At 38.3% G+C, this 72,089-nt stretch overlaps 5 protein-coding genes across 5 annotated transcripts; all 5 read right to left on the bottom strand.

Moving 5' to 3' along the window:
* Positions 1-14,130: 14,130 nt before the first annotated feature.
* LOC103426996 (subtilisin-like protease SBT1.6) lies at positions 14,131-16,902 on the bottom strand. The gene has a single exon (XM_008365073.4). The coding sequence runs from the start codon at positions 16,699-16,701 to the stop codon at positions 14,386-14,388; it is 2,316 nt and encodes a 771-aa protein (XP_008363295.1). The 5' UTR covers positions 16,702-16,902; the 3' UTR covers positions 14,131-14,385.
* Positions 16,903-30,059: 13,157 nt separating this feature from the next.
* On the bottom strand, positions 30,060-31,618 carry LOC114827634 (actin-depolymerizing factor 5-like). Its single transcript, XM_029109744.2, has 3 exons — positions 31,464-31,618; positions 31,081-31,340; positions 30,060-30,400 (listed from the first exon to the last, which is right to left on the bottom strand). The coding sequence occupies exons 1-3, from the start codon at positions 31,482-31,484 to the stop codon at positions 30,250-30,252; spliced, it is 432 nt and encodes a 143-aa protein (XP_028965577.1). The 5' UTR covers positions 31,485-31,618; the 3' UTR covers positions 30,060-30,249.
* A 7,914-nt stretch (positions 31,619-39,532) lies between these two features.
* On the bottom strand, positions 39,533-43,641 carry LOC103412488 (26S proteasome non-ATPase regulatory subunit 4 homolog). The gene is made up of 10 exons (XM_008351041.4): positions 43,488-43,641; positions 43,274-43,387; positions 43,078-43,183; positions 42,493-42,607; positions 42,203-42,412; positions 41,401-41,710; positions 41,110-41,233; positions 40,194-40,297; positions 40,040-40,108; positions 39,533-39,838 (listed from the first exon to the last, which is right to left on the bottom strand). The coding sequence occupies exons 1-10, from the start codon at positions 43,497-43,499 to the stop codon at positions 39,803-39,805; spliced, it is 1,200 nt and encodes a 399-aa protein (XP_008349263.1). The 5' UTR covers positions 43,500-43,641; the 3' UTR covers positions 39,533-39,802.
* Positions 43,642-44,413: 772 nt separating this feature from the next.
* Positions 44,414-47,874, bottom strand: LOC103412478 (uncharacterized). The gene is made up of 3 exons (XM_008351032.4): positions 46,589-47,874; positions 45,309-45,654; positions 44,414-44,822 (listed from the first exon to the last, which is right to left on the bottom strand). The coding sequence occupies exons 1-3, from the start codon at positions 47,641-47,643 to the stop codon at positions 44,559-44,561; spliced, it is 1,665 nt and encodes a 554-aa protein (XP_008349254.1). The 5' UTR covers positions 47,644-47,874; the 3' UTR covers positions 44,414-44,558.
* Positions 47,875-59,146: 11,272 nt separating this feature from the next.
* On the bottom strand, positions 59,147-62,748 carry LOC103412498 (peptidyl-prolyl cis-trans isomerase CYP21-1). Its single transcript, XM_008351052.4, has 7 exons — positions 62,229-62,748; positions 61,278-61,356; positions 61,131-61,178; positions 60,628-60,651; positions 60,362-60,544; positions 60,150-60,225; positions 59,147-59,534 (listed from the first exon to the last, which is right to left on the bottom strand). The coding sequence occupies exons 1-7, from the start codon at positions 62,328-62,330 to the stop codon at positions 59,372-59,374; spliced, it is 675 nt and encodes a 224-aa protein (XP_008349274.1). The 5' UTR covers positions 62,331-62,748; the 3' UTR covers positions 59,147-59,371.
* Between the last annotated feature and the right edge of the window lie 9,341 nt (positions 62,749-72,089).

Genomic DNA, 72,089 nt, shown 5'->3' with positions numbered 1-72,089 from the left:
CTCCCTCACAATCATCTCAAAGAAATACAATATCAGTGTGGACGTAGCCCAAACCTTGGGGTGAACCACGATACATCTTGTGTTCTTTACATTTCTTGCAGATTCACGGTCGGATTTACGTTGTTCCAAGACCTTTCCGGTTTTATACATCAACAATATTAATGCAATATGAGTGACACAAGATGATGCGGTGATTATGACTCCATTACCCATAAGTTTTTCTCATATTGAGTTGGACAAAAGGCTGGAAATATGGGTAGAGGGAAGCCAAGTGAGCGAAGTCAGGTGGGTTCTCGGAGTATTTGTTTCTCGGATGGGTCGCAGGTTGTTATGCCTTTCTCTTCATCTTCTTATATTTGTTCATTGACATTTGAAAGCAAATGTGGGGTTGGTTGGTTTGACATTGCTGATTTTTTTTTTTTTTTTTTTTTAAGTTTGGGCTAAAATTGTATTCGGTAAATGAAAAAAAAAACGTGTTTTTTTGGTCAAAATCATGGGTCCAAACTAGTAGAAACAAAAGCAGCTCTATCCTTACTTTTTTTTCACAACACAACAACCCCAAACTAGCCTTAAAAGTATAAAGACACGCTTAAGCTCTTGAGTACAACTCTAAGTATTAATATCGCTTTTAATAAATAAACAAGGGTAGCGTAATTACTCTAAAAAAATTATTTTACACTTGTCTCAAATATATTTTTCTTCTTGTATTTTTCAAATGATTTTTTTTCGACTATCAATAATAGCTCTCATAAACAAATCATTGTTGTAGTCCTATTTAACTGAGCTATTCTATGGGAATAGAGAGAGGGGGCAGGCAGCAATGAGAGAGAGAGAAGATAGTGATTTAATTGTGAGGTGTGTGTTGTATATCACCCCATTGTGCCTTTATTTACAGTAGTAGGATAAGTCAAAATCCTTAACCTTTTAGGATAACAACTCTTAATAGGTAATCAACTCCTAATAAGAATATAAGAGATATTCCTAGATTCACTATGAGTTACACAATCACATTCATATTTTAAATATGACTGCAACACACCCCCTTGGGTGTGTAAATACTCAACAAACCATCACATCAGATCTTCAGCAGATAAGGTAGAATAGTTGATGAAGTTGACGGCACAACAGGTGAATGTGAGTCTCAAATTTAAGAAAGAGTACATTAAGATCAAGTGAGTATACACTTCTTGATACTCCCCTTGAGTTAGATATAACTTCTGAATAAGAGAAATATAAGCAATTCAACTCAGATAATTTACGCATATCGATTCCTTGGACGAGTTTCTGAAAAGTAGACTTGAGCAATGACTTGGTGAAGAGATCGGCCAGGTTGTCCTGGGAACAAATTTGCTTGACTTCAATGTTCTGATGCTGTTATTGCTGATGAGAATAAAAGAATTTTGGTGCTATGTGCTTGGTGTTGTTTCCCTTGATGTATCCCTTCTTTAATTGCTCGATACATGTTGTATTGTCTTCAAAGATCGTCGTAAGAAGGTCAACGACGGAAGTAAGACCACTACTGTTTCGAATATGTTCCATGACTGCTCTAAACCAAAAGCACTCACGTGATGCTTCATGCAGGGCGAGAATCTCAACATGGTTCGAAGAAGTCACAACTAGCGTTTGCTTGGTAGACCTTCAAAATATAGCGGTTTTCCAACGGTAAAGACATAACCCGTTTGAGAACATGCTCTATGTGGGTTAGACAGATATCTAGCATCTTCGTAACCAACAAGTCAAGAATCAATCCTGTCACATCCCGGCTCGGGCCCCACCACATCCCAGGTTCGACTCCGTCGTACCACGATATTGTCTGCTTTGGGCCCCGACCACGCCCTCGTGGTTTTGTTTTTGGGAACTCACACGAGAACTTCCCAGTGGGTCATCCATCCTGGGATTGCTCTTGTGCGAACTCGTTTAACTTCGAAGTTCCTACGGAACCCGAAGCCAATGAGCTCCTAAAAGGCATCGTGCTAGGTAGAGATGAAAATATACATATAACGTTTACATGATCCACTCCCCTGGGCGATGTGGGATGTTACAATCCACCCCCTTAAGGGCCCAACATCCTCGTCGGCACACTTCCGGCCAGGAATTAGCTATGATACTAAATTGTCACGTCCCGGCTCGGGCCCCTACCACATCCCGAGCTTGACTCTGCCATAGCACGATATGTCGCTTTGGGCTCCGACCACACCCTCACGGTTTTGTTTTTGGGAACTCACACAATAACTTCCCAGTGGGTCACCCATCCTGGAATTGCTCTTTTGTAACATCCCACATCGCCCAGGGGAGTGGATCTTGTAAGCCTTATATGTATATTTCAATCTCTACCTAGCACGAGGCATTTTGGGAGCTCACTGGCTTTGGGTTTCGTAGGAACTCTGAAGTTAAACGAGTTTGCATGAGAGCAATCCCACGATAGGTGACCCACTAGGAAGTTCTTATGTGAGTTCCCAAAAACAAACCGTGAGGGTGTGGTCGGGGCCCAAAACGGACAATATCGTGCTACGACGGAGTCGAGCCCGGGATGTGGTGGGGGTCCGGGCCGGGATGTGACAAATCTGAGAACCCAAAGGGGCGGCAACACTTGAAGATTCGCGGGTATAAAACAAGCCCAAATCCATTGTACCCTTGAAGTGGCAGAAAATGTCTTTAACACCATTCCAGTGCCTGCGTGTGGGCATATTGTTGTATCTAGCCAAAAGATTAACAACGAAGGAGATGTCGGGTCTAGTGCACTGAGCCAAGTACAATAAAGCCCCAATTGCACTTAGGTATGGAACTTCGGGTTCCAAAATCTGTTTATCATCTTCCTTTGGACGGAAGGGATCTCGTTTAGCATCTAGAGTCTGAACGACCATAAGTGTACTCAAATGCTTCGCTTTGCACTCATTAAAACATCGCAACACCTTTTAGGTGTAGTTCGATTGATGTACTAGGATTTCATCCGAACAATGCTCAATCTCCAGGCCGAGACAATATCGATTTTCCCAAGATCTTTCATCTCAAATTCCAATTTCAAGTGCGCGACAATTTCCTCAAGCTATGCAAGAGTTTCGATGAGGTTCATGTTGTTGACATAAATTGCAACGATTGCAAATTCAGAATATGACTTCTTTATGAACATGCATCGGCATAATTTATTGTTCACTTAACCCTGACTTGTCGAATATTCACTCAGACAGTTACACCACATCCGCTCTGGTTGTTTAAACCATTAGAGTGACCTCCTCAATCTAATTGAGAGAGTGTTCTATGGTCTAGAACTATTTGAACTAGTCAATGGAAGTCCTTCTGGAACTTGCATGTATATTTCCGTATCTAGATTCCCATAGAGATATGCGGTTACCACGTCCATAAGCTGCATATTCAGTTTTTCAAAAACTACCAAACTAATAAGGTAACAGAACGTTATAACATCCATTACGGGGGAATACGTCTCCTAGTAATCAACCCAGGGTGCTGAGAAAAGCCTTGCACTATAAGGCATGCTTTATACCGTACTATTTCATTATTCTCATTACCCTACCTCACGAAAACACACTTGTAGCCAACGGGTTTCACATGTGGAGGAGTTGGAGCTACATGCCCAAACACCTTACGTTTCGTAAATGAATCTAGTTTGACCTAGATTGCTTGTTTCTAGTTTGACCAATCTGTTTTACGTCGGCATTCATCAATGGAACGTGGTTCAATGTCATTGCTAAGCATGATGTCAGTAGTTACTGAGTACGCAAATGCATCATTGACGATCATCTCATTATGATTCCAAACCTCATCCAATATTGTGTAGTGGATCAAAATCTTGCGATTCTCGGAGGCCAATTCATCTCGTCTAAGACATCACCGTAATCTAGAATAACCTCATGCGTTGGAACGGATGAGTGAACGATGGTCGGATTTAAACTAGGGTCACTAGTTGGTGGGATTTTCTTTTTCGGGGTTGTGAATCCTTTGAACCAAGGTGTGGCCTCCCCATTTTCAGGGACGGTCCAGCTTTCCCATGTGGGATAGTGACATACGCGCAGGGTACATCTATCCTTGCAGGTGCGTTTGCAGTGGGTATATGCGATCTTGTCATCTTAGCTAGATCGGTAAAAGCATCTAGCATGCTTTGAGCAATGCTCTGAAGATTTATAATTCGTCGCACCTCAATTTCAAACCGAGCAGTACAGGGATCTAAATGAGACATAGTGGTAGCATACCAGTACAATTCGCTACGTTCTCTAGGAACGTTAGCATGCTTATCTCCCCCTAATGACGGGAAAACTATCTCATCAAAGTGATAATTCGTAAAACGTGCAGTAAAGAGATCTCCTGTCAAGGGTTATAAATAGTGAACAATTGATGGCGAATCATAATCGACATAGATTCTTATTTTTCTCTGATGACCTATTTTGGTATGTAATGGCAGCGCTATTGGTAAACAAACTGCGTACCCAAACACTCGTAAATGCGAGACATCAAGCTCGTATTCAGTAACCAACTGTAACGGTGAATGAGGTTGGGTAGTGGTGGGCCTTAGATGGACCAATATAGTTGTGTGCAATATTGCATAGCCCCATGCAGATACCGGCAGTTTGTCTCGCTTCTCCTAGGCTGTTTTAGGTGTGAACATGAGGTACATGATTTTCCACTTCAATCCCTATTGACATGCAATAATCGTTAAAAGTCTGTGACATAAACTCTCCAACGTTATCCAATCGAATTGACTTGATCAGATAATCAGGGTGGTGAGCCTTAGCTTAATAATTTGTGCTAGGAGTTTAGCAAATGTAACGTTACGTGTGGACAACAGGCAAACATGTGACCATCATGTCAATGCATGAACCAACACCATAAAATATCAAAATGGTCCGTATGGTGGTTGGACAGGTCCATAAATATCCCCTTGAATCCTCTAAAGAAACTTAGGCAGGGGTTGTGAATAATCTTTGTAATCGAGGGTTGAGTATTCAACTTCCCTAAAGTACACGCTTTGCATGCTGAGAATCCAATGTAAGGAGGTAACTGATGCCCATGAGATGATTTGAGGATACGGCGCATCATGTCACGTTCGAGATATCCCAAACGATCATGCTAAAGTAACAAAGTGCTCTGGAACTCAGACATAAGGTCAGCCACATGGTGGGCTTTTATGCCACGAATGGTTGTGATGTACAACCCACTCGGGAGACGTTCCAACTTCTCGTGAATACGCTTCTAACTATATTCGTATGAAGTGATATAAAGAAATTCAGAACCATTATCTTCAAATGTTTTAATATGATATTGATTATCTCAAATATCTATAAAACTCAGCAATGTTCTTTCGGAACGTGGAGAATAGAATGCGTCTTTAATGGTTAAAAGAGTACCATTAGACAACATGATACGGGCCTTTCTGTATCTTTCAATCAAGTTGGATGTGCCTGAGAGAGTTGTCAAAGATGCTTTCTTAGGTTCAAAATTAGTAAAATAGTGTCGTTCACGCAATATGGTGTGCGTGGTAGCACTATCAGCCAGACACCGAATTTCCCCACTAGACATATATCTAGAAATAAATTGATTGAATTGGTCACATGCATAAATACAATTCCATTTAGGGAAAATAATATCCATAACATAATAATCCATAATTCAAAACAAACCAAAACCAAACAAATTATTCCAAATACTTAGAAAAATTGTTCAAAATTAAACCATAAACCTAGAAAAATAGGGGAGAGGATTCGGCCATTCCTCGTGGGTAAAACACCCTAAAACATGTCTAAAATTTATTCGTCCATAGGAGCTGATGCCTCATGAAAATCTGATATCTCTATTGATGTGGTAGCATCTTCCGAATGATCCACATATGCAAAGTTAGACTCACGATGAGAATGATACTTGGCAATATCCTCGGGGGTAGCTCGGCATACGCGTGGCCAATGATCCCTTGATCCACATCGTTAGCATATGTCCATTTCAGTGGAAGCCAACTGAACATGAGTTTTTTGTTTGTTCTTGAAGTTTGGGGGCTTAGGGGCAAGAGGTGGACGCTGCTGGGTCACATTTCCTCCTTTGTGTACGCCTTGACTCTATGGACCTTGGGTCCGTGGTGGAACTTGCCACTCATTGCCACGACCACGATAGTTCTTGCGTCGTTTATGGCTGCTAGAATTGGTCGCATACGATTCAGGCACAACATTCGAGCCAGTCGATCGAGCTTGATGATTATTCATCAAAAGTTGGTTTTGCTTTTTAGCGAGAAGTACGACAAAGATCAAATTCGAAAATTTGGTGAAATTATGTGCCTATATTGTTGTTGCATGACAATATTGGTGGCATGGAAGGTCGAATAGGTATTTTCCAGGAGATTTGATTCGATAAGTTCCACTTTACAGAATTTCAGCAGTGATCGGATTCTACAAACTTCAGAGTTGTATTTATTCACAAACTTAAGGTCCTAGAAGCATAGATGCTGCCAGTCCTGTCTTACTCACTGTTCTAAAAATCCTCGCCTAGAGCCGCCTAGGCCCCACCTAGGCGCTAGGCCCCAGCCCACTGCCCCGATTAATGCCTAGGCCCCAGTCCACCGCCTAGACCACCTAGGCACCTGCCTAGCCCGCCTAGGCACCCGCCTAGACCCGCCCAAGTATATGTCTTTCTGGTGATCGAAACGGCCGGCCAAAGCAAGCCAGAAGGTGTGTGGGTCCTCCTCAACCAGGTACTTGGTCTGCAGTGCATCATGGATGTGTCTTCGAATGAAAATTATTGCATTAGCTTTTTGAGCTTCGTTGACATGTTTATCATCGGTAGGTGCCTCGATGGTGGCTCTAATGCCCTTTGCTGTAAGATGGAGCTTCACGTCTTAAACCCACTTCAGGTAGTTTCTTCTAGATGCTACCAGAGCGATGAAATCGAGCTTGTTCAACTTCGACATGTCCCTAAAACGGAGGTACAATAAAAACATGATTAGTCATATGGTAATCCATAGACATATATTGTAGAACATTCGGGTTCTATAGACATGTATTGATTTAATTTATGCATGAAAGCTACAGGTTTCATGTGGTAAGTTTTGAATGAAAACTTCGGGTTTAAAAGACACTAAATATGAAAATACAGGTTCAATTTAGTTTTATGAACGATCAGTTCATAAAGGAGAGGTTCATACAAGAAACGCAGAATAATATGCTGACTTAAGTATAGTGGATTTGAGTTTCTTCGGTAACTCAAGTGTGAGAGCTTCGGGACTACGAAAGTATGTCAATGGTTCAAAGTATAAAAATAAATTATTGAATCGTTAATGTCCAAAAGTGATCTTCAGGTCAATAATTTTGGATTTATTATCAGATTAATGGATTGTAGGTCACTTTTAATTAATTCAATAGATCAAGACCAAATGGGTCGATCATGGAAGCAAAATAATATGAGAGAAGGGCCATGCAAGTTCGACTACAGGAGTATTGGGCATCAGGGAGGGCTGCAGGCCTCGGGCCGAAAGGGTTTGAGGAGCCCAGCATCAATAATTGCTAGTATTAGGTCGAATTGGTGGACACGGGGTAGGCCCAACAAAAAGGGTTGAGTCTGTGAAGCCCAACCGAAGCTGGGTTTCATTGTTATTGGGTCAGGACGAGCTAAGCTAAGCCCAGCATAAAGGGTTATGGGTAAGCAGGGTGGGGCGTAGGACTCATAGACAGTTCTAAGGAAGGTTGTGGGCTTCCTTATGGGGTAGATTGGGTTTCAGACCCGAGGTGGTGTGTTCGTGTGGTTGCAGCAAGGCCCAAAGGGTTGCTGCCATGGTCCAGATGTCGAAATGATGTCGTCCTAGTGGCGTGCTCGACGTGGCTGGGTTGCAAGCCAGTGAAGAGGACTAGGTGGTGGTGTGACGACAATGCTACACCATGCCCAATAAAATTTTCTCTTTTTTTTCGACTTCTTTAGAGTTTGAAAAACTCTAATATGCTTCTAATTTATTTATATGCTTTGACCCACAATTCCACATAGCAATTTAATTGCGTAATGCATGACATATATATATATATATATATATATATATATATATATATATATATATATATATATCGGAAGGAAAATCTAAACATAGAGGGGTTCATGCATCATGGGGAATGTTTTCATGCTTCAAGGTCGTTTCAAATATTTTCCTTTATTTTAAACGTACCTGATTGGCAGAAAACAAATAAGAGCCTTTGAATTTTTTGGAAGATGGTCTCCTCCTATGATCCGTCAGTTCCTCATCTTCTGACAAGAGCGTGCTGATAAAATGTTGTAGGCCTATTTAACTGAACTTTTCTAAGGGAATAAAGAGAGGGGGCCGACGGCAGTGAGAGAGAAAAGAGTGATTTAATTGTGAGGTGTGTGTAGTATCACCCCATTGTACCTTTATTTATAGTAGTAGGATAGATAAAATTCTTACCCTTTTAGGATTAGAACTCTTAATAGGTAATCAACTCCTAATAGGAATATAAGGGATATTCCTAGATTCATTAGGATTTACACAATCACATTCCTAGTTTCTAAACATCTTTCAAAATTTTGAAGTTAGCTTCTTAACAGACTATGGTAATATGCGCTGACCCACCCACTTCACATGACAACCCAATCAAGAGATAGTTCTTAGCTAGTCCACTGTTTTGGGCCGGAATAGAAACATAAATTAGAGACCATATTTTCACTTAAGGGTTTTATCAGAAATTAGTTCTTGACACACACCTTTAAGATAGTTTTTAAAACTAAAAATTGATTATTCTAATCCTTGAAAATATGTATCACAAATTGATATGGTTCTTTCACTTTTGTAGAAACTTTTGTTATATGCTGACGTGACACATAAATGGTTCTTGTAGGACTTAAGGCATTTTATCACAATTGGTCCCTAAAGGTGACTCACACCATCAAGATAATTCTTGAAATTTAAAATCAATCAATGTAGTCCCTGAAATAGGTGTCGCAAATCAATGTAGTTATTTCATCACAATTATGTCAAAAATTCTATTATGTGTTGATGTGGGTTTAATAATTTAGTAATTAATTAAAAAAGTTGTCAAAATATCTTTTTACACAATGATACTATCTCAAGGTAGAGCTCGCCATTCTCCGCGTCACCAAGATCACTGGGTAGCGTTCAACAAGCTCTCCAAGATTACGGTTGTGAGGTTGTCAATCACAAAAATGGGGACGGTGATTGCACATAAGTTCTCACCAAAGGTGGCCTCGATCTTGGTCCAATCCGTGAAAGGTGTCTTGAGATTTTTTTTTTCTTCAGAGAAGAGACGGTGATGGCTACCATAGGTGGAGGTAGAGGAGTGTGAGTTGGGATTGAAGGTCATTGGGGTTGACAACTTTTTTAACTAATTATTTAATTCTTAAACATATTTCTAATCTATTTTTAATTTAATTAGACTTGTGGAAACCATTTATGTGTCACACCAACACATAGCAGAATTTTTTATAAAATTGTGACTGAAAAATTATATTGATTTGAGACGCTTATTTATAGGACTAAGACTACATTGTTATAAAAAAAATTAAAAAAAAAAACTTGTCGGGCCCATCTTGTGTGAGTCAATTTCAAGAATCATTTGTTATGAAAAAAAAAACAACTTGGGAGACCGATTTATGCGCTACATCAGCACATAATAATTTTTTTTTCTGAAGTGTGTTGGAATGATCACGTTGATTTGTGATACCTATTTTCAAAAACTATATTGATCGATTTTCAATTTCAAAGACCTTCTTCATGGTCTGGGTCAATTTTAAAGATCATTTGTGATAAAATAAAAAATTAAAAAAATTAAAAAAATTAAAAAAATTAAAAAAACCCTTTCACAATTGACCTAATAAGTTTATAAACGTCTTCTTCTTTTATCCATTTATTGTTTATTTATTATTATTTGATGAATTTAACCATCAAAATATTTTCCATTTACTGAAAACTATTTTATCTGTTTTTGTTTTGATTCTTTTATTTTCTGTGCTCAGAAGGATTCAACTAAAAATTGCTTTGAACTCACTTCAAAGATGACTTTGGATGTCATCAAAGAAGAGAATGGCACGGGAAAGCATGAATCAAAGCAATATTTTGTGCCCATAAAAAGAAAAAGTAAAGAGTAAATTGAATGCTTTAATATTTTTAATCGTGGCAAAAGATTATTCAGTCATGGCAATAAACAAAAGTGGATTGAACGCTGCTTTGTACAATTTTTTTTTTCTTTTGACAGGGCAAAATTCATTACCAACGAAACATACAATACACAATATAAATAGAGACCCAATTACAATTAAAGTAAACTAAACTATGGACCCAGAGCAAAAAACCAAACCCAAAGGTTGAGCCCAAAACATGAACACAGAAAGCAAAAACCCTAGACCTAGGTTATTCGTAATATACAACAGCAACTTAAATGCCTTGTGACTTCAAAACTGCAACTCGGACAATGAATCAGGAATTGGCTTTGATGTGCTCTAACTCACCCCAATTTACAAAACTTCTCTCATTAGTAACCTACCGTTTGCCCACTCTAACACCATATATCCCAACCTAAAAGGCTCACACCCCAACAATAATAACTTTTTTGGAATGGGTTTATCATCACTTGGTGTTCTAATTCAATAACACAATGTCATGCGTAAATTTCTCTTCACACAACATGCATCATTTTACAGCGCGCGACCTCAAAGCAACAAAAACGCGTGACGTATATAATCAAAACCCATTACGACGTACACGTGAAGTCGTGAGTGATCATAAGGACCACGCTGTAAAACTGTTTTAAGGCATCCAATGAGTGCTGTAATACATACCCTATACAATGTTTGCCAAACGTCGTATTAGCTTGTTAATTTACAGCTTTCTTCCTAATTCTTCATCGCTCACACGTGTATTTATAGCACCCAGAAAATAATAATTTTTACGATATGCATACTAAGCATGCCGTAAAAGTGAAGCCGTAAAATCTCAAAAATGTTGTATTGTTACATTATTGGATTAAAAATGCTACTTTTCACCCAAACGTACTATAAATGTTCCGCGTCTTATGCCAATTATCAGCTTCCCACCGATTGTTGATGCATGGTTGGAATCAATGGCCGACAAGGATGAAGTTACTTACATGGGTGAATTATGGGGCACAAATCTTTTGTGCATGGTCTACACTTTTGTTCCTTGTTGAGCTAGGGTCCTATAAGAGGACCCCCTCCTTGATCATGCTCGATTATCATAGCCTAACAGGATTGATATACGATCTGTTGTGGTCCTTCATGTCGTCTTCTTGTTACATATATAGGTCCCAGAAATCAGGCTAAAGTTTGGAAGATTAATCATTGAAGTATAGGATGTGCCCTACCATCTCAATTGACAATTGTAGTCCACATGCCCTCTCTAAAGCCTATAGCTAAAGAAAAATTGTGTGAAATCAAAGGTCTTCTACTCTTCTTGTTCTACAAAGCGGAAATTTCTTTTAACTTCCGTTTCTTTTTCGTATATGAATTGAAAATATCTCTTTCGTACATGAACTGAAAATATCTCTTCTTGTTCCACATGCCCTCCCTTTTTATTTTCATCTTCCGTTTCTTTTTCGTACATGAACTAAAAATATTTTTCAACAGAGCGGAAAATGAATGCTTCTAAACCAAATGATTACATATAGAATAAGATTTCTGATTGTATAGTGCACAAAAAAGGCCGTTGATGACTCTTTGAATTAGTTTACATAATAATAGGGAAAAGAGACCCGTGATTATTTGATTTAAGTTATTTAAAAGAAACAAAGATTTGAGTGGTACAATGGGACAACATCATGATTTGAAAATGGTTAGAGGTTCCCCTCATGCTATTGTTGATTGACTAAAAGTTCTTATTCTTAATTTTTTTTTTTTTTTTGCTAGGTTCCCCCCAATACTTTGATTCCCTTGAATCCTTTCTCAATGGATAAGTACACCCTTCTAGGGTTCAACTCAAGTAATGCGGACCCTTTTACCGAATCTGTTCATATGTTTTTATATAGTTTCTATGACTAAACAATCTCATATTTTATTTTATTTTTGCATAGATAATCTTTACATAATGAATACTAATACAAACGATTTTAACCAGGAACACAAAATATCGTAAATCGGTCATTAAGTATCGTGAGGAGAATTCCTCTTTAACGTTAAGGAGCTAAGTTAATTCCTTTAGGAAACACGAGATGCATAGGAACCATTTATACTAAATAGTATTTTCATTCCCTCATTAAAAAAATGAAAATATTTTGCCCTCTTGCTCTTGTTTTTATATCCACGTACAAAATATAGAGATTCCATGTCCAAATTGATTCATTATTCAAATTAAATGATAAAACATTGCTAAACTTACACTGGAAAGAATATTTGAATCACCTTCCAGTCTAGTGGATAAAACCATCTCTTTCCATTCGAAATGTTTGACCGTTTGCATAACGTTCAAACAAACTTAATATTTGCCAGTGCCGGATTGCACTAGCTAGGTCTTCTATTTCAATCCACAAAATCTCGGTTTCAAACCCTTAATCCTTCATTTTAGTGTAGTTTAAAATAAAAAGAGGGAATACTTTGAATGCGGTCCTTAATCCTTAACATTCTTTGACTAAAAACTTAATGGTATTTAAAGTTTAATCAAAGTCCCTTGACTTTGTACACCTCATTATATTACAATTAATATTTATATTTTTATAGTTTTGACATTAATTGTTTGATATTTTATGAGATTTATAGTGCTATAAATTTAAAATCCCTCATTATAATACTATTAGAAATGGTTACAATAAAAAAATTCAAACATTTTGATTGAATAAATAGATAAAAACTATGTAAAAATAAGAAATAATAAATGGCAAAAGAATGTATCCATAGTGTTAAAAAAATTGGTACATTTTACATATAACAAAGTGGTACATTAATAAAGAAGAATTGGTACATTATAAATAAATTAGGGCACATATAAAAGATTAAAAAATTATGAGTACAAATGAATTTTAAAAAAATATAAGCGCTAAAAGAAATTAATACATGGGTACAAAATAAAACTAAAAAGAAAATACTACAAATTTTAAAAAATGTTGCAAATTAAAAGTGGGTACAAACTAAAAATATAAATATATGATACAAAGTTTAGGCATAAAACATAAATATACCATATGTAATTTTTCTGTAATTGATTAAATATACAATGTCATGTGACGGTATACACATGAGTACAAATACAAATAAAACTTTAAAAAATATGGTCACAAAAAGAAACTAATATATGGGTACAAATTAAAAATGAAAAGAAAATTGATACAAATTAAAAAGAGTTACAAACTAAAAATAAAAATATATGATAAAAAATTTAGCCATAAATATAACTATACTAATTTTAACATTTTTAACACTTTCTTCAAAAAGAAAAACATTTTTAACACTAAAGGAATATATTTAAAAATAAAAATATTTTATTATTCAAATAATTAATGATGTTATTAATACCCAAGAACCTTGATCAAAAATTGAAAATGAATAGGATTTTAATTAATGGAGTAACAAAAAGAATGACGTGAACCTAATTTCTTCTAAAAAGAACTTATTTTTAGCTACACTCTTAGAACTTAATTGTAATCTCACTTTATCTTCTGAAACTCAAAAGTCATCATTTCTCTCTGAAACTCAAAATTTATTCCACTTTGACTTGTGACTCTCTCCGAAATTCGTAGGTTGCCTCTTGAAACATATGTGAGACCTAATACATAACAAGATTATGCCATATCTGCAATAAATTTGATTATAAATCTCCATTATGCGTTAACATTCAACAATCAGAAAATATTAAGTTTAAAAGAAATTAAAGAGATGAAAAAACTAAAAAAGAATTGATTAGTCTGATGCACTCAAATCAAACCCACATTAGAATTTAACAAATTTAAAGTAATTTGAAGCGAATTTTGAAATTTATAGAGACGACTTTTGAGTTTCAGAAAGCAAAATAAGATCAAAGTCGAGTTCCAAGGACGAAGTGGAGCAAATTTTAAGTTTCAGATAATAAAATGGTAACTTTTGAATTATCGAAACTAAAGTGAGATTAAATCAAATTTTAGAGACATAGCTAAAAATAAGACATAAAAATATGGCTTGTATTAAAAAAAAAAATAGAAACTTGAGATTTTATATAATTTAAAAGGAAAAATAAACAAACAATAAAAAAAGAAAAATTCACGTTACACCAACCCTCAGAAGAAGCTATCTCATTGGGCTATAGCCTATACCGCTATGGTAGTAGTTTGCTCTAGTAAAACACAACACAAAGTAAAAACCCCCTCTCCCCTACACGCACCAACAACTTGTAGTTGTACTGTTGTACTCCTATCACCACAAGTTACAAACCATCAAACTCCCCTATCATTTTTACAAGGGATCCATTTGTGTCACTACAATGGGGCTCCGAACCACGTGCTTCCCGTCGCTCCAGTAAAGCGACCCGAACGCCGCACCTGACTCACCAAACACCACATTCCTCCTGTCCACCGCGACCGTCACTACAAAGCTCCGCTTCTTTACCGCCCCACTAAACACCAGCCTCGACGGCTTCACTGACACTGTCACCCCTTTCGGGGCCTCAATCCTAGACCCATACACCGCATTGGGTTGCCCCACATTCGTCACGCTCCGGATAAACATCTTACTCGACTTTCCCGCCCTGGAAAACACCGCGCCTATGGACGGGTAATTGAGATTCTCCGGCGCAGGCTTCTTCACCGGACAGTTGGGTTGGACCCGAGTGATGACCTGAATCACTCTTGGCCCATACCCAACTCCACAAAGAAACCGAACGTAATCATCATTGGTGATGTCATAAATAAGCCCAGGATCCATAGCCCGGCCCAAATTCAAATGACCCGCCCCCAAATCATAAGGCGTGGAGGGCTTTCCGGTTGCCTCATCGGTCATGGTCTGATTTCTGTTATCAGTCACGCTCGCCGTTGTCATCATGGCGGATCTTATGGCGGCCGGGCTCCAATCCCGGTGAGCCGACTTCAGTAAAGCCGCGGCTCCGCTCACGTGCGGAGCGGCCATGGAAGTCCCGGACAAAATGTTAAACTCGGTTTTCCTCTTGTCAGTGTCCAGACCGGTGGGTCCCACGGCGTCGGTCCAAGCGGCCAAGATGTTGACTCCAGGGGCGATCAGGTCTGGCTTCAGAATCTCCGGGCTCAGCCCGTTCGGCCCACGACCCGAGAACGAAGCCACAACCGGAGCCGGTTTGATTCCAATCACAGTCCCTTGGAAATCGAGCGTCGCCATGGGGGTCTTGGTGGAGGCCACGTAGGCCTTTATTGCGTCACCCTCGTCGGCCCCGACGGCGCAAGTGGCCAGGATATGTGCGTCGCCGACGAGACCCTCGCCGTTAGAAATTCCGTTAGCGAGGATCATTCCAACACCGCCGGCTTTCTTCACGACTAAGCCTTTGGCCACTCGAGGACTGCTCCCGCGGTCACATATTACAATTTTGCCCCTGACCTGGCGCGGGTCCAGAGAGTTCTCCATGCACAGCGAAGCAGAGAGCATGCCTGATTTCCCAGGATAAACGACAGGGTACATCTTGCCTTTGAGAGGTAATCCGGAATACAGCGACACACCGCTTAGTCTCCGGCCGTTGCCTAAAATCACAACCGCCGGGAAATTCCGATCGATGGTTCCCGCGCCCACCGTAGTAAGCCAAGGCGCGAGATTAGTCACCGACATGCCGTTTGGACCGTCGTTGCCGGCCGAGGAAGACACGAACACTCCGTGCGAAACCGCTCCGTACGATCCAATCGCAATCGGATCGAGATAATACGGAGGAGTAACACCGTCGCCGCCTCCGATTGAAATAGAAATGACATCAACGCCGTCATTAACGGCGGCGTCAAAGGCGGCCAATATATCAGAGTCGAAGCAACCAGAATCCTTCCAGCATACCTTATAAACTGCCAATCGAGCTTTTGGAGCGACTCCTTTCGCTATTCCGGCGGCGTAACCCGACATGCTCGCCTCGAAAGCGTGCCGGCCGATCGCCGTGGAGGCGGTGTGGGTACCATGACCGTCCGCATCTCTCGGCGACCGGAACTCCACCGTATCGTTGATCGGTGATATCGGACCTCCAGCATTGGCCGCCGCCTCGTGGCCCTTGATGAAGAATCGAGCTCCGATCAGCTTCCTGTTGCAGTTACTCTTCGCAAATTTAGTTCCTGTCTCGCAAACCCCCTTCCACCGCCTCGGAATCGCCCCAAGATTCTTATCCGTGAAACTGCGACGCTCCGGCCAGACGCCGGTGTCAAATACTCCGACAATGACGTCGGAGCCATAGTCCGATTCCGACCACAGCCCCCTCTGGTTCCTGAGCCCCAAAAATTGTGGGGATCGAGTAGTGTGGAGACTCCGGCGGCGGTCCTGGATCACAGCAAGCACCGAAGGGTGGTCGGAGATGGCGGAGACCTGGTCGGGAGTGAGAGAGGCGGAGAAGCCGTGGAAAACGGTGTCGTAGACGTGGAGGATCTGGGGCGGGTCGGCGAATTCGGAGGCGTACCAGTGGTAGTGGGTGGGGAAAATCGAGGGCTTGGAGTGGCGGTCAACGCGGAAAATGAAGGTCTTAAGGGTTTGATCGGCGGCCTGCGGCGCGATTTGGGCTGAGAATTTGAATAATGTGAGGAGAAAGAGGAGGGGGAGGAGAGGATTGGAGGCCATTGGAAGGGGGGCAGAGAGTGAGAGTGAAGTGGAAGAAGTGCGTGTGACCGACAGAGAAGAGGGGAGTGTTATAAGTGAGATTATTATTCTTTGTTTTGAATAATTAATCTGGAATTCTAATTAATTAATCATTTTCCCGTTTTAGTAATTTTGTTAGTTATTGTGATGGCCGGAGTGTGAGTGGATAATTTTGTCGTAGATGAGTCAGCCCATTTACTGCATGGGGCCTCGACAAAAGACAATCGACATTAGATTTTGAAATCTTTGCTACGAAAACGACGGCGTAGGGTCCTTAATTTAACGTAGGTTTCACACTTTGATTGGTGGAGTAAGCGGTGCCGTTTTGTCAGCTTAATCTGAAGGATAAAAAGAAGAAAAAGATAAAGATATTAAAGCGACGGTCCGTCAATTTTTGGGGTTTCTATTCCCATCTTTACTCCTCAATTCGAGCGAATTTAATTCTGAGTTGTGGGGATCCATAATTTCTTTTCTTTTTACTTTTCATGTGGTTATGATGTTGAATCATGACCGTTGCATAGGTGGTGATCATGATCATGATATGCCTATGGTCTGCACGAGTCCTATCACATTTTTGGGTAAAATCGACTACTTGGGGTCGAATAGTTTTGATAGCTATAAAGTGGATTGATGGGAGACGTAGTCACACCGATGTATTTACGTTAACACGGAAAGAGAAATTGACTTTGATTTATAAAAAACTAATAATGATGTAATTCAAATTCGTTTTTTACGATAATCGAATTTAAAATATTTCATTTAAATGAATATTTTTTTTTGATAAAATTTAATTTTATTAATATTTTTATAAATACAATAGACTTACATACATTTAATACACGGATAGATAATAATTATACAATTAAGACATTAATTATATGTAATTGTGATATAATAATATTAATACAATACATGTATTACCACTTAGTACTACGGTTTAATGATATTCTTTTTACTTGTAAGGAAGAGGTCTTAAGTTCAATTTTTGTCAAGACGAAGTTGAACGAAATTATTATGACAAAACTCATTGTAAAGCTTAGCTCATTCCCTCACTTACTTAGTGTAGATATTGTTTGTAGTCATTCTCGAAACTTATATTTAATTATTTTTTCTGGTATGGGGCAAATGATTGAGTTGGGACTCATCTATTTTGTATGATCCATACATGGTAATTGGGAGAGATACCTACTGTACCTACTCATGTAGAATATTCCATATGGAAATCTAATTATTATTTTTCCTTATGTTTTAGATTATTTAAATACTGTAGGAGTATAAAGATTATTGAAATTTGTTAAGGGAATTTTAGTTTTAATTTGTCATGAAAATGTTATTTCATACCAACTATTATGTGTCCCGTATTCTTGTGTGTCTTCTATTATTCTTAGTTATTTTTCCACATGGTGACATGAAAAATTAAATAAATTTACTTTCAAGGATGATAAAATTAAAAAAAAAATCTTCTGTCTTGGTCTCTCTTTTTTATTTTTATTTTTTGTCAAAGTGTTGGTCTCTAATTGCACCACTAACAAAATGGTTTAAGAATTTTGAAACTATTTGAACCTGATTTTGTACGTAGTCGACCCATATACTCTAAGTTGTTGGATGAGAGAAATATTAATAATCATGATTGGTTTCCGGATAAAGGTCAAATCAATCACATAATCAATCTAGGTTCTAAGTCCTAGTCAAAGACGCAAGAAATGGTGATAGAGTTTCGAGCGAGAATAATTTCGAATATATTCAAAGAATATGCCAAGGAATTGGAATATTATTAGAATCTAACAACTCGGCAGACTTGGCCATCACAAAATTCACCCCTACAAATAGAAACTGTTTTGCAACGTAGAAAGCCCTTTCAACTCAACAAAAAACTAAAAAAATCTCTACGAGAAACCTCATTCTACAGAAGCTTCGCTCTATGTGAAACCTTCTCACAACCCTGTACAAAAAAATACTAATTATCCCAACCCCTCCGTTAGCACATATTCAGTTCAGTTGAACATCACTAGGTTAGCAAACCAGCAACACATTCGATTTGGCTAAACATCATTGCAGTCGTAAAACTAATCGGCCTAGGAGTACCTTTAGTTCGGTTGAATAGCACTACATCTAGTTAAGTTGGCTATCTATCTAAATCTTAGAAGGCAAAAAGTTTTTGATTCTTTCACCGAAAGATGTCACTTCATTAGTTTTTTAGTGAAGTGAGGTTTTCTATGATCGGCTCGTAAGTACATTTCAAAGTTTGGCATTCAAGTCGCCGAATGACGTTTACCATAAAAACACTCATCTCCTTTGAGTATATTTGCCCTTACAGTCTGATACCAATTCAACTAACTTATATTCTCACAAATACAGTTGAAGCTATCAGAATGTGGTGCAGATCTTGAACTTCACATTGAATTAAGTAACCTTATCTTCGAGTTCTAGAACCCTAGGCCGAGAGGCATTCCTTTCTCGGCCGTAGTCGCTAAGTGCAGAAGTCAGCAGCGCGTTCGACACCACCACCACAACTACTTTACTCACCTGATCAACCTCAGTCGTGAGTTAGCATACCCGCGTTCACAACAAGTACGTAATTAGCTCAATAATTCCTCAGTCTACTGACCATGTAGAAATTATAATTTTTAGGGTCAATAAAAACTTATAGAATGTTTTTAATTAACAAGCATGAGAACTTACCGAGGATATCCAGGACATGATTAAGATAAAAAAAATACAAATAAAAATTCCAACTCATTTCGGAATGTAGTAACAATTGACGGGAGATATCCAGTGGCAAACTTATTACCATATTTCACAAATAATGCCAAGGTTTAGAAAGTCGATTAATGTAGTCAAGGTTATTTATTTACCCTTTTTTATTATTATTATTTTTTTTCATAGAACAATAGCGTTAGTGAGTTAAATAGTTAAATGCTGGGAATGACAATTAGTAGAAATCGAAACGCAAGAATGCATAGACATAATTGAATCATTTAGTTACCTAATTTTGTTTGTTAATAAGGTTATTTGAAATCATTTTCCCTTTATAAAGCTATCAAGTTATCAACCTAGCCATACACATGTATGTGATCCTCTTAGAATTTCCCGTCTCCTAACTTGCATGTTGAAATGAGAGTTGTAAAACCTTTTTCTTCTTCCAAAGAAAGTTGTAAGACTTTGGTTTAGAACTTTTTAGGAACATCAAATACAGCAAAACATAATTTAAGTTAATGACACATCAGTCAATTAATTCCATATAATCACTGACAACTAAATGATCTTCCTTTTCCTTTTCATTTTATTCTAATTTTTTTTTCTTTTTTTTTTTGGAAAACTTCTAGTTTTCTTTCTTTTAATTAAAGATATATTTGTCGATTTTCTCTCTAACTTTTATAAAGCTGTCAATTCTATCTAAACTTTAAATTTAACCAAGCACCCCATAAACTTTTATAAATAACTAATTTTCCTCTAGCGTTAGTTTTGAATTTTTTAGCCAATTTTTCATCCATCTTGGTCATGTGGACAACACATAACAACTGTATAAGGGCGAACATGTAATTTTGTTTTGGTAAATTGGACGTAGAGCCAATACTTTGCAATTGTTAATTGGACTCTCATGGCTAGTTCAAACAGTAAGTACACATAGTGAACTACCAGAAGAGAAAGAAAAAAAATAATTTGATATCCACATTAGAGATTAAGTTACTTTATTGCCCTCAAATATTTGTCATGTGACTAAAATAAATATAAAATTGGATGGAAATTTCCAAAAATCTAACATCATAGGAGAAATTGGTTAACTATTAAAATTCAAGGGGGGTAATGAGCTAAAATTAAAGTTCAGCGGAATTAGCAACTCCTAGCAAGTTCGAAGAGAAATCGACAAGTACCTCATTAATTAATCAAGATTAATTTTATTAAACCCCGTATAACCTCATTCTACATCCAACTTAAATTACAAATATAAATTGTCTTTCTTGCCCTATTATACAATTACCATCAAATAAAAGATGAAATTACCACTAAACCAAACTTAGCAATAAACTCTCATTTAATAACCAAACCCTTATCTTCATGCAATATTTTTCCTACGATTGTATTCCGACTAGAACTCTAGGACATTGTTAGAGAGAAAAATAAGCTCTTTTGAAAAGATGAATGGTGATTTTAAAGTTTTTAATCCTTCAAATATGGTATGAATCAATTTATATAGTTTCTTTTTATTGATTTCAATTATTTTCGTTTAAGTTTAGGAGCATTTTCGTACTGCCTGTAAAAATTTTGGAGTGCTGCAGTAAAAAAGAAGGTGAAAGGGGAGGCTTGGAGCAGTTATAAAAGAATCTCTGGGGCTGGAAAAGTGGTGGATATAGCCCATTTTAGAGCTCTGAGGAATCTTTGGACCTTTATAAAAGAATCTCTCACAATGAGGGACTACATCTTTTGTGCTCTATATGGGGCTATATATATTTATTTATGTAGTAATTTGATTAAGCGATGATTTATTTTACTTTATTTTATTTTTTGTGTGTTAACTTTTCTTAAGTTGATTTTTGGACATGCTATATTAAATTTTTTTTTATAAACCCTTCAACCTTAAATGTTCAAATTGTGACAAGGTTAAATTCATCACTTATGAATCGTTCGTTGGATTAAATTTCTTTATCTCAATCTCATCCGTTGTGACAACCCGTCCGTAAATTTACGTTTTTATTTATTTTAATTGAGAGAATTGACGAAAATGCCCTAGAGGCAATGACTTTGGCTTCCGTTGACCATCGTCTAGAGAAACGTATGACTTATTCTTTTAGCGTATTTGAGTAGTGCTCATTGGTATGAACACATCGGCGAAAGCCGTTTGCGAGTCCGGATTATAACAGTATAGTTATAGCCGTTCAAAGTTGTTTTTCCTTATTTTTACCTTAATCCTTTAATTAAATGAATTCCCACCAGGTGGGAATTCGACCCAATCACAAGGGAAAGGTAAGGGAACTAATTAGAAGATGAGTTAATGACCAATCAAATAAAAGAAGGTAAGGACCAATCAGAAAATGAGGGGAAGGAATGTGAGTAGCCAATCAGAAAAAGGGAGAGAAAGCTCCCAGCCTTCTTGTCGACCATACCTCTACGACATCCTATTTTTCGACGCCGATTCCGGCCAACTCCGATGGAGTTTTTTGAAACCACCACTACCATCTTGAAGCTCTCACTCCCCTCTACAAAACCCACCCAAGAACCAGCTTGATTAACCACCATACGTGGCGGTGCGAGGCCACGAAACTTGAAGAAAACCAAGGATGCTCTAGCCACCCTTTTTATTTTTCCGGTGAATTGGCAAAGCAATGGCCGATGGCATAACTTGGGTTTTGTAGCCCATCATCCCAGGAGTAAATCCCGACCAGCCTTGACCCTGTTGGACCACCGTAGGCGACGAATTGACGTTGGGAAACTTTAGACACCTGCCAGCTTTATCGGCTAAATTGACCATCTTCCGCCCACTTTTGAACTTCGTGGCAGGTATAAAACTTGTTCTTCTTGTTGAGCTCTATCTTCCTGTAAATTTTAGTAGAATTTGGAGTTAGTCGAAAAAGTGGGTTTTCAGTCGCCGGAAATCGCCGAGTGGGTCGAGACCCGACCTGCCCATCCTAGGTTAATTTGGATGCTTTGATTCCATATTTGACACCTAATTGACGGAATTCCATTGTTTGAATATAATTTCGTTAAGGTCCGCCACTTGATCCTTATATGAATCGACGATCTGACCGTTGGATCGTCACCAAACCTTAATACATTATAGTACCTAATATTTAATAATCATTGGAGCTTACGGATCAGGAATTCACGTACGGATCTTCTCGAATTGGATTTGTAAGTTCGTAAAATAAAACGTCAGCCGTAACTTAATTTTGACAATTGACGGAAATCCGACCGTCGGATCGTGATAAGATTTTAATATGTTATTCTAGAAGTATAATGTGGATCTCTAGAAGTTATGGATTAGAAATCCGAGGTGCGGACCTTCCAGATTGAGTTATGTAGGGTTATGGACCTTACCATCGACCTTTGATTGACGGTTGACTTTTGGTCAACGAGTTACAAATCATTCTATAACGTCTTTGGGGATATGTTCTATGTAAGTTACGTGTTCTATCGATAAGAACTCTGAGACATGATTTGATAATTGTTATAGGCGACAATGGTTCGTGATGTCTCGATATTCGAGTTAGAGAGTTGTAGCTTGGACCTCAGGTGAGTTGGTCTTTTCCTTTTTATCGTATATATATAATTGATAATTCTACATGTGTGTAAATACGGGAATTCCTGCGATGAATGAGACAAGAACACGTGTACAAAATAATATTTTGTATTAATGATTTAAGGGTTACAATCTCTTCTACAAATTTAGCCTCTGATTCTATCTTTGTAATGGGTAGATTTGATGTTGTTGATCCAAAGGGTCGTCGGGGCTTGATCTTTAGGATGAACGGATGATGAATGATGAACACTTTCTTCAAGGGCCGTCGGGGCTTGATCTTGAATTAGTGGAAGTTTCTTCAAGGGCCATTGGGGCTTGATCTTGAAGGAGGATTTTGACGAAGAACGAAGAGGGCTTTCTTGATTTCTTCGGGATTTGCTTGAGAGCTTTAGAGTTTCGAGACTTCAAAGCTTTGGTGTGGTATGAATTCTCTAATTTGGAAGTAGAGAAAATGTATGTGAATTTCCCCTTTGCTTGATGGAGAAGCCTATTTATAGGTTTTGAGAATGAATCACCACCATCCATTTGTTTGGTGAAGTAAGTGGATGTTGTAGGTGGGATGAGTATATGATGTATGTGAAATGAGTGTATGATGTTGGTGAAATAAATGGGGGGTTGTAATTTTAATACAATTGTCAATACTTATTGCACCGAAATTTCGATGTCTACAATGTGCTTTTAAATTGATTTATGCATATATATATATATATGTGTGTGTGTGTGTGTGTGTGTGTGTGTGTGTGTGTGTGTGTGTGTGTATGTGTGTGTGTATGTGTGTGTGTATATATATATATTCTAAAATACTATGATATGGTTGAGTTTTAGATTGCATCATGGCATATCCATATGCATATTACTTACATACAATTACTGTGAATGCTTTGAAGTGCTAAGGTGAACGTGGGACGTGCAGGTAAGTTCATGTGAGTTTATTGTGTAATTTGAAATGGTTGAGTTATGACATGTCTAGATTTGTGTTATATGCAACTCCGACACTGTCGTACAGGTTGCAATAATAGGCAACTCCGACACTGTCGTACATGTTGCAATAATAGACAACTCCGATACTGTCGTACATGTTGCAATAATAGGCAACTCCGACATTGTCGTATAGGTTGCCTATGAGTTGTACAAGTTGCATTAGGCAACTCCGGCTCATGTGTTATCATAGATGGATTTATGAGTCGTATAGGTTGCATTAGGCAACTTCGACTCATGTGTTATCATAGATGGATTTATGAGTCGTACAGGTTGCATTAGGCAACTCCAACTCGTGTGTCAGCATAGATTGATGAGCACCTGATTTTAGTATGCTACTGCTGATATGTAATGATTTGGAATATTTACGGATTTACTGTTGATTTACATTTGATTTCATACTTATACGTGGTATGATTTTTTGGAAACTATATGGGTTTTACAACGAGGGGTTATAACATTTTAGGTCTTTATTAAAACTTTATTTTCAGACCCACTCACCCTTATTTTGTTTTCACCCCTCCAGGTTTTAATAGCTGCGATTTCTTATTGACGAGGATTCGTGGCAAATCTTGGGATTGGAGATTACCTTCGATGGTATGATTCTCAATCCACTCTACTGTACTTACTTATGCTCTGACATCACGCGTGAAATGGGTTCATTTCCGCTCACAACGCACTCTCGTATTTAGGCACTTTTAGGTTTAAATTTATTCACATATTCCACATCACTACACTTTATGGCTTCGTCACCTCCAGGTGTTGGCCAGCACAACTTGATTTGGAGTCCTAGTGGACAATCCGGGTCAGGATGTGTCATCCGTTGAAAGAAACAAACCCCCACTTTGCCCTCTGAAATAATGTGAATTTTCACGTATAACACAACAATTTACCTAGCATCAATTGGTAAATTAGTATCAAACAATTTAGAAAAAAAAATTATTTGAAAATTTCACCCAACAATGCCCATGAACGTTAAATCAATTTGAAATTTTAATTCTTATGGAATTTAAAACAATCATTAATTAGCAAATTGCAAGAAAAATAAGTAAGGAAAAATAATTAAAAAATAATAAAATGAGAGTATAAGTGTGTTCGCAAGTGGAGGGAGAGTGATAGAATTTTGCTCACATGGGTTTCTACTTTTTTTGTGGGACCCGCTTTTTTTGGGGTTAGATGTAGCCCGATTTTATGCTACCCAAAAAATGAAGTTGCTAGCCCCAGTGGTAGATCTAGCCCCATTTTCTGGCTTATTGGGATGAAATTTCTTGCTAAGGCTAGAAATGTGGTAATCTCATGGAGGATAAAGCCCACATAGGGGATGCTCTAAAGTTGAGATTAGAGACGAACTAGCATATGAGATTTGAAGACATGCATGCCGAAATGAAATAACTTATCTTTCCGCATGTGAGTGGGGTTGGAACACAGATCCTCTTCCGATCTGTGCAATTGGAGCCCAGGGATCAATAGATCCGGGCTATTGAAATTTGATCAAACGGTTATAATTATTATAACTTTTAAAGAGGCCCCTATTTGTAACCGTTGGATCAAATTTCAATGACCCGAATCCATTGATTCCCAAGCTCCGGTTGCATAGATCCGGAGAGGATCTGTGATCGTGGGGTTGTACCATCTGCTATATCGCTTTTTTACTGACACTGTCACCTTATCTTTCGGAACTGGATCCCCTCATGAGCTTAGGAGGCTGACCCTCATGAGCAAATGATCCGATCGTTGAAATTTGATCCAACGACTACAAACAGGGAGCCCCTCTAAAAGTTATAATAATTGCAGCCATTAGATCAAATTTCAACGGCCCGTATGATTTGCTCAAAAGGCTCAGCCCTCTAAACTCAGGAGGGATCCAGTTCCTTATCCTTCATCCAACGGTTTATATCGAGATCATCATTGACTGGGCCACTGTTCGGCAACTAGACACGCCGCACGCAAAGCATCGCGTGGCGGACGCCTGATCAACACTTTATCATTTCAGTCTTGTCCCCATACCAGTGGGTCTGCAAGCTCAATGTCTGACTGCTGATGATGACATCATCTGACAGTTTTTTGTTATTAGTTGGGGAGGCAGATTATCTGCCCTCCTGTTACCGTGCCCTTCCCATCCCCTCCCCATCCCCTCCTATTTGTGTGGTCACGGTTAAGCCACGTCAACATTTTATATTTCTATTGCTTTTTGTTTTATTATCTCTATTAACAAATTAATATAAAATGTTGATATGATTTATCTGTGACCGCACAAATAGGAGGGAATGAGAAGGGTACGGTAACAGGAGGGCAGACAATCTGCCTCCATTAGCTGGAAAGTTTTTGTCTGCTGTTGGACGGACACTGTATGATGAGAATCCGAGTTTCTGGTTTTGAACGCCTTATAAACTCAATCAAAGCCGTAATTAGTACCGGTTCTTGTAATTGGGCTGAACCCTAAGAGGCCCAAATTTAAAAGTTTTGTGCTGTACCGTTTCATTTGAGGAAGTTGGTCGTTCTGCTAGGTTTTGGCTTCAAACGCTAGAATCTATGGAACATGGAAGACAAGGACAAGTGACATTTTAGGGGAGTTTAATCTTGGGTTGTCTGTTTAAATTCACTTTTGTTTTTGGGTTTATTGTGTTAGGGTTTTTTAATTTTTTGGCAGCTGACGAACAATGCTTCTGGGTTTGCAATTTGAGTTTTGGGTTTGTATTGATAATTTGGACTTTGATTTGGTGTTGTAGTTTGGGGCTTTTTTGTAATATCTCGTAAAGTAATCTTCGTTTGTTATTGTTCATTGGGTAGGGCCTATGAATATTGGGCTATGCTCATTCCTCCAAACCTTGCTCTGGACTTTTGCAATTTATTCATGAATAGTGTTATTCACATATTTTTTTTTGCTTCTCACATACTTCTGTTCATTTTTGTCTATGATATTTTTCATTTCATTCGATCTGATAGCCGAAAATCGAGCGGGGTGTGAGAGAGGTAAAAATAGATGTGTGAATAGCACCACCCTTTATTCAATTGTGCATCTATCCTTTTACTTTGGTTTCTTTTTAAAATCTAAAATCACGTTAGTTTGATCAATTTTCAATATGAAATCAGGATTTGTCATTGCATTTCCGACTTGTTAAGCAAGTTCCCACCTATCCACTAGGAAATGCAATGATATTTACCTTGCTAATAATTTGCGGTTAAGGTGATAAGGTTCTAAGGGAATGACAAAAAAATTAAAATAATACGTAAACTAAATTTATTATATTAACCTTGGATAACCAATCGCACGTGTTATTGTTATGGTGGGAAGTATCTTTATTTTCAACTCACTGATTCATGAGCTAAAGACATTTTCTCCTTCTCTTAGTGTAGTTTATAGTAGTAATATTGCTTGTAATAAAAGAAAACTCTCGAGAATGAAATTAACCGATGTGACAGTTTCTTGTTTGATAAGGTTTAATGCAAATTTCTTTACGCAAGAACTAGGCCCCAATGCATAATTATCCTCATACCAAACCCATAATTTCAACTAGAAAACCGTACAGAAAGAAAGAAACCAAATGAATACTAGCATCCTAACTTCACGTAGAAGGTCATGATTGATCTGTTAGCATAGCAGTTGGCACATACAAGGCATGCCACTCAAATAATTGTGGTGTGATTCTGGTGGTTGCATCAGCCCAAAGATATCATGCAAAAATGTAGTAAACCAATCGATGAACGCGCACAGAAATTATTAACATGATAACAAAAGAGGAGGGGAAGGTGGTAACAACTAACAACCAACAAGAGTATGAGAAGATAAAAGTTAATAAGAAGATGGCAAAACATGACCTGAAATCATGAATGCCCTACTTCTGTTTGCTTCGTCCTTGTTAGGAAATGTGGATCAAATATAATCGTCCCACGTCGCTCGCACCTAAATGCGTCGACGGGACTGATCAACTTTATATCCAAGAGCTCAAAGATGCAGCCCCAATAGCAGCATACAGCTCTTTTGAGATAAAACTTCCTACTTGAATGGTCACCCGAGTTAGGGCTGGTTTGGTATTGCTGTGCTTTGAAAAAAAGCTGCTGTGAGAATAAGCGGCTGTGCTGTGAGAATAAGCGGCTGTAAAATAAATCAGCAGAGTGTTTAGTAAACTTTTTTGTAAAAGTGCTTTTGGAAAAAAAAGCAGTCTGATAGTGGGTCTTTTCATTAAAGGAGCAATGTAGCTCCATGTGCTTTGAAAAAAAGCCAGTTTTCCAAAGCTGCAAATAGCAGCTTCAGCTTTTTCCTTTGATTTCAGCTTATTCTCACAGCAGCTTCCAAAATAAGCCCTTTTTTTTTTCAGTTTACCAAACACCTAAAACCCTCACAGCTTTTTTTCATGGGTGTTTTTTTTTTAAGCACCTCACTCCCAAACCACCCCTTACTCTCGTGCATTACATCCGGGTCATGCGCACAACCCGCATACGCATGGGAGAATTTTCACTCTCTACCTTATGTCGAAATCAATTTGATATTTTTCTTGAAACTTTTTGATTCAAGGTAGGAGATTTATTGTGCTTAATTGTTAGTGTTGAGGAAAAGGGCGATCGGTAGAGATAGAACTTACACCAGAATGCATAGATATGATTGTTTTCTACCACTATTGTAAAATGCCATCTGCCCCAACAAGCATTCTTTGAACTACTTGAAATTACGCAATGACATTCTATTTTCTCCTACAAAATTTCAAGTGATATTGGAAGATAGGGGATTCAAACACGACTTAAGTTTATTAGTGGTAATTGAGCAGATTAATTGCCCAACTATACAAAGCCCACTTTTAACAAGAGTTCAAAAATATCTAAAGGCCCAACAATGACCAAAATTAATGGGATATGATTTTCATCCACATTTTAAAAAATTTCATTTAGGGTTATTAAATTAAATAAATCAAAGGCGAATTTGATTCTTACCAAAGATGAATTTGAACCATATTATAACTAACTCCTTGTGAGGCTAAGCTCCCCTCATTCTATTTAGTGTAAATAATATCTTTTGTTCAAAAAATAAAAAATTAAATAAATCAAATGAAAACAAGAAAGTTGATTAAACAAAAATGTGAAAGAGAAAAATGTATTTATTTTTTAAACCAACTAGAAAGGTAAACAGTCATAGGCAAGGAACAGAGCAGGAGACATTTTTGCCCTTTTTGTGGTCCGCTTAATCTCTTCAGCGAAATGGATATTTTATTGAAAATTTGTTAAAATTTATACTTAGGTGTATTTGTCCCGATACTATCACGATACTATATTGGGAGTTGTTAAGAAACTCTCTTAAAAGTAAATTTTTTTGTGTATTTTTTACTATCTCATGATTTTGGTACAACGTTTTATAATGTTGGAATGAAAATTGATGTTAAACTGTAAGGTAACAAATAATCTATCAAGACTCATACTTTTTAAAGAATTTCTTTAGCATTTATCTATTATTTTAGATCTACCATGGATTTGTCTTTAGGTCCACTCCTTCAATTAAAAAGATTTTACTCATAGAGTAAAATTCCTCTTTCGTTGTCATATTGATGTGAAGGTACTACTTTAATCGTGTACCTCAATAATAAATTATTTCGGATAAGTTTAGACTTACCTATCAAAATTAATCAAAGTGCGAGTCGAATCATTAGTCAATTTTGTGGGCAACCCACACAGGTGATTTACATTGAAAATCGCCACACGATTTCCAACAGTTTTCTTCTTTAATCCCCTACCTGTATTTTTTTTTAAAATAAACGATATCATCCGTACGAGTAGAAAGTGAGCTAAATATCACAATAGACTAACAATAATATGGTTTAAATTCAATTATCCATACTAAAATAGTAGGAGGTGAGCTAAACTTCATAATAGACTAAGAATAATATGATTTAAATTCGTTTCTGATGAGGATGGAACCTAAGATCTCTCTTTTACTTGTATTAAATTGCAAAAATTTGTATGAAAAAGAAAAGAAAAAAGTGAACGGACGGTTTGACCTACCAACCACACCACCTTCTTTAACAAAGTGAAAGGTCATTTTTGCCAAAGTCAAATATATATCAAAGCACTAAGAGAGGCACATTCCAACATTCATTTGAAGGTTAGGGTTTAAGATCTTACATGAAGAGAGAGATTCCTCGTTAATTAGCACACAATTATTATTACAAATTAGATGAATAACTTACATTAGTGCCAAAAATCTAATTAAGAGAAGGGGAACAATGAAGATTCCACCAAGAAGAAACAAGAAAGAAAACCCATGTGGCTGGAGTTATTAATTTAAAGTAAGATTCCAGAACATGATTAAGCTGCTCTAATCACACTTATTTAGCCCTGTCCTTGATCACATCCATCCCCATCTCGGTCGGATCGGTCGCCTGAAGTTCATAGCTGATGCCATCTAAAACTCTCCTCAGCCCAGCTTTGGAGGTTGCATATAGTATTTTTGCCCTAATCCTTGATTCACTTGGTGACCTGCATCAACCCAATTTCACATCACCTTCAAATTCTCCTTATACTTACCACACAAGATGCTCCTAAATATACGTATGAAATGGGGAAGTGATGCTCGAGAAGTGATTTCCACACTCTCGTTTTGTCACACGGACCTTCCCGTGTTTTTTTCACCTTTTAGATTGAATGAATCAAATGACAATAAAAAAAACATAAACAAAGGAAGGAGTGCAGACAAGAAAACCGGCGTGACAATCACTACCCTTCAAAAACATGGTAAGAGTTTTATTTTTATTTTTATTTTTTTTCAACAACTGTCGGCCGAGATATTTGAACTGAGACATCCGGTAAAGATTGAATGTCCTTTACCAATTAGTTACGTGCAAAAATTGTTCTTTTGATGTGACAAGTGAGCAGATGATATTTTATACGAAACCAAAATTAGGCGTGGGAAAAACCATCGAAAAAGAAAACCATGTACCAATTGACCATGATGGATGAAGATGCACCAAATCGGGTATTCCAAACTGGTCACAAATATTCCAACTTACCCAAAACATGGCCCCCCCCCCCCCCCCCCCCCCCAATTAATACAGAATTCCCATGATTAGCATGATTAATTACCAACCACTTAATCTTAATTCTTAATCAGACATGGAAAAGTAAAGAAATTAGAAGAAGGGAAGTGATTAATTACTGACCAAGCAATGAAGAAGAGTTTGCTCTTCCTGCAGTTATCAACAGTGACAAAATCAAAATCAAAGACTGCATATCTGCAATCATCTTTGGGCAAGGAGGCCGCCAGATCATCGTAGTTTTCCGCTGGCCCACCAACTTTGTCAACGGTCACCAGCCTCGATCCCTCATCAATTTTGAAAACTATGTACCTGTGAACTTTCTTCCATTTCATCTCCATGAATGAGTTCTTGCATTCATCAGTCACCCACATCCCAGTTGTAGCCTATCATCGTCAAATTCAACTAAGTATAAACATAAACATATACATAAATATGAAAATAAAGACAAAAAATTGCTCGCAAGCGCACGAATCGATTGAATGACATAAAGGAATTGAGAAAGTTACCATCTTGAAAGCCATTGCCATGGTTGCTGAAATTTGAAGGGAGGGTTTTGAATCCGGTGAGACTTCTTAAGGCTGAGTCCTCAAAGTGGTGCTTTGCTTTCCTCTTTATATAACGATTGGGATTGCTGAGATGTCCTTTAATCATTAATGTTGGCTGATATTACAACTTTGCCCTTGCTTACCTTAGATCTGTGCCTGTAGTTGTACCGTAAAATCTCCATTTCAATGACCAAATTGCCCCCCCTAATCAGTATATTTAGTTTGTCGTTGCGTTCGTGACCCTCGGGCTCTTGTCTCCCCTTCCACTTTCACTTTTGAGTTTTTTTTTTCTTTTTTTCCACAATGTGGTAATTTGCACCCAAAGGATTGTATGCAACTTTGTATTTTAACCAATCATAAATTTTTTATTTTATTTTAGGATTTATTAGAGGATTGTAACGATACAGAGAAGATTAGTACAATGTTACTTAGTGACGATTAAGTAAAATACTAATTTGTATAGATTAGTATAGTGTTAGCTAGAGAATATTAGTATAGTGTTAACTGGGAACTCTAAGGTCATCACAGATGCTATTGATTGTAAAATCTCTAATGAGATAACAGAGAGCTCAACATCCCCTTCACCATTGAGGAGGTGAAGGATGCCCTCTTTCAGATGTAACCGTCCACTTCTCCGGGGCCGGATGGCATGCCCCTCTGTTCTTCTAGAAATATTGGGCGATTGTCGGTGACGATGTTTCCAATGCTATCATCTACTTTTTGGAATCTGGTCGAATCCTTTGCAAGATTAATTTTACCCATATCACTTTGATTCCCAAACAGTTTCGGCCTTTTGAGATGTCCAAACTCCATCCTATAAGTTATGCAATGTTCTTTACAAAATTGCCTCAAAGATGTTGGTTAATTGCATGAAGGTCACTATGCCGAGTATCATCTCCCTAAACCAAAGTATTTTATTTCTGATCGCCTAATTTCAGACAATACCCTTGCTACGTAGGTTGCCCAATCTCTGTTCTAACGAAAAAGGGGGAAGAAGGAGCAAATGACAATTAAACTCGACATGAACAAAGCGTATGATCGCATTGAATGGGGCTACTTGCGTATGGTGCTTACGAAACTGGGTTTCTTCGGTCGTTGGGTGAATCTTCTTATGCAATGTGTTTCCACGGTCACCTATTCTATCATTGTGAATGGTTCTCCTTGCGTTTACATTCACCCTTCTCGTGGGCTCCGACAGGAAGACCCCTTCTCTCCTATTTGTTTTTTCTCTGTGTTGAAGGATTTTCAGCCCTCATTGACCAAGGTACAATGACTGCGCAATTCAGGGGATATCCATTTTCCATGGCATGCCACTAATCCATCACCTCATTTTCGTGGACGATTGCCTTTTATTCGGCCGTGCCACTGAGGAAGATTGCATTGAGATTAAATCAATTCTGAACTACTATGCGGGGGGCCTTGGGTCAACGGGTTATCTAAGAGTGTTGTTTGCTTTAGTCGAAACATTACTTGGGGAGAACAAGATTGTTTGGCAGGTTTACTCGGTATTGACCGTGTCGATAGGCATGTGAAGTACTTGGGCCTCCCAACTTTGGCAGGAAAAAACCTAGATGCTTGCTTCGGCCATATCAAGGAACGCTTATGGAAACGTCTCCGGAGTTAGAAAGGGAAACTCTTAAGTGCGGTGGGTCGTGAACTGTTGATCAAAGTTGTTGCTCAAGCCATTCACCTTTACACCATGAATTGCTTCATTCTACCTAATGTTTTGTGATTATCTCAACAAAATATGGCCAAATTTTGGTGGAATGGTGTAGATGACTCTCGAAAGATTCATTGGATTTGTTGGGATCGGCTTTGTGCTTCGAAAAGTTAGGATGGCTTGGGTTTCAGGAGCCTCTATGCTTTCAACCTTAGTCTTTTGGCAAAGTAAGGTTGGAGGCTCATTCACGACCATTCCTCTTTGGTTGCCCGTGTATTGAAGGCCAAATACGAAAACTCTTCGTTTTTGGTGGCATATGTGGGAATGAATGCGTCATTTTGTTGGCGAAATTTGTACTCGACTCGCCCCATCATTGAGTTGGGCTTTCGTTGGAAAATTGGAACCGGTGATAATGTTGATATTTGGAAGGATCACTAGGACCCTCTGCCTTCCAAATTGATGATTTTCTCCCCTCGCCCCTCGGATTACCCTTTGTCGCAGGTTACCCAGCTGATCAACAATCATCAATGAAGGCATCTCTGATTTGCTCCTTATTCTCTGGCTTGGAAGCCAATGCAATTCTCTGCCTTCCTCTTAGCTTTTGCAGGCCTGGGGATAAGTTACTTTGGCATTACAACTCCAAGGGCATTTTCATGGTTAAAAGTGCATATGACCTTGCCGCATGTTGGGTTTTAAGAACTGGTGACTATGACTTGTCATCTCATTCTGGATGCAGCCTTGGTGTGCTGTGGAAAAGAATCTGAATGTGGAATGCTCGTGTCCTTTCTAAAGTTAAGGTGGTGGCTTGGTGTATTTGCAAGGATATTATTCCACTTCGTGCAAATATTTTTCGTCGTCACATTGGATCCTCTTTGGCCTATGTGTTTTGCCTTAGTTGCAAGGAATCTTCTCTTCACCTAATGCGAGATTGCCCTTCTCTATTTGCACTTGGATCTCTACTTCGTTGGGTCCTCCACCTACTGGATTGGGTGTTACTTCAATTGGAGATTAGGGTCTTTTTCTGGCTAGTTCTCTATCTCATGAGAACTTTGATATTGTTATCATGATTTGGTGGTCTTTATGGAATGCCAGAAATTCTCTCATTTGGAACAGTAAGTCAGAGAGGTCGGACCTTGTGGCGGCTCGTTCTTTAAGTTATTAGCATGATTTTATTGCGTTCTTTAAGTCATTAGCATGATTTTATTACTTCTACCTGGCTGGCTCCTTCTCCTCTATCTTTGACCCCTTTGATTACTCGGTGGTCCAAGCCTAGGTTCGGTTATATAAAGATCAACGTTGATGGTGAAGGAATATTTTGTAAAAACATGTTCATTTGAGCAACATCTATAAGCATGCAATTAACAATTAAAGGCGGAATCATGCTAGCATGCACTCAAAAACAAAACATTACCTATGAAACTCAAAGCCTAGTAGATTGGTGAACCAAGAATCAACTCAAAACAAAGTGAGTTGAGATTTATACCTTTGTAGATTCCTCTTTGCATAAGCAAAGGCTAATCACCCAAAGAGAGGGCCTTCATTCCTTGCATCTTAGATCTATGGATTTGGATGGAAGAATAGATTCTCCAAGTTCCCAAAATAGAGAACCTCTAAGTCTCTACACCAAGGTTAGATTGGGGAAGAAATGAGTGACCTTGGAGGAGTTGGATTGCTAGCTAATCCCTCCAAGGGGGCCGGCCTCCTAGAGAGAAAAGGAGAGACATGTTCTCTCCAATTTTCTCCAAAAGAACCCTTTTATGAATTTAGGCTATAAAGTCCTTTATATAGTCCCTTCAAATAAGTGACCTAAAGAACCAAAAAAGTCATTCTCTCTAACATGGCCGGCCATAAGGGTTTTATTGGGCTTTTGGGCCTTTGTGAATTAAGTTGTCATACAACTTAAGTCAATGGGCTTGACGTTCGAAGCCCATTGGGCCTTGAGGCCCAAAACTAACCCGTGGCCTTTTACGAACTTATTCGTTTGATTAATTAACATATTAATTAATCCTTGCCATAAATAATTAAACCATTTAATTATTCTTACTCATCTCCATTGTTTCTTCAATCTCCACCTTACACGGTGTACGATCCATTAGGTTCCTTTTAGCGAGGCAGTGGGCGATTAAAACCATTTCAAATCAATTGTGAATTGAAACTTACTTTCAATTCTCCCTTTAGTGATTATACACGTTTAGGGCTTCCACAAACTATGAGTGACACCTAGCAGCATATCATGGTTACCCAAGCTAATCAGAAGAGGTGGAGAACCTATTCAGTTTAGGATTACAAATGCAATACGGTCTTTCTCTAATTCAATACTCTTGACCACATTGTTTGGTTTGATAGTTTATTCATGTCTACTATCCAATGTGATTCGTTTACTTATATGATTACCTTGAATGTGATTTGGAACGCCTTCCTAAATCTCATTCATACTCTGATCAGAGATTTTCAATCATATCATAGAGTATTCTCCCCCAAACGGTTTGAAGGTTAGAGATCCCTTGTTGCGCATTCAATTGTCTCCATGGCTAAGTGGCTTAACCCCAACGATGCTGTGGACACCCGCGGATGGGGTGACTTTGACATAATCAAAGATCAATGACTTAACCACAAGACAACTGTGATGCCTCAGGTCAAAGGACTACTTTGCATTATCCCAACCTTGAGTTCTCATGTGACATGAACATGAGAACTCTTCGTTGATCGTGTTTAGTGAACTCATTCTCTATTGAGCACCTACGTACTTGTCTTGATGTCACACACACCAATGACTCGAGACTAGTCACTCTCCATGAGAGAAGACACAGCACGTACTGATCTTAACGGACTGTCAATGCCCAATTGGCAATTCTATGATCAGGAACGTTTAGGATGTGTCTACGAAAGAATGGTCTCATGAATCTAACTTCTTTAGATTGCATTCTCCCAATCAAATATTCCTTGGATTTATCGTTTAAGCATATAACATTTATATGAGACGGCTCAAACAATAATCTTTGCCCTTTATATTTAAACTACATTAGTTTAACATGTGAAATGTCCGTAAAGTATCATCATATGATTGGTTTTAGGGCACATTTCCAACAGATGGGGCTTGGGCTAAAGAAAGAAGCTAGGGGGAGTGAGAATTATAATTCGGGACGAGCTGAGGCATTTCATGAAGGCATGTTCTTGGCGATTGGAAGGGGTCTTATTGATGTTCTTTTTTAGGCTGATTCGCTCCAGATCGTGAATACGATTCTTGACAACTCTACCAATATGTTAGCAGTTGGACTTATTGTACATGACATCAAGGCTTGTTTTCACACAATCACTTATGCTACTATTTCCCATACCCATCGCCAATGAAATGATGTTGTTCATCGCCTGGCCCGTCAAGCTCTACATATGATTTCGGTGAATTGCTCCTAGTTTAAGAAGCCCCCCGATTTCATATTTGGTTTACTTTCGTCTGATTGTAATTGACTTTGACAGCTTTACTGCAGGCTCTTGATGTAAAGCTTTTTTTTTTTTTTTCAATCTATGGAATTTACTATCATTGCTTTCAAATAAAAAAAAAAAAGTGCTAGTACCTTACATGCTAAGGTAACTAAATTATATGGGGCTTAATGACTTTCCATTTTTTTTTCCTGTTTTAATATCTGTCTATTTGAAGACACGTAATCTTATCCTAAATCGTAATTGACCTATTTATCCAATTTGTTTCTTCTTCTTGTTATTGACCAGCAAGTATCCATGTCCATTCATAGTTGCTAACTTGTTTCGATAAAATAAAAAATAAAAAATTGCTAACTTGTTAGTAGGACATTGTAAAGGGATCCGGATCCTCTCCTGGGCAGATGGAGAGGATCCTCCTGACCAGACCCATCGGACAGTTTAATTTTTATCCAACGGTTACAAATAGAGGGTTCCTCTAAAAGTTATAATAATTATAGCCGTTTGATAGAATTTAAACTACCCGATGGGCCTAGTTAGGAGGATCATCTCCATCTGCTCAGGAGAGGATCCTGATCCATTGTAAAGAAGTAATGTGACGGTACTACTAACAAGCGTCTGGAGGTCACGCAACAATGTAATAAATTCAAGAGTGGTTTGTTGTAACCTTTATGTTCGTATACACCATGAACCTTTCCAACAATGTAATAAATTCATATTGCTTTTTAAACCGTCATTAAAATACCTTTTCACAAGCAAACATTCGGGAGGTCGCCGATTGAGGAGTATTCAGTATAAAATTCAAATGTAGTAATACATACTCTCAATCACTTGAGCTACAGATTTCTTATCGATTAAAGTTGAACGGATTAGTAACTCAATCAATACGGAATACCATATTGACCTCTACATAAGTTGGTCAATGTGGTCGCACTGTACAAACTTCACTAAACTTGAACGAATACAGATGGTATGCTGGTCCCTTCTTGGATCGCACACGCACATCCCAATCCCCCATCACACTGAACATATCTTTGAGTTCTTCAACGAGTCTTTGCGTGAAAAGAAAGAATCCAATTCATTATATTTCTATGTGCAAGATCTAAACTGTTAATTTTTCAGAGAACTCAACTCAATGATACGTACTATGGAAAAAAAAAATTGCAATTTTTTTATTAAGAAAACACAAAACTTGGCAACTTGTTATTATATTCATAATTATTTTAGGGTTTTGAGTTTTTCCACAGGTTTGTCTGAAAAATGGTAGGAGATAGGAGCAACCCAACATTCATCCCATAAAATAATGGTCACCTAATATTGGTGATAAACATGGCTCATCCGATTGAGAAAAAGGGTAGAAAATACAAGCACTAGAATCCATGAAATTTGCATACAATTGTGAGTGCATGCATGGATGTGTGTATGGGGAAAGATGCCCTTTCATGTGAGTACGACTACCCCTTTGGACAAAAAGCTCCATCAATCCCATAACTTGTGGGTGTGGGTGCCTAATCTCTGTTCTACAATAAATTTATATTGTGACCACCCAACAAATCTATGGCTTCCTTCTAATGGAAGTACATTATAGCGGTTCACGTTAGCTTCTAGTCTAGTGATACTTCTCTTTGTGTTGAAAGAGATATTAATTTGGTGGTAATTGTCTTTACAAAGGTAAAAGAGATTACAAGTTCGAAGGTTACATAATTCTCTTTACCCTAAGCCCTAGAAAGCTCGACGAGATTCACAATTTATGAGTGGTTCATCTATTTGCTAGAATATGAGTTTATAGGCCTCGCAATCTATATGGTGGATGCACGGTTTTGATACGAACTATATGACCTGGATTTGATGCCACCCAACAGATTTTAGCTTCTTTCTAATGGAAGTACTGGGTCACTTGGCCTACATTACATAACAAGAGTAGCATTTGTCAAGCAACGGTTCTAAAAATCTCCACCTAACGCCGCTTAGGCCGTGCTTAGGCGCTTGGCAGCTGGATACCGTCCCTATTAACCCCTAAACATTTGAAAATTAAGAAAGGACGCCTAGGCGTCCGATCGTGACTCTCACTTAAGTAGAAAATATATAACTTTCATTTTGCATTTTATTTTTGTTCAATAAATTATAAAAGGCTTATTGAATACTTGGATGAACACTCATTATATGTTTGTTCTCCATATTTTCAATATGTTCTAATATTTTAATATATATATATATCATTTTATTTTGCAATTTATGTGTCCGATACAGTTATGTATTTTTTTTTAAATATAAATAGCCACTCATTTATACGATATAAATAGATTTACTTAAATCCACAGCTCAACGCCGGACTAGCGCCTATCATCTTTTAGAACCTTAACCAATTATAAATGTTCAATAATGAGTAGAACTAGCAAGACACCCATAATAAAGAGGCATTAAACCATAGTTTTTGTACAGCTTATTATCGTATATAGTGCATTTGATTAAAAGTTTGTAACCGGCTCTATTATGCACACTTCCAGTGCAATTTTGGGACAAAACTAGCTAAACAGCAATCAAATAGTACAAGGTTACCCAAAAAGTCAAGCATGGTGGCTGGATTAACTTCTAGAGTTTTTAAATACCTTTCATTTGAGAAGCTAGACAAGAACTGACTGCGGCTGCCAAATGCTACTATGCTATCCTCAATGCATACGAAATTTCTAGGAAGGCCCCTGAAAGATATTGCATAGACCGACCTAAAGAACCCAAAATTCATGTCCACACGTGTGAGATGAATGAGATGCAACGGTTATAGATTGGTGGCTCTTAATAAAACGGCATCTAAATCTAACTAGTAGTCGACTATTAACAGCCAATAAGAAATGGTTAGTTTCCATGAGCTGTTATACGATGGAGCAAATTTGATCAAAAAACAGCTGACCGATTGTGAACCACCACCGGCGTATTTCGGAGACTATTAAAACACAGTAAACTTAAGGGATTTCAAAATCTATCTGTTTTTTACAATAAAACAACCGTAAACTGATGCCAAGACGTTTGAAAGAGTTCATCCCATCGCCTAAGTTCTGCGCAATATGAGTAGAAATGCAGCATAATTTGATTACCATACAATCGTTATAATCCTAATCTGCATCTGTCCCTAATTTGAAGTTCCTTCAGGATCTGAATGCTTACTTTCAAGATCAAGATAAAGAAGTCGTTCTAGTCACAATTTTCATTTGTCCTCGTTCGATGGTTCTTCTTTGTCCTTCTGTCGGGACAGCAATTACAAAGAGAGGAAAAACTATTTAGTTATTGAAAGTAAATTCTAGAAACTTTTCTTTTTGGAAGAAACAAAAAACGTACATTCTAGAAATTTCCGACAATCGATACTCACACCAAATCAAAACACGAATTTTGTGACCATAAACACTCATGCAAGAAGTTTTATGTATAAGGTTTGTGAGCATACCTCGGACTGATTCTTCAGAGATGCAAGAAGATCTTTCACTGAAGGATCATTGGGGTCAACTCCTGGAAGCTGCAAGGAAATAACATATCAGAGAAACAGCAACAGCAAAAGTAGCTATACATTTCGTAAAAGAGTTAGGTTCGATTACACATACAGATTCAAGGATAGATGATACAAAAGACTGATCCTCCAACACCTTGCTCACATCGGTCTGGGATGATGGCTCTCCTGCACTTTCCTGCATCGACATTTGAAGAGCTGCATGCAGCAAAAGATATAATAAGCATGCTGAAACTAACAAATACTACCAAAACGCTCTGTCAATGCTCAGAGTTTTCAAATCAAATGTAATATTAACCAGACAAAAAGTAAACTGAAGAACCAAAAAAGGATGCATGATAGGTGCACATTTTGATGCCAAACTACACCAAACTAGAAAGGCAGCTAAGTGTCAATTGCTATGAGTATGAATTACAAGAACCCATATTTCATAGATTGGGAATTAAGCAAACCACAGCACTAGTACGCACAGCTGAAAATGGATTAGATGAAGCAAGTAGACCACTTAACATGTAAACAGAAAGAACTACCAAGTATAAACCTATGAATGTCAAATTTATCTGATGGTAATGCATAAATTTTTATGGTCACAGTCGTAGAGATACAATTGAATTTATTAAAATGAATGTGACCTCCAAGAGTTGTACAAGAATATACCTGTACAAAGTTAAGTTTTCAAGAGGATATAAACCTATGAATGTCAAATTTATCTGATGGTAATGCATAAATTTTTATGGTCACAGTTGTAGAGATACAATTGAATTTATTAAAATGAATGTGACCTCCAAGAGTTGTACAAGAATATACCTGTACAAAGTTAAGTTTGCAAGAGGATATAAACCTCATGTTAAGTTAGTGGCACGGAATAAAAAATAGAAGCATGTTAAACGAACAAAAAATAGAAGCATGTCGTAAATAAATTTCCACAAGTAATCAAGCAAAAGAAGCTCATGCTCAAGTTACCTCAACTAAATGATATGAAATATAAGAAATAAAATAAAATAACTCACCTAAAGCCAACTCCTGATCCGCACTAGTTGCCTCTGACATCTCAGTATCACCTGCTGAATGACCAGTTCCAGAGATGTTCATTGACATTGCAAGAGCCTCCTTCAGCAAGTCATTCTCCTCAACCTATCACCCATACCATAAGCCAAGGCCAATTTAAATAACAAAAATTCTTTGAAAAATAACAAATGACAAAACAAAACCCAACAATATAGACTTTATAGACTTTAAGAACTAGACAAGGTTATGCAAGCATGCAAACAAAGACAATCAAGAGACGAACTGAAACCAACCATATCATCAGTATGTTTCTTATCCTCATTGGAAGAAACATTAGCTTGATCTGTCATGGTTACATCTTCTGATTTGGATGATGGTTCCCCTCCTTTTCCACCAGCTTCTTCAGCAGCTCTTTTGGCAGCGGCTTCTTGCCTAGCCCTTTCCTCTTCCATAGAAACTCTAAGGGCGAGAGCAAGCTCAGGATCAATGTTGGGATCAACGCCAAAGTCATACCCAGAGCCACCAATAGCAGCAGCAGTTGCTGCTGCTGCAGCCACTGCAAAACCACTTCCTCCTTCTCCGTCACCAGTAAATACAGGTGTACTGCCATTAAATAAGGAAAAGCTCATATCACGGGAGACATAGTTAGAATTATTAATTATACAATCTACTGGGACGTGTTCACTATGTTATTCAACAAGTAATTCCAGCCAAGTGACACACAGAACATGTGTGAAGATAGAAAGAAAAGTTTCTTGTGTTCACTATGTTGTTCAACAGCAATTCCAGCCAAGTGACACATAGAACACGTATGAAGATAGAAAGAAAAGTAGAAACTTATGCCTATTAATTTTCAGAAAAGTAAGTTGTAAGAAATACTTGAGCTTAAATACATATTCTTGCACAAATTCTCCTTGTATCATTTTAATACCTACTATTCTCAATTCTCCGTTCTTTCTTCGTATAACATGCATTACTCCTATACACAATAGCATGAATCTAAAATTCCAATTAGTTCCATGAACAAATAATTTTATAATTGGCAATGCAAGATGATATCTAAACAGACATGGGAGAAAACAAAAAATAATACACCTTATGAGAACATCTGAGAGAGCATTTGGACCGGGGGGGACATGTACTATATGACTGCTGTCATTATTATTAACTGCAGACAGAAGGGCCTCCAGCTTCTCTGGCTTCCCATCATCCTCTTCCCCGAAATCAACAATGTCAAGAGCAACACTGTTCTTTTTCAGTTTCTTTCCTATCGATTCCAACACCTTCTTTTCAAATTTGACAGGACTGAACATGGTTAAGAGTTAGATGTCAACGACAACAAAAAGCAAAAAGGAAAGTGCAAGCAAGAAGTTAGCACTATATACCTTCCAGCAAAAACGATAATCCGTTGTTGCTGATTTTTGTTTTGACGATGCTTAAGAGCCAGCTGAGCTACCTGGATCGCAGATGTTATGTTCATCTCACCTCCCATCTCAAGACCTATATAAAAGGAATTAGAGAACCGCAAAGAAATTAACCAGAAGAAAAAAAGGATAATTTGACGAACATCGTGATGGAACGATTTCCACAAAGAAGAGATAATAAAGGTACCCATTGAACTAAATTTTTAACAAAATCCAGCACGCAAAAGAACACGAATCACTCTTAAAACGGCCTCACCATCTCTAATTACTTCCTCGCATTGTATAGTAAGATCCAGTCTCACATTCATACAAGATAATATATAGTACTAAAGCTCTTGAGTTTCCCTTCAAAACTAAAGTTACAACTTTGGATTATAATGTCCGCCTAAACCATGATCATTCTTATTCAACAAAACCATTCCAACTGCTTCATTGATACAGTTTCATCAGCTATTTAACTATACAAGTAAGCTAAACATGTAAAGTTTTCGAATTCAATTAAAAAATAATCACACAAGCAAATTAGTAATGAATTGAGAACTTCACCATGCATGCAAGCTAAAATCCTTCCAAGATCAGAGGTTGGAGTAGCCAATACCCGAACCCCCTTGCCCGCCATTGTCAATACCCCAACTGTATTCTCCGGATTAGCCTGCCCAATTTACAAACTCCACTGTTGAAAAATTGAAGTGGTTTACAATTTCGTAAAGGGAAAAGCTTGATTAAGAAGTAGAAAGAAAACCTGGGTTTTGGCACCACAGATGAGATTAATGGCGTCGGCTTGAGCTTGCAATCGGGAGGGAGAGTAATCGCCGTTTCGCATCCACTCGGAATTGTCGACACAGATCATAGTCGCCTGATTATTCATCACATTTACGTATAATCATCAGAAAAACCGTATGCAAAGCCCTGAAAAATTGAAACATTCGAAGGAGGAGGATTAGAAGAGGGCTAACCTCGAGAACCATGGTTGCAGAGATTGTTCAACCTTTTGGGCTTCACTACTCAAAACTTCAAAAGAGGGTCTCCGACTCTCCGCAGTGTTTGTGTAAAAGGTGTAATTCTCAAAGTACCCCAACTGTATTTGTATATTTTTAGCTATTTTCCCCTTTTTTTTTTGCTCCTCCTATATTTTCTCCTAATTTACTTAAGTTAAGTGAATAAAGATTTTTACTTATGCCCAAGTTGCCATTCAAATACTACGGTATGGTAGATATTCATTTTCACTTTGATTTTATGTTTGAATCTCGTAGATAGTGAATTCGATATCAAATTAAACTGCCTTACAATGTACTAAAAAAAAAAAAAAAAAAAAAACTTATGCCCAGGTTTGCAACACTTTTCGGCCGTCAGATTAACCCATAAAAATCTTGTACACAAGTAACACTTTTATCCAAATTTGGATCTTGAATTTTGAATGTAAATTCATTATAATTCCAAATTTGTAAAGAGAGTACATTGTCTTAAGGAATTACCTGGCACCTCAAGAACAAGCAGGTGTTTCTCCTTAATTCAATATGTAGCTGATTCACGAAATTTCATACTTATGATCGAAACTTTATATATTATAATCACTATGTAAATCAGTTTTGCAAAAAAAAAAAAAAATTAAAATTTTTTTTTTTTTAATTAAATACGAGATCGTTTGGTCATTGAACTGTATAAAAACAAATAATCGGATTCGAAAAATAAATAACGAAATATCTATCTATTTGCTACAATTGATTAACTAAATTACTTTAGTTTTAATTGATTTTGTTCTTTACAGATTTAATTGATTTTTTGTTGAAATGATATTTATATTATAAGCACGAAACTCTATTAATCAACCACTAAGAGTGAACTGAGGAGGAACTCCTCCTAAATCTTGAGAAGCCAAGCCTTTCTCCTTGAAGAATTCTCTTTATTGATGAAACCTCAGAAATCGTTACAAGGAAACACTCGATATGCACAATATGCCGGCAAGCAATTCTAACTTGATACAAAGAACAAATCAACACCACAACATTGTAAATCAAAGGTTTAATTTACACACCCAGAGTTCTGGAGATCATAGAAGATGATCTATGGTTTCGACTAATGGGTAAGTGAATGTAAACCTCGTGAACTTCCTGTTTACAAACCTCTCCTCTATCCCTATCTATGGCGTAGCACACATACACGGTGTCAACTACATTGTCCAGCACATGAACAAAGAAACACAGTACCACGATCAGTAGCACCCACGCCAGAACTGCCACAAAGTACGAATCAACCCCAAGACTGGTCGCAGCTTGTAAGATAGCGCAGACCTGTCAATGCACATCCATAATCAGAAAATACCAAGGGAGAGATAAAAGGGTTCCAAAACAAGAAAGATGATGCAACCGAAACAAAGTCCAGCAATTTGGGAACAGGAAAACGCATTTATAATGCATCTCCTAATGACTCATCAAATCTATACAGTTCAAATACTCTATGTACTGTTGCCAATCGACAGCGCATGACATCTAGAACAACCCTTCCTCCATTTCCGTCCTCCCCTCAACTCTCTTCTCTCAGTTAGGGCCACACCAGAAAGTGCGGAAGAAGACCAAAAGGCAATAATTATACAACAGTTATTATCCCTATCATTAATTGTGTTAGGAGAGAGATCTATGCAGAGCCCTTAACAAGCCTCAACAGTGTCACATGTTCAATACATGGATGAGTTCCTAACATACCACACATGATGCACAACGATCTTAAACAATAATTAATGGAAAGCTGAATGATTGAGATTCAAAAAGACAACATACCACGATTGCATATATCGCTGAGAGTACAAAAACAATTCCAGCCAATAGACGAGTGGAGATGGTTTCCACAAAAACCGCAGAGAGAAGATTACGCTTTAGAAGCTCATATGTCATTTTTGCAGATGAGCAGTAAGCTTCACCAGTTATTGCCGCAAAGTTGATAGTGAACTTGTTGAGAAAATCAATCGCTGAAAATAAGGCATTAACACAGCAGCGCATTAAAAAATACATCATCCCAGGTGAACCGTCTTGTCTTGCACCATCGACCATGGCACGAACAACTCGAACAACAGATAAAAGTAATCCAGATAGGCATACTGTGCCAAAGTTGGGGCCAAAAGCATTTCTGCAAGTGTAAACAGAAACATGAGAAAGGAGAAGTTATTGTGCTCACTAAATAACATCAAGAGTAATGCCTATAATCCCAATGTGTTTAATAGGTCAACTGATTCACCAGAAAAATAGATAAAACGAAAACTATGACCAGATCACAATTCTCACAAGCATAAGGGTTGACGAATAGGCATAAGAAAGAATACAGAACGTCACTGAAAAGTAAGCATAATTACATCAAGAAAACAAAGTTGCGGAATAACATCTTAGTGTTCAGTGCATGCCAGTTAAAGCAAAAATATTGCATCTTCATCCTTCAAGACATCATGTGGAACATTAGCTTGTTGCTAAGAAAATAAAGGTCCAAGGGACCTGACACTACCAGGTGGAGAAGAACCTATACCCAAGTGCTGCTGCGATATTAATGTCGTCCTATATTAAGCACAAAGAGAATAAGCCCAAAATTCACCAAATGACACAGCACATAGTTCCAAAATGGAATTGATTAATCCATATTATTTCATGCAGATAAATAAGCCAATGAAAGTGCTACCGGCTGTCCATCTGACACCATGAAGAAATGCTAAATAACGACGGCCTAGTATCTATATCACAGTTTTCATGCATATATTTACATTAGAGAAGATATAGTTGTTCTGGAGTTTGGTCGGTGGAACCTACAAAGCAAATTTGGTTAAAAGTTCACTGATTATGTGCCTGACTTGCAATAAATTACAAATTCTCGACATAAATTGATTTTGTTTTCAGTCTTCCTACTTAGTCAAACAAAACATGGTTAATCACCAACTTTACAACTCTCACTAATTCAGTTTCATTTAGTTTGGAACAGAGTACATTTCAATTGCAAGTTGCAACAATATATGAAGTACGAACTTAAGTAAATTACTCCAAACATCGAAAAACAAATGTAGCAACAAACAATTCACCTTAAAGAGCTCCTGATAATCCGCTTCGGAGTTGAATCCTCCTTAGTGAAATACCACTGAGCAACAGTCCCACTAATCACATACACCTGAGCTTCCACCATCGTCGTAAACGACCACAACATTGTCAAAATCGCCAATGCGTAATAAGCAGGCACCCAACCATCCTGCTTCCACACACAACTATACACTCCATTCGATTCCCGCGGCGCAATCTTCCCATTGAACCTGGCATAGACCAAGAACACAACAATGGGCGCATAGTAAACCACCAATCCTAATGTCAAACACGGCAGAACCCCGAACAAGCCCAAGTTCCGTGAAAGCGCATGGGATGCCACCCCGATTATGCTCACAGTGAGCTCAATCCGATGCCAATTCACCACAAGAATCCACACAATGACCCCAATTACCAAAAACACGAAGATCAGAATCAAAATTCTGTAAACTAAAGGGAGAGCGTCACTGCAGGTGGAGCTGAGAGTGCAGGCGACGAACCAGTAGACGTTGAAGAAGATTGGGAAGACGATGAAGAAGGGGAGGAAGACGTAGACGACTTGCTTGGCGTAGTGTTTGAGGAGAATAAGCAGACTGAAGCAAATGGGCAGGCTTAGAATCAACGTAATCACGAGGGTCCATGTCAAATCTTTGAGCAGAGAGGAGGAAGAGGAGAAAGTGGGTCCGACCCAGTTGGGGAGACGGGTCAAAGTTTCGTTTTTGACGCAGGAGGCGGAGTCCGAGTCGTAGGAGAAGGAGGAGAGGACGGTGTAATTGTGGTTGCGGTGGACGACGGCGAAGATTCCGACGGCGAAGGTGGCGAGCACAAAGAGGAGGAAGAGGATTAGAAAGGGGAGGTCTTTGAAATGGCGGGGGCCGTGGTTGTAGGAGATCTGGAGGTACTGGGTCGGGTCGGCATCGGATTCCGGTGGGTCGGCGTAAGATGGCGGAGGGGACGGTGGCGGTGGTGGGTTTTCGATTGGGGGTTTGGAGAGGAGGGGGGTGGAGGGAGAGGATGAGTCGTAGAAGATGGGCTTGTTGGGTTCTTCGGAGCTGCCCATTGGAGCTCAGTTGCAGCTGAGGGAGGTGGAGATGGCGGCGGTGGGCAGTGGTTGGGGGTTTAGAGAAGGCGGAGGAGCATTTGGTTTGGTCGTTGACTGTTAAGCAGAGAGTGCGTGGAGTAGAAGATATGGCTAGATGGTGATGTGTATATGAGAAACAGAGCAATGAGGAACCATGCCAGTGCAAAATTTTGGTCGGCTTGTGGACAGTGGACTTGTGGAAGCTTATATACACACTGTTTTTTCTATATATATATATTTTTTGGCAATGATTAAATCATTAAAGCATATTAGTTTTGTGAAGTCTGTGTTCATCTAGTTGTAATTGACGTATTTTAATCGCATAATTGTTATGATCAGAAAATTCTGTAATTTGTTAGAAATAAAGTACAGAAGAGAGAAACAAGAGAAAGATTGGGGAGAAGAAAACAAAGTGTATTTCCAATATCATTGGACCAGCTTTATAGAACATCAAATACATGAGTTGTTGCCCAAATGTTCTCTACAGTAATCCAAAAGCTTCTCTACATTATTATGATGTTTATGATAGTTTCCTAATATACATTGTACAAGGACAGCCACTATTTGTCACAGCACTTCCTCTTGGGTGTCCTTGTATAAGAGAAAGTTGTCTCTATAAAAACATTGCTTGGAAAACCAATGGGACAAAACCAAAGCAAAGGAGAAAAATTGAGCACAATTTAAAAATACTGATAAGGCATTGGACGCGCATAATGCTACCTCGCTAAAACATTGCCAAGAAAAACCCAAAGGGATAAAAACCTGGTCGAAGGGAAAAGAGCACAGCTCGCTTATATGTTCATAATAGCATATTGTCCAAGACTCCCCTTGATCGATAACTTCACTAAATAAGTCTCTCCCCTTAATGATACTAAGTCTTGATTTGACTGGCATCACTGTCAAGTTTGAAGTAATGTGACTTTGGTCTCCAAGAAATTAAGCTTGAGTAAAACTTAACTTGGGGAAGTGTGGAAGTTTATCAGAAGTTAACAATAGCCGTTTGTGTTCCTGCAAAGAACAAATAAATATAAAATAAAATTAGTATTCAAAATAAACTAGGAGCAGTATAAACTCCATGGTAAATATAAACCATATAGCCTTGTACGCTCTTCAAGAGTCATACTAAAACTCTTAACTCTTTTAAGAATATGTTGCAACAATATAATTCAATTCGAACTAACAAGAATACTCGTCTCAAGTAGTATGCAGTCTCCATATGCTATAAGTCTCAGTTTAAAATAACATTGTACTTATAGAAATGTGGCTGCATATATGATGCCAAAAAAATACTCATGTCTCTACTATGAAGCATCATGTCATATTAGTGAGTTTATTTCAAAACACACAAGAATAACGTTTGGGTATAAATTATAGGTTCCCTTATTCCACGTTTTTCAATGGCTCTAAAATGGAATTTGCCTCTTTCCAATTTGTACAACCATTTTAAAATTGTTGACATATAATGGGAAAACGTGACTGAATAACCCTTGATGATGTGAGTAACTACTACAATCAAAACTCTCGAGTATCGTCAATTCATGGTCCAATGCTTAATTTATAAGTATTTCATTGCTTGGGTACATATACAATGGCTCTTCGGAACTTCCATTGTCACATCTAGGACAATCATCTTACGATGAACTTACAGAATTGGATCATACCCTTTCATGGAGAGTTATTTTCAATAAGGGCTTGAACTTATTAATCTCCACTTATAGAGTGTTCAAAGTTTAGAACCTATATATATATATATATATAACTATGTCACTTATGAGATAAGAACGGATGTATCAACGTTGATTCACGAGTTCTTGAAACTGTCATTTCTCTCCCTAACGGCATGAATAATTGACCCATCAAAACTGACAAGCCACTAAAAATGAGGCAAATATGCACAATGAAAGAAAGATAAACGTGAATCCCAATTTTTATGGATTGAACCATCTTTGTATACACATTTACTCGTTGGTTGGAAAATAAAAGTCGACCGAAATGATCATGATAATGCATGTGATCAAGATGCATCTCCCAAGCAAAAATTAGCAATGAATTGAATGCTTAAAGCTAGGCTTGGCATTTTGGACCCAACCCGTTAACCCGACCCAACCCAACTCGTTAATATTTGTATTTGGGTGGATGCTTAACGGATCGGGTCGTTAACGGATAACGGATGAACCCGTTAAATAACGGGTCACCTTGGGTCAACCCATTAGGACCCGTTAGCACCCGTTAGTTGAGGATATTTTAGTAATTTTAGTAAAGTCTTAATAACAAAAAATAAACTTTATGCAAAAAAAAAATAATAATAATAATTGTTAACGGGTGTTAACGGGTGAAACGGGTGACCCGTTAGCTTAACGGGTTGGATTCGGATGATCCGTTAACTTAACGGGTCGGGTTGAACCCAACCCAAACCCAATAAACCCGACCCGTTTACAGGTCTACTTAAAGCCTAGGGTAAACCATGAGAAATTGTGTCCTCAAAAGTAATCCCAAATGGCATGAAATAGCCCACAAATTTGGGAATTACACTTGTAGTAGCAAGTGAATAATATTATGACACCTTGTACATACATCTAGGTCATTGGTCAAGTGGTCCACAATTAGATGTTGATTAAGATCACAAATACGCTTTCAAATTCTCAAGAAGAAAATGAGGATCCAAGATCAAAATTTAGATGGTATGAGGACCAATTTTCGTGTGAGCAATCCTTGCAAGGACTTGCACAATGCACTGTGTTGAGGCCTAGAAAATGTCCATATGGATTCATTAGAATCCGACACATCATTGTGGATCATGAATGGCCATGATAATCATGCCATTATTTAGTCACTAAACTTCTAGTTTATGACAAGCATACACTACTTATATGATTATGCAATACAACACGTAAAAGAAAGTAGAAACCTTTTTGAAGAAAAAAAAAATGAATTGAACTAAATTAAAATATAATTCAATATAGAAATAAATTCAATTCATATGACATCCCGTCCCGAATTTAATATTATTTTATTCTCTAACCTTAGAAAATTACAAAAATGCCCTTGATAGGTGGAAATCCTTTGTGGACATTTGAGTCCTTATCACTCCTCATTACTTTGCATATATTTCTAGGTGGTATCTATTCTTACGAACATGTGAGCGTGAACGGGTGTAAATTGGATGATTTATGCATGTTTCCCAAATAGGGGCAAAATGGTAATTTTATACTCTTGGGAATTTATTACTTGTTTATCAAGACAATAACGAGTTATCGGTATTGCAGGTTGCAGACTATAATATCAATAGTTTATTCGTTGGGTTTGTTAAGCAAGTGGGTAAGTGGACCTGTCTAAGGTAATATTTTATTAATTAGGCCTCGTGCCTAATTAATTATTATTTGGACATGACCCAATGACACACACATATTCTCATAGTACTCGATGATGTGAATGCGTGGGCGCCAGTAGAACCAAATTTGGAGTTACAATGAAGATTCTACGAAGACCGAACATCAAGGGCAATTTGGTAATTTTACGTTGTGCGGGGAGATATTTTATGTCTTTCCTTTTGTGACCTTGTTTTGTGAGCCAGTAGGGCCCACACCCCACTCTTTCTCTCTCTCATGTGTCCCCTCCATGGTTTCCTCACTTTGTCTCAAGCTCTCTAACTCTTTTGGTATCCCTCTCACTTTTCTCCCTCTCTTCTTTTCCCCCCCACTTTCTCAACCTCTCTCTCCAACTTCCTCTCTCATTCAAACTCTACACTATCTCCCTCTTAAACTCTTTTTTTTTTTTTTTTCTGTGAATCACAAAAGTTAGGACGAGCTCCCTCACCTCACACTTTCCCATCCCTCTCATCTGTACATGTAAGCATTAGCACGGTGGAGCCGCCGTTTCTGCATCAATCTTAGACCACTCAGATCACCACCATGTCTTACATGCCCTTCCCCGAGCCTAGTAATGATCACTAGCGCCATGTTTTTTGGCGAACTCGTGACAACTCCACCATGGTGAGCCTTGGGACCTCTCAACCTCAAATCCTTCTTATTTTGAACTCCTGATAATGTTTTTAACCTTAAAAGTGTGATTGGGGGTGAAGTAGTGCAGAAAAAACCTCGGGGAAAATTTTCCAAAAAATAGTGAGGAAAACCGTGGCCACAAGCCATTTTCAGATCATTTTTCCGGCCACTCAGACCATAATTGGGCTCCCACTTCCCACTTTGGTATGATTTTGTTCCTTACATTTCTAGCTTCCAATTGGCTTTTCAATCATCAAGTTTGGTGAAGAACTAAGCTCAGAATGTGCTCTAGACGTGAGCTCAAAAACCTGCAAAATCTGAAAATTTGAGAAGAAGGCTCGTGGGTGTGCATGGTGGCTCGTGCGGCGCCGTATGGAGGAGCCCGAGGTCCCTCTTTAGGTTTCTCAATGTGTCGAATCTGAATCCGCCCTCTATTTTCTAAAATTTGATCATTTTAAAATAGTTCATTTATTAGCCAAACTTTGTACGAATACATAAATTTACGTTAGAACTTTATATATTTACGTAAATGGTTTTGTTTCTAGGTGAAACGCATCGCAAGGATCTCTGATGCCCACGAGGCGGGTTCGACCTAACGACATGATTTGTCAGTGGGTCTTTGCTTTTAAATATGTTATATTTAATTAGTTTGCATACATATATTTAATAAATAATTTTCTACGTTATGCCTAAATTAGGTTAATGTTTATAAGAATTTGGGCATTGACGGAATTTATGAAATTATTCTACATCATTTGAGATGCACATGTATGCATATTATTATTATTATGGGATGCTTTAATTATATTTACAGTCACAAATATTATTATTTTATTATTGTGAATTACGAAATTTACGTAGCATGATCATATTTATATTACTGCTCATCATGCATGCTACATTGGTGTTTGTAATCGCCCGGGCCAAGGCTAGCCTTCACATGTATATTCACATTGCACCGTATACTCACCTTGGATCTATGGTAGGTGATATTCTTGTCCTAGATTACTATAGGCAATTAAGACTCGTATGTGACATGCATAGCGCCAATCTTCACGTAATTGTAGTACTAAAGTGTAAATCATTATTACACCCAGTCATGTTCATGTCAGAATACCTCTGCATGAACTCATGTGTCAGCATATGTCGATGAGCACCCAATATTATATGTTTGTTTATGCGAGATATGGCGATTATCGAATGTTATATGTTTTATGTGTGAAATATTGCGATCTACCGTATTTCTGAAATATTATTGTTTACGCTAAGTGTTTTCATACTATATGTAGTGTATATATTTGGAAACTATACTTGTTTTAGGGGTTATAAGTTTTCGAAAGGGCTTTTACAAAACTTTATTTTCAGGCCCACTCATCCTTATTTTTGCCCCTCCAGGTTTTAGTGGTAGTGCTCATGTCGACGAGGATTTCTGGCAAACGCTAATATAAGAGAATATTTCTGATGGTATAATTCTTATTCTAATTTTACTGTACTTTACTTATGCTTTGATATCACATGTGAAATGGGTTTGATCCCGCTTACATACCCACTCTTGTACTTAGTCACTTTTAGGTTTAAATTTACTCACATTTTCCACATCACCACCCTTTATGGCTTCGTCACCTTCCTGGTGTTGATCAACACAACTTGATTCGGAGTCCAGGTGAACATTCCGGGTCGAGGTGTGTCAATTAACGAATTCATAATAACATAAGAAAATTGAAATAAACAAAATTGAAGTCAACATAATATAACAAAATGAAGAGCCAAGCTATTTGGGAGATAACTTGACCGTTAATTGCTTGTAAACTCAATGTGGGAGATAAAACTCAACCACGAAAAAAAAAATTTATTTTCCATTGTATGAATAGCAAGTCTTATACCTCAAAGTGGGTTGTATCCATTGAGTTCAAATTCATGGGAGAATTGTAAAAATTGGCTAAACTCCTTTTTTTTTTTTGGGGGTAAAGTACAAAAAACTATGTCAACTATTGGTGTCACGACACTTTTATACCTTATATTTTAAAATTGACAATGTACCTCATCTTTAGAATTTGGTCCAACATTATACCTTCCGTTACTTGGCTGTTTACTTTTCTGTTAAATGCTGACGTGGCTTGATTCAGAGCCAATTTTCTATTAAAAAATTAATAAAATATTATTAAAAACTAAAAAAAAATATTTAATATTTTTTAAAATAATAAAGAAAAGTAAAAAAAAAAATCCTTCTGTTCATCCCTTTCCCCCCCTATCTCTCTCCCCCTCTTCATCTTTTTCCCTGCTTAATCTTCAACAAAAAACAAAAACAAAAACCAAAATAAATTTGAAAACCCATCAACCCCCCAACCCCCCTCGGAAGAAGAAGAAGAAGAAGAAGAAAAAATAAATGCAACCCAACCCAGTTCTCCTTCTTCTTCTTTATGGGTTCACTGGGGGGGGGGGCATTTAATTTTTTTTCCTTCTTCTTCCGCCGGGGGGGGGGCGGGGTTGGGGGGTTAATGGGTTTTCAATTTTTTGTTTTTTTTTTTTTTGTTGTTGTTGAAGATTAAGCAGGGAATAAGATGAGGATGGGGAGAGAGGGGGGAAGGGACGAATAGAGGGATTTTTTTTATTTTTATTTTTTACTTTTCTTTATTATTTTAAAAAATATTAAATAAATTTTTTTAGTTTTTAATAACTTTTTAATAGAAAATGAATCCCGAATCAAGTCACGTCAGCATTTAATTGAAAAGTAAACGGCCAAGTAACGGAAGGTATAACATTGGACCAAATTCTAAAGATGAGGTACGACATTGTTAATTTTAAAAGATGAGGTATGAAAATGTCGTGACACCAATAGTTGAGGTAGTTTTTTGTACTTTACCTTTTTTTTTTAATCAAGACTTGGTAAACATACACCAAATATTGTGGGGTAAGGTAGAGTCATGCTCGATGCCTAATTTCAATATCATAAGTATCACCAAAATAATGTGTCAAATGTAGTTATGCAATGACAACTCGAGGAACTTTAGGCCCTCCAAGATGTTGAATCAATGAACGCTAGGTTCTGATTCAATCGAATAATTTGTAATCTAGAATGTGCAATTTCATTCCTAGATTAGAGAAACTACATGTCACATCCCAGCCCGGGCCCCCACCACATCCTGGGCTTGACTCCACTGTAGCACGATATTGTCCGCTTTGGGCCCGGACCATGCCTTCATGGTTTTATTTCTGGGAACTCACACGAGAACTTCCCAGTGGGTCACCCATCATGGGATTGCTTTCGCACGAACTCGCTTAACTTCGAAGTTCCAATGGAACCCGAAGCCAGTGAGCTCCCAAAAGGCCTCATGCTAAGCAGAGATGAGAATATACATATAAAGCTTACAAGATCCCTTGGACGATGTGGGATGTTACAATCCACCCCCCTTAGGGACCCGACATCCTCTTCGGCACACTTCAGACCAGGGAGTGGCTCTGATACCAAATTGTTACATCTCGGCCCGGCCCCCACCACATCTCGGGGCACACTTCAGACCAGGGATTGGCTCTGATACCAAATTGTTACATCCCGGCCCCGGCCCCCACCATATCTCAAGCTCGACTCCACCGTAGCATGATATTGTCCGTTTTGGGCCCCATCTTGGGATTGCTCTCGCGCAAACTCATTTAACTTCGGAGTTCCGATGAAACCTGAAGCCAGTGAGATCCTAAAAAGCCTCGTGTTAGGTAAAGATGAGAATATACATATAAGGCTTACAAGATCCACTCCCCTGGGCGATGTGGGATGTCACAATCCACCCCCTTAGGGGCCCGATATCTTCGTCGGCACACATCCAGCCAGGGATTGGCTCTGATATCAAATTGTCACATCTTGGCCCGGGCCCTCACCACATCCTGATTTCATTAAAACTCAACATCACAAATAACTCACATAAATTAAGGATCAACACTTCATTGGCTCTTTGATTTCATATAACACACATAAAGTAATAAATAAGTAGTAAATGAAATCATATTTGTGAATGCAACGATTAATTGGTTGGCAATTGGAAGTATAACCATCCGTTGAATGAATAAACTTTTAATTGACCACTGATATCTAAAAGCATATAGGAATTACATCATGATTTAATTCTTGCATACCATGAGTTAAACGAAGAAAATCAGATTAATTATTTCTTTGAATTGATTAGCGATTAAAAGTATCATTTATGCCATGGTTGTAACAGTGGAAGTTGAAATGAATGACAAGAAACATGATACCAAGAGAAATCAAAGCTCATACTACTATTAAGTGGATGAATGGCACAAACCGTGAGAATAGCAAACCAATTTGATTCAAACCCAATTTATCAAATATGGAATTGTAATATGAGACTCCATTTGTGTGAAGAAAACCTCACGGTGGTGGGGTTCATATAAAAAAAACTTGGACATCCCCAATAGAAAAAAAAATTGCATCAATGATCATATGAAATTTATGAATATAAAGAAGAAAAAGAAACTCATATGAGTAGAAAAACCACATCGCGCACTTGGTAATCTATGAACGTCATATTACACCATTCAAGTTGTGCATATCATCATGGTATAGAACTCTTTGTGGAGAAACATGCATATGAGAATAAGTTGTACGAAACAAAATTAAGAGCATCATGAAGTCTAATGGTTGAGCACAAAAGAAAACTCTAAACAATGCTATATGAGCTAAATCGAAAAATTCAATAAAAGAAAATTGAATCAAGAGCGTGTTGATAATGTGTTGGAAATAAAGTATAGAAAAAGAGAGAAACAAGAGAAAGAATGGGGAGGAGAAAACAAAGTGTCAATTTTCATTATCATTAGACCATCTTTATATAGGACATCAAATACATGAGTGGTTGCCCAAATGTTCACTATAGTAACCCAAAAGCTTCTCTACCTTATTATGATGTTTATGATAGTTTACTAACATACATTGTATAAGGACAACGACTATTTGTTTCACAACATAATTCATATTTTTAAGATGAATTGTTGGTTTGTTTGATGCACATGCATGATTGGGCAATTACAAATTTAATTAATTTTTTATTTCAAAATAATTTTTAAATGATGGTTAAGAAAATAAATAATTTTAATTATTATAGTTGGTTTGTTTGATGCACATACATGATTGGGCAATTACAAATTTAATTAATTTTTTATTTCAAAATAATTTTCAAATACCAAAAGCGTTTCCTAGATGCGTTTGATGGACATAAAATAAAGATCTAGTGGAATAGCAAATAGCAATTAGTAAATGGTCTTTTATGTGATTATAATAAAGGCGTTTTCATTTATTTATTTATTTTTATTTTCACAAACGATATTATCTAAACTAAAGGAGAGTAGGTGGGTTTAGCCTCACAATGGGCTAGCAATAATTTGGGTCAAATTCATCTTTTGGTGAGAATCAAACCTAAGACCTTTCACTTACAAATGAAGAAGAATACAACTATATTGTAGTACTAAGTGACTAATAAAAGCGCTTTTAGTTACATATTTTTGAAAAGATAGGGCTATTCATACACATTTTTTAACTTTTCACACACTTGTTTTATTTTTGACCATCGAATCGAATGAATTGAAAAGAATTAAGGAACAAAAATTAACAGAAGATGTATGAAAGGTAAAAATGAGTGTGTGGATAGTATCTTCCTTTTTGAAAATGCATATAGAAAGTACTAATACTCATAAGTAATTTAATAGAAGTATGTGGATTTTTTTCAAAATTTTATGCCAAGCACTGTAAAAGCGTTTTTTGATCTTTATAAGTGTTTCTAATTCTCTCTACCATTTTTCCTACTTTCCAATACCAACCGCTTTGAGTTAAAATTATGTATTTAGAGATTATATTGAAAAATAATTGGATTAAAGGCCAGAAGAAAGTAAATTATATCACCTTAAACCATGGTTTAACAGTATTCTTCATTACTTGTATGTGCAAGGTCTTAAGTTTAACTCTCACGAATGGTGAGTTTGACACTAATTTATTAAAATGTGGCTTAATCCAGATTCTCCACCCTTAATAAGTGTAAATATATAGTCGAATAATAAAAAGGTAAATTATCTATACTAATATATAATGCCACCAGCCCATTTGGGATCATAGGCTTCACCAAAAATAATGGGACAAAAATACTCCCCAAACCAAAAAGTTCAAAAGCAACCTAAAATAATGTAAGGGTAATTTGATAATTTTGTCATAAAAAGATATTTTTAATTTTTTTTTATAATTATTATTTCACTATTACGTGGAATGTCCATCGATTTTTTCTATCATGCTCTAATATTATTCACTTAGTCCAACTGTACAACTCTTTGAATTTATAAGAGCTATGACTTATTATGTAAAGTTGTAATTGTTGTATCGAATCATCATACAATCAGTTATTTATTAAATTTTATTTTCTTTATTTTTTAAACACGTTCAAAACATTTTAAGAGGCGCATAGCGCTGGTGATGAAAAAGAAATAATGAAAAAAAAATATTGAAACAATTCGCACATATAAATATATTTAAAATATGTAACGTCGTGATTTAAAAAATATATTTTGCACGCGCGTGAGCTTATGATACAAGCAACAACCACACATTTGGAGGATCATAATCCATTATTTTATATCATATCATATACAAAAGTAGAGTCACATGCCCCTAAACTATGAATAGGCTGTCTGTCTTTCAGTATTTTCATTGTCCTCGCATACATTCGTTAGCAATTAACAAGTTTTAACTTTTAAGTCAACATTTTCATAGTCATATGTCGAATGGTCTGGTATGAGACATGTCATGACGTTGTTAGGATCTCGTATAGGCCTTTATGCCCACTTATTGTTGTCATAATCTTATGTTATTTTGGTCCCATTAGAGTTTTGGTTTTTAATTGGTCTTTAAATTTGTCATAATGTACAGAAATGATCATTTTTTAGTAACATCATTAAAACTTTCATTCAAAATAAAGAGTTTAACGGAACAAATAAGAGATAAAAATTTTGACATAGTCAAAGAACCGTCAATCCACATTTTGAAAAATTTAAAGACCAATACTCAAAAAAAATTATTTTGCGATTGATCTCAAGTATCGTTTTATAGCGCCAAGAAACTATCATACCTTACCAACACCCTAACAATTTCTCAAACTCTTATCCGAACTCTCTCGCATACAATAAGCCCGACGTGGTCTCCTATTCTCATAAATCTCAGATCATGCGTGGCAACAACAAACGGAAATGATTTCTGCACAACCCCTCTTGAGTTTGCTTTGAATTTAGCCAGTCCAAGGACCATAAATAAAGGATGGGCATGGAGAGAAAAGGAGCTTGCGGAAATCACTTCCCGTAAATAAACTCATTTGCCAACAACAAAAAAGAGCAATAAATGCTAGTCCTCTGAGGCTGCTTTAATGCTTTCAAAAGCAACTTCAGAATGAAAGTCAAATATACATGCATGAGAAAAATGGGGGCAAACGTGATGAAAAAATAAATAATGATTTCTATTCGGTTCCTCACTTCCTCTACAACAGAACATGTTTGTATTAACAACTCTTGCCAATTACAAAAGGAGAGAGAGACTCTAATATATCCAGGAGAAAAGCCCGAGAGACTGATGGAACTACGTAGAAGGGAAGAAACTCGTATCGGTCATCTAAAAGAGCAATCTACTGAACTCAAGTTAGAAATCTGTTGTAAGAAGTGTGTCAACTTTCCTCATCCCACTGGCTCTTGGGTATCTCTCCTGATTCAGCAATTACAACCTTCTTTCTCGGTTTTCCACTGTAGGTTCCAGCCCCTCCTTCGATTGTGTACACCATGTCCATTCCCTGAATAACCTTGCCAAAGACAACATGCTCCCCGTCCAACCTGTTCACATGCCAGACATCGTCATTGTATATAACTAGCCTTGCGTTATATAGCAAGTTATACAACTCTAAACTATTTCATATCTCTAGAATGATGCATGTTAATCATTCTCAGAAACTTCAGTGTAATTCTAAACCACAAAGATTCCAAAACTCAGCATCATATAGATGCATGAAACTTTTCAAGACCTCCTATTAGTAACAAGCGTGTTTAAGGACTTGTGACCCTGAACGAACACAAATACACTTGTTTTGGTGGTCTGCCGAAGATTTCTCTCAATTATTGATATTAATTGCTTTGGTTTTATCAATCTTCATGTGACATTTCAGAAAATTCTTGACACGGCATGTCAAGCCAGACTACTCTGATTGCATCACCACAGGAGAAGCCGGTCAGTAGTACTCAAATAGTGGTTAGAAATTAAGGAGAATCTCTCTAGACAATCTTGGACAGCAGGACCTATCCCAAAGAACAAATGTATACATTTTTTGGAAGTTCTGTATAGTAAGGTAACTATGCATTTGTATTGGCTGTATAAACTCTGAACCTTTGTGCCGAGCCATTATTTCTTATTATGTTGTAATATTAAGAATTCCACCCCCAAAAATAACTTACCAACTAGCTTTAATTGTGGTGATAAAGAACTGTGAACCATTGGAATCAGGTCCTGAATTTACCATAGAAACAACACCTGCACATAAAATGCAGTTTCAGGGGAAAACAAATAAAAATGACTTAGTAACAATTCAGAGAATTATGGAGCTTTAGAAATCCATAAATTGTCAAGAAAAGAAAACCGACAACCATAAACTTATGAAATTAAAGACCTGCGTGTGAATGTTTCACTCTGAAATTCTCATCAGGAAATGTGCCGCCATATATAGATTCATATCCCTTCCCATCACGAGAAACAATATCTCCACCTTGAATCATGAACCCAGATACTATACGATGAAATGGTATTCCCTTATAGTGGAGTAGTTTCCCCTTGACACCTTTTCCCTTTTCCCCTAAATTCAAAGAAAGTTTGAATCAGCATAAAAATAGAAAGAGAAGCCTATGCAGTGATAAAAAATTCAGTAGCTCTAACTACCTGTGCACAACGCCCTAAAATTTTCTGCAGAAAAAAGATTCAGGTGTTAGATAACCATGCTTTATTGTAAAAGAAGAAAGCAAGTTGGAAGTCCACAAAATATCAGTCAAAATCAGCAAGATTGCTAAAATTACTGGCTGAGTTGAGTGTACTCGTACATGTAAAACTATGTGTTTTCATGTTTGCCTGTTTGTCAGCACGGTTCAAGTAATCGGGCATTAAAAACAGATCATCCCAAAGATTCAAACAAGTGTAAATAGTTTGGTTATTAGCATGCATTGAAATGAACCAAACTTGAATTCCAATGTCATGATGTTTAATCTAGTAAGTAATTACAGATCATATCACCATGGACTGTGAACAATATCCCCACATTTGGATATGTAAATGGAGGTGGGTTATCGTCAACCTATTTGTGAACTACATAACAAACTATGACCATTTAAAACATATATTTGTAAGATTCTAATGATAATGTATTAACAAGTGAGATGATCACATACCAACAGTTTTTGGAACAACCTCACCATATAATCCAATCACGATTCTACCTGCAAATATAAAGGTGAATAGAAGTTATTAGTGCATAGGAAAGCAATATAAAATAGGATGAAGATAGTTAACATAATAGTATAGACACGGAGCTATACCTAAGTGCTGTCCGTCAATATCAATATCAAGGAATACTCTGTGGGTAATTTCAGGCACCTCTTCTATTTGCGCTTCCTCCTAGACATCAAGTTAGAGAGCTAAATCAATTTGTTTGTAATATTAGGCACGAGCGATTCTTTGCTCTTACTGAAAGTGAAGGCATCATTACTTAAAATATAAACGACTAAAACTAAACTCACTTAAGCAGAAATGTAATGATAAAACCATGGACTTCCACGACTTCATCGGATCTGGTACACGAAATGGTCATGCCTAACATGCAGACATGTTTAGTCATCCCTACAAGGTGTTCCTCAAACAAGCTTATTTGAGGGATCCCTCTGTGGTATAAAGGCAGATGTCAAGCACCAAACCAGAATCGAAAGATTCAGAATGCCACACCTACGCACTACCCACCCACGCATGCATTCTGGTATCAATTTTAAGCACATACCATCTGAGAATCATAGATCACACATGGGGCTAGATAATTGAGCCCACAACTACTAAGTTTCAAGAAACCAAATGCCGAAATTGAAATGTATTACGATGACAATCGAAATTACTAGAATCATAGACATGAGCTACATAGACAAGCTCTGTGAATAGCACAATAACAAAATTCACAGAGTCTGACCAACATATAAGGCTCCACCCATCAAACCACTCTTTAAGTCTTAACCCATTTCACCATTTAGCACATTTCAAATTATTAGCACCCAATTAAGCATTCATTAAATAGAGTATTTGTGAATAATTAGTCCCAAATTCTGATTTCCATATGCCAAAATACTAATTAATAGGTTATAAAGCACCAAAATTTGAACAAAACCCATTAAACCCACATTGCCAAACAATTGTTTGAGCATGAAAAAAAAAACACAAAATCGCATTCAGATCCATAAACTATAGTTAAAACCCAATAAAAATGACAGAAGAAAAAAACTCACCTTCTTATGGGTGGACGAGAAAACGAAAATTAGGAAAATGGCGAGGACGAAGAAGACGATGAGGGATCGAGGCTGAAGCAGGACGGAGATCTCTCGACGCATCGTTCCGATCCTCTCTCTATGTGAATATGGTTCTGAATTAATTAAGAAGTAGTATATCTACCTTGTTGATCTTCCATGTTAGCGTTCCTCTCTCTAGGAAAGACCTTAAATTCGGTGGTGCCAGTGACCTCTGAACTGAGACAGACACACTGGTGACGGTGAGAGAGAGAAAGAGAGGGAGGGAGAGGGGAGAGGCAGAGGACAAAGACCTGCAATTTCCGGTCCAAGAGACAGAGAGAGCAAGTTCAGGTGCGCTAATCCTATTTATTCTTAATTAAGTGCAAATGATGTCTCAACAGGTCATGACAATTCAACTACAACAACAAAGCTACGTGTTAGAGGCCCATTTTAATGAGGGAAAGGAAAAGGAGATAACTGGCGGCAAGGAGAAAAGAGGGAAGGACTTGATAAATTTGTGCGTGTTATTTTTCATGTTTTTTGTCTTTATTTATACTAATTAGAAAGATAATTTTTTTTTTGATGAAAGCAAAATAGCATTAAGAGAGGGTAATTTTTTGTTTTTTAAATTTTATGAAAGCAAAATAGCATTAAGAGAGGGAAAAATCTCGGGAACACCTAAGGCCCCTAAAGTCAAACAACAAGGCATCAGAAGCAACTGAGGGAGTACAACCCACCCAAACATGAAGATTCTCTAAGCCATGTCCATACGAAGTAATGGCATCTGCAACAAAATTAGCTTCCCTAGAAATATGGTTCCAGGAAATAGACTCGAAAGAAGAAGCTAGCCATTTGATGTCTTCAATGATAGCTCTAATATGCCATAGAATGCTACTGTGAACACGAATTTTTTCTGAAACGAAAGAGACAAGAACAACGTGCACAAAATAATATTTTGTATTTGGTGATTTTGGGTTACAATCTCTATTGAATTTGATCCTCTGATTCGATCTCCGTAAGGTGTTGATTTGTGGATGTGCGATTGATCCAAAGGGTCGTTGGGCTTGATCTAAGGATGAACGTTCTTCAAGGGCTGTGGGCTTGATCTTAAAGGTGGATTTGAGCGGATCTTCAAGGAGCCGTTGGGGCTTGATCTTGAGGATGAGCGTTTCTTCAAGGGCCGTTGAGGCTTGATCTTGAATAACGGTGATGAACGAATCTTCAAGGGTTTTTGGGCTTGATCTTGAAGAACAGTGATGAACGGATCTTCAAGGGGCTTTTGGGCTTGATCTTGAAGGAGGATTTTGACGAAGAACGAAGAGGGCTTTCTTGATTCTTCGGGATTGGCTTGAAAGCTTTAGAGTTTCAAAGCTTTAAAGATTTGGGGAATTCTCTTCCAATTTGGGAGTAGAGAAATGTATTTGTGAATTGTAGGATGATTGATACCTTGATGGAGAAGCCTATTTATAGGCTTTGAGAATGAATCAACACCATCCATTTGTTTGGTGAAGTAAGTGGATGTTATAGGTGGGATTAGTGTGTGTTGTAGGTGAATTTGGGTAGATGTTGTAGGTGAAGTAAGGTGGAGGTTGTAGGTGAATTTGGGTGGATGTTGTTGTAGGTGAATTTGGGTGGATGTTGTAGTAGGTGAATTTGGGGGTGGATGTTGTAATTTTTTTTATGCAATGGTTAACATTTATTTCACCAAAATTTCAATGTCTACAAATGCCTCCACTTCAAGGCGCGTTGTATACATGTGCTTGTCACGTGTAGAAGATGCGTTTTGAAGTCCCTTAATGTAGATGTCGATCCAAGGGCCGTTAAGGCTTGATCTTGAATTGGGCTGAGACTTTCTTTTAGTGCCGTTGAGGCTTGTTCTTGAATTTTGTTTGAAATTTCCTCAAGGGCCGTCGAGGCTTGATCTTGGATGAAATTGGACCACAAGGAGCTTCATGTGGTAGACGATCTTCGGCTTTGGTAATGGATGAATCGGCACGTATTTTGTTGCGCTTGTTGACTTTCCACAGCTTTGATCTTGAATTGGGTTGGAGGGTTTTCTGGTTTCCTCCAATCATTGATTTTCCACAGGCTTATTCTTGAACTGGGCTTGTGATTTCTTCAAGGGCCGTTGAGGCTTGATTCTTGAAGGTGGATTTGAACACATGGCAAGTAGGTACGAGATGAAGGTGACGACTTGTTGCTTTGTTCAATCTTTCTAATTCACACATGAGCAATTTGGTCAACGGTATGATCTTCAAGATTGATGGGCTCTTCTTCCAGTTGGTGACTTGATCTTTAAGGATTTGATTCAAGGGTGGTGAATCGGCACGTGCAGCCCACAACGCCTAGCGAGTCGACCCAAGAATTTGAGGGTCAAAAGAAATCCCTCAAATCTAGAGTACTCTTTGACCTTGATATGAAATACTTTTGCTTTTGAAGAAGTAGCGGATGAATCGGCACATGCTTTGTTGTGCTTGTCTCCACACGCTTCAATGTATCATTTTCCCTTGCCTTATCTATTCTTCTGGCAACATGTGGTATCTTCTCGAGTTCTTCATTTCAGACTCATTCTGCTGAGTTGACTGTGCAGGCTGCATTCTTCTCTGCTTGTTTCTTCTGCACGTTGTTTCCACATGTTGCAAGGTATCATTTTCACTTGCCTTATCTGTTCTCCGAGCAGATGCAGCATGTTCTTTGGAAGTACAGCAGTAGTGGAAGACGAGTACTCGAGAGCAGTACCGTGTAAGCAATCAGGAAGGGATTCCAAGCAGTCGGTTCCAGATGGGAAGTTTGAGTGGAGGTTCCGACATATTGTTTTCTTTATCCTTATCTTTGTAGGTAAGAACAAGGACAAAGGAAAGGACAGGGAGATTGCATGATATGAGATACTCTTGCTTTCTACCCTGATGATATGAGATACTTTTGCTCTTGAAGACTTGTTGGTAGAGGTATCCTAGGGGATGAGGAACACTGAGTGACTCGAGAGGCTTCGTTGGGAATGCATTCTCGGAGATGAAGAAATGTTGAGTATGTCTACCTTGCTCTGGAGGGTGAAGGTGGACAGTTATAGGAAGTTCTTTAATACCTGTAGAGGTACTATTCTTTCACTTGTGTCGGCAACCATTGAGTGATTGATCAGTATGGCTTCACGTGCTTTCTTCTTCGTCAGAAATCTTCGACAAATTGCCCGTAATTTTCGCAAAAGCTAAATGTGCATGTGACAAGTGCTGACAAGGCTGAAAAAGACTGGCGCTTCTTCGATATCTGGGATCGGCGCTTCGACAAATTACCCGTGATTTCTGCAAAGCTGAGTTTACATGTGACGGGTGCTGACGAGGCTGAAAAAGACTGGCGCTTCTTCGATATCTGGGATCGGCGCTTCGACAAATTACCCGTGATTTCCGCAAAGCTGAGTTTGCGTGTGACGGGTGTTCACAAGGCTGAAAAAGCTGGAGTCTCTTCGATTTCTGAGATTGTCTCGTGGTTTCTGAGTAGGCCTAGCTTTTGAGGAAGGAGGCGCCTCTTCGATTTCGGAGCAGACGCCTCTTCGATTTCTGAGTTTGCTCCTCTTCAATTTCTAAGTTTTTATAGAGGCATGCATTATGTTCCAACACACTTGAATTACCGCCTATAAAAACTCCCCTTTTGCATATCTGAGATCTTTAATTTGTCCGACCTCTTCATTTTGTTGAACACCTTCGGAAATGTCTTTCCCATCTGACCGTCGTCTTGACTTGAATATCGAAGAAGATATTGACATGTCTTCTCCAAGAAACATTTGGCAGCCGTCCTTTGTATCCTCCAACGGTCCTCTTACAGTTGGAGATACTATGATGAGGAATGATGCAACAGCTGCAGTGGTTGCTAGAAATCTTCTCACTCTAAGGGATAGTAGGATGCTTTCCAAGCGGTCTGACGAGAAGGCTGTTCAGGACTCTTTGGCCTTCAGCGTCCAATGTGCAAGCTTAGTATCGAACATGGGTCAACGCCTTCTTGCTCGATCTCGTCAGGTTGAGTCTTTGATGGCCGAGGTGGCTAGTCTTCGGCAAGAGATCAGAGGGCTTAGGCACGAGAATAAAGAGTTGCACATGCTCGCAACTAGTTATTCAACGAGCATGAAGAGGAAGCTGGATCAGCTGCAGGAGTCCGAAGTTCGGGCTCGGAGTGATCATCAAAGGTTTATGGCGTTACTCCTGAGACAACTTATGCCCTCGTCATCTGGCGCTTCACCAAGTGTTGAGGCTCCGGAAAATCAAGCTCTGGCGCTTCGTCTTTCTAATGTTCCATCGAGTGCTGCAGTACCACCTGATCAACCTTTGTGAAGGCTCCTTATTGTTTGTTGCTTGCACATTTGTAAATTTTTTTTTTTTTCATGTAGAATGCAATTTTATGTAATCTTACCAGAGAAATAAATAAAATAGACTTTATTTCTTTCAATGCTTTTTTTTTATTTTTTTCTTTCTTTCTTTTTTATTTTTTTATTTATTATTATTATTTTATTTTACGCACTTGTAATTTCTTAGAGATATCAATGGACATGGTTTATTTTATTCAGTGCATTGTGATAAGCACAAATAAAACATATAACTCACTAAGATGTGTCGCCTTTTATGCTCGTGCAGATAATGAGCGTTTGTTGTCGCCTTTTAGGGGTAGTAACGTTTTAAGAATCTGCCATTGATGGGGCCGATCCTCAAACCGTCTTCTGCCATGATTAAGTAGGCGCCGTTGGTGTAGACCTCTTGTATTACGTATGGTCCATCCCACTTTGATGTGAACTTGCTTTTTGTCTTGTGAGTTGTGATCATAGGCCTACGCAATGCGAGGATGAGATCTCCAGTTTGGAAAGACCTTGGGCGGACTTTTTTGTTGAATGCCTTGGATAGCCGTGCTTGGTAGCATTCCAAGTGTTGTTGAGCTTCGAGCCTCCTTTCATCGAGTGCTTCCAACTCTTGAAGGCGCAACTTTGCATTCTCTTCATTAGTCAAGCCTTCTTGTATAGCCATTTTTAGTGAGGGGATTTAACTTTCGAGCGGTAGAACAGCTTCCACACCATATACAAGAGAATAAGGTGTAGCTTGGGTAGGAGTCCTATGTGTCGTCCGATATGCCCAAAGTGCTTCGCTTATCCTTTCGTGCTAGTCTCTCTTTGTTCGGCCGATCACCTTCTTTAGGAGATTGCATAATGTTTTGTTGAATGCTTCCGCAAGACCGTTGGCTGGAGCATGATACATGGAAGACTTGTGTTGCTTGAACTTGTATTTCTCGCAGAGCTCATCCACGAGTCGGTTGGAGAATTATTTTCCGTTGTCAGTGATGATGTAGCGAGGCACACCATATCGGTGGATGATATGCTCCTTGATGAAACGGACGACAGTTTCCTTCTTTACTTCCCTTAGGGGTATGGCTTCAGCCTATTTGGAGAAGTAATCTGTTGCAGCTAGGATGTAAACTTCTCCTGCAGATGACTTTGGAGTAATTGGTCCTACGACGTCCAATCCCCATGCATCGAATGGCCATGAAGCAGTTGTAGGGTGTAATGGTTCAGGTGGTTGATGTATGAAGTTGGCGTGGAATTGGCAGGCTTGACACCTTTTGGCATGTTCCAGGCAGTCCTTCACCATGCTTGGCCAGTAGTAACCCATTCTTTTGAGCTGGAAATGTAGCTTTGGTCCAGATTGATGCGCCCCGCATACACCTGAGTGTGCTTCTTCCATGGCTTGATTGGCTTCTTCCTCACCTAGGCATCTCAGGAGTACTCTTTCGAAAGAACGCCGGTAGAGTGTTTCTTTGTAGTAGAGGAAGTGAGGTGCTCGTCGACGTATTTCAGAGCAGTGTCTAGGATCATCTGGAAGCTTTCCATACTCTAAGTAGTCGATCAGTGGTTGTCTCCACTCTTCAACATCGACTGGAAGTACTGAGATGACATTTGTATCATCCAGTAGCATTTCGGTGATGAGGGGGATTACCCATCTTTGGCACACTAGCACGTCTGCAGCTTCGTTTTCTCCTAATGTCATGCTCGAGGCTAGGTTAGCAAGAGCGTCTGCCATTTGATTTTCTTTTCTTGGCACATGTTCTAGTGTTACAGCCTCAAATCTTTGTAGTAATTAAGTTGCCAGCCGGAAGTATGGGACAAGATCATCTTTTCTCACCTTATATTCAGTCAATAGTTGATTAATTATGAGCTTGGAGTCGCCATATACCTCGAGGGCTGTGATTTCCATGTTGATCGCCATTTGGAGCTCAATGATCAGTGCTTGGTACTCAGCGACGTTGTTGGAGCATAATTCGCTTAGTTGGAAGGAATAAGGTAGTATTTGCCTTTGTGGCAACATGAATACTACTCCTGCCCCCGCTCCGTCCACTCGTGTAGATTCGTCGAAGAACATCGTCCATGTCGGGAAGATGTCGATGTAAAACACGTCCTCGTCAGGCAAGTCGTCTGAGATTTTCCAATCAGCTGGGATTGGGTGATCAGCAAGAAAGTCTGCTAGCGCTTGCCCCTTGACGGCTTTAGTTGGGACATAGATGATCTCATACTGATTAAGAAGCAATGCCCATTTAGCGAGTCACCCTGTCAAGACTGGTTTGGACATGACGTATTTGACCGGGTCAACTTTAGCAACCAAGTGGATAGTGTAAGCATGCATGTAATGCCTGAGCTTCTGGATGACGAATACCAAGGCAAGGCACATCTTTTCTATTGGGGAGTAGTTCAACTCGGCACCAGTGAGAGTTCGGCTGAGGTAGTAGAGCGCTCATTCTTTCTGGGATTCATTCTCTTGCGCCAAGAGTGCTCCAACTGAACTTTCCTGAGCGGCGATGTACAATATTAGTGGTTTCCCAGGCACAGGCGCCCCCAAGACAGTTGGACTTGACAAATACTTTTTTATGCTTTCAAAAGCATTGTGGCATGCTTCGTCCCATACAAACGGAACATCTTTCTTCATGAGTCGGCTGAACGGTTGACAACGCCCTGCAAGGTTAGAGATGAAGCGTCTGATGAAGGCCAGCCGTCCTTGTAGGCTTTTCAGCTCGTGTAGGTTTCTTGGCTCAGGCATGCTTTGAATGGCCTTGATTTTTTATTGGTCCACTTCAATACCACGGTGCTTGACAATGAAGCCGAGGAACTTTCCGGAGGTGACGCCGAACGCACATTTTAACGGGTTCATCTTGAGGTTGTATTTTCGCAGCCTTTCGAACACTATTCGCAGATCCTTCAAGTGGTCTGATCTTTTCTTTGTCTTGACCACCACTCGTCTACATAACATTCTACGTTTTTGTTGGAAATGTGCCCTAAAGCCAATCATATGATGATACTTTACGGACATTTTACATGTTAAACTAATCTAGTTTAATATAAAGGGCAAAGATTATTGTTTGAGCCGTCTCATATAAATGTTATATGCTTAAACGATAAAGTCCAAGGAATATGTGATTGGAAGAATGTAATCTAATGAAGTTAGATTCATGAGACCATTCTTTCGTAGACACATCCTAAATGTTCCTGATCATAGGATTGCCAATTGGGCATTGACAGTCCGTCAAGATCGGTACGTGCTATGTCTTCTCTCAGGGAGAGTGACTAGTCTCGAGTCATTGGTGTGTGTGACATCAAGACAAGTACGTAGGTGCTCAGTAGAGAATGAGTTCACTGAACGCGATCAACGAAGAGTTCTCATACTCATGTCACATGAGAACTCATGTTTGGGATAATGCAAATTAGTCATTTGACCTGAGGCAACACAGTTGTCTTGTGGTTAAGTCCTTGATCTTTGATTATGTCAATGTCACCCCATCGGGGTGTCCACGGCATCGTTGGGGTTAAGCCACTTAGTCATGGAGGCAAGTGAATGCGCAACAAGGGATCTCTAACCTTCAAACCGTTTGAGGGAGAATACTTTATGATATGATTTAGAATCTCTGGCCAGAGTATGATTGAGATTTAGAAAAGTCGTTCTAAATCACATTCAAGGAAATCATATAAGAACACGAATCACATTGGATAGTAGACATGAATAAATAAACTATCAAACCAAACAATGTGGTCAGGAGTATTAGATTAGAGAAAGACCGTATTGCATTTGTAATCCTAAACTGAATAGGTTCTTAACCTCTTCTGATTAGCTTGGGTAACCATGACATACGGCTAGGTGTCACTCATGGTTTGTGGAAGCCCTAAAAGTGTATTATCACTAAAGGGAGAATTGAAAGTAAGTTTCAATTCATAATCGATTTGAAAGAGTTTTGATCGCCCACTGCCTCGCTAAAAGGAACCTAATGGATCGTACACCGTATAAGGTGGAGATGGATGAAACAAACTAAATGAGTAAGAACAATTGAATAGTTTAGTTATTTATGGCAAGGATTAATTAATATGTTAATTAATCAAACGAATAAGTTCGTTAAAGACCTCGGGATAGGTTTTGGACCTTAAGGCCCAATGGGCTTCGAACGTCAAGCCCATTGACTTAAGTTGTATGACAACTTAATGAATAATGATTCACTAAGACCCAAAAGCCCAAACAACCCCCCATGGCCGGCCATATAAAGAAAGGGTAGTGAACTTGCTTTAATTACAAGTTTGCCACTCAAATGAATAAAGGTATAAATATGACTTTATAGCCTTTTATTCATTAAGGGTTTCTTTTAGAGAAAATTGGTGAGAACTTGTCTCTCCATTTTCTCTCTAGGAGGCCGGCCCCTTGGGGGGTGCATCTTGCAATCCCACTACTCCAAGGTCACTCATTTCTTCTCCAATCTCTCCTTGGTGAAGAGACTTAGAGGTTCCCTACTTTGGGAACTTGGAGAAACCTATTCTTCCATCCAAAAATATAGATTTAAGATGCAAGGAATGAAGGCCCTCTCTTTGGGTGATTAGCCTTTGCTTATGCAAAGAGGAATCTACAAAGGTATAAATCTCAACTCACTTTGTTTTGAGTTGAGTTTTGGTTCACCAATCTACTAGGCTTTGAATTTCTTGGTTAATGTTTTGTTTTTAAGTGCATGCTAGCATGTTTCCGCCTTTAATTGTTAATTGCATGCTATATGATGTTGCTTAAATGAACATGTTTTCACAAAATAATCCTCCGGGAAGTGCACTGTTGGAAGAAATCCTCCGGGAAGTACTCGTGCAAGGAGACGGGAATACGTGGCTCTTGCTCCACAGGTTCCCCAGCATACATTGGCTTAGCAACTTTTCCATTTCTTTTAGGCTTCCTACTGTTGCGGCGGTGGTGCTTTCTCCCTTGCTCCCTCTTTGGCCTTATAACTTGCGGTCTTGGCTTCCTCGTCTTCTTATAGGTTACCAACGTCCACCCTTCTCCATCATCGGTAAGTGCATCCTGGTCGTTTGCCCCCGGCGATGGTTGAGCAGAGGGTATCGTGCAACTTGAGCATTGATAGGAATGGTCGGGTGTTGTTTGGAGAGGCACGGGATAGAATGATCCAAATGCAACTGTAGTAGCATGTGTTGCGGCCGTGTCTTCGAGGTCGAGCTCGATTTGCCCTTGTTGTGCTAGCTTCATGATGAGCTCTTTGAGGATGAAGCACTTACCAACAGAATGGCTTACGATTCGATGGTACTTGCAGTACTTAGGATCGTTTACGCGATTCATCTCTTCGGGCCGCTTGCATTCGGGTAGCTCGATTACCTTCTTTTCTAGCAAGTCGTCTAACATTGCAGCCACATCTGAGTCAGGAAAAGGGTACACCTTCTGCTCCAATTCCCTCAAGGTGCTTTTGTACCTGTCTTGGGTGTGAGGAGGCTCACCTCTCTTTATCTCATTTGTTTTGGTTTTGGAGGAGATTTTGATAGGTGCGGAGGCGGTCTTGACGGGCACAGTGCTGACGGTGAAC

The sequence above is a fragment of the Malus domestica genome, chromosome 10 (genome assembly GCF_042453785.1).
Source record: "Malus domestica chromosome 10, GDT2T_hap1".
NCBI lineage: Eukaryota > Viridiplantae > Streptophyta > Magnoliopsida > Rosales > Rosaceae > Malus > Malus domestica.
Note: the sequence above shows the minus strand (reverse complement) of the source record. Positions and strands in the feature narration are given on the sequence as shown.

Bases quoted from the DNA above. Each gene is read 5' to 3' on its own strand.
- LOC103426996 (XM_008365073.4), bottom strand. From the start codon at position 16,701: ATGGCCTCCAATCCTCTCCTCCCCCTCCTCTTTCTCCTCACATTATTC.
- LOC114827634 (XM_029109744.2), bottom strand. From the start codon at position 31,484: ATGGCAATGGCTTTCAAGATG. The intron at 31,341-31,463 runs GTAACTTTCTCA...TGACGATGATAG, and splicing joins TGGCAATGGCTTTCAAGATG to GCTACAACTGGGATGTGGGT. The intron at 30,401-31,080 runs GTCAGTAATTAA...GGGTTGATGCAG, and splicing joins AAACTCTTCTTCATTGCTTG to GTCACCAAGTGAATCAAGGA.
- LOC103412488 (XM_008351041.4), bottom strand. The intron at 41,234-41,400 runs GTTGGTTTCAGT...TATGGGTGATAG, and splicing joins AGAAACATACTGATGATATG to GTTGAGGAGAATGACTTGCT. The intron at 39,839-40,039 runs GTATGCTCACAA...CTGTCCCGACAG, and splicing joins CTCTGAAGAATCAGTCCGAG to AAGGACAAAGAAGAACCATC.
- LOC103412478 (XM_008351032.4), bottom strand. From the start codon at position 47,643: ATGGGCAGCTCCGAAGAACCCAACAAGCCCATCTTCTACGACTCATCC. The intron at 45,655-46,588 runs GTGAATTGTTTG...TTACACTTGCAG, and splicing joins ATTATCAGGAGCTCTTTAAG to AAATGCTTTTGGCCCCAACT. The intron at 44,823-45,308 runs GTATGTTGTCTT...GTGCATTGACAG, and splicing joins CAGCGATATATGCAATCGTG to GTCTGCGCTATCTTACAAGC.
- LOC103412498 (XM_008351052.4), bottom strand. From the start codon at position 62,330: ATGCGTCGAGAGATCTCCGTCCTGCTTCAGCCTCGATCCCTCATCGTC. The intron at 61,357-62,228 runs GTGAGTTTTTTT...CTTGATGTCTAG, and splicing joins TCTCGTCCACCCATAAGAAG to GAGGAAGCGCAAATAGAAGA. The intron at 60,652-61,130 runs GTATGTGATCAT...TTTTTTCTGCAG, and splicing joins GGTTGTTCCAAAAACTGTTG to AAAATTTTAGGGCGTTGTGC.